This window comes from Saccostrea echinata, unplaced genomic scaffold (genome assembly GCF_033153115.1).
Source record: "Saccostrea echinata isolate AGI-Se365-2 ecotype Australia unplaced genomic scaffold, CSIRO_AGI_Sech_v1 ptg000014l, whole genome shotgun sequence".
NCBI lineage: Eukaryota > Metazoa > Mollusca > Bivalvia > Ostreida > Ostreidae > Saccostrea > Saccostrea echinata.
This window is the reverse complement of record NW_026889763.1, coordinates 16,228,690-16,293,121: the sequence shown is the minus strand read 5'-3', so window position 1 is coordinate 16,293,121 and position 64,432 is coordinate 16,228,690. Positions and strand designations below refer to the sequence as shown.

The following is a 64,432-nucleotide window of genomic DNA, read 5'->3' as shown; positions in this document are numbered from 1 at the left end:
TGTTATGTAACTGTACAGATTGACAGGTGTTATTGAACTGTACAAAGACTGACAGGTGTTATTGAACTGTACAAAGACTGACAGGTTTTATTTAGCTGTACAAAGATTCTTTCGGGTGTTATTTATCTGTACAAAGATTCTGTCGGGTGTTATTTATCTGTACAAAGATTCTGTCAGGTGTTATTTATCTGTACAAAGATTCTGTCGGGTGTTATTTATCTGTACAAAGATTCTGTCCGGTGTTATTTATCTGTACAAAGATTCTGTCGGGTGTTTTTTATCTGTACAAAGATTCTGTCGGGTGTTATTTATCTGTACAAAGATTCTGTCAGGTGTTATTTATCTGTACAAAGATTCTGTCAGGTGTTATTTAACTGTACAAAGATTCTGTCAGGTGTTATTTAACTATACAAAGATTCTGTCAGGTGTTATTTAACTATACAAAGACAGACAGGTGTTATTTAACTTTACAAAGACAGACAGGTGTTATTTAACTATACAGATTGACAGGTGTTATTGAACTGTACAAAGACTGACAGATGTTATTGAACTGTACATGTACAAAGACTGACAGGTGTTATTTTACTGTACAAAGACTGACAGGGGTTATTTAACTGTACAAAGACTGACATGTGTTATTTATTTAACTGTACATGTACAAAGACTGACAGGTGTTATTGAACTGTACAAAGACTGACAGGTATTATTGAACTGTACAAAGACTGACAGGTATTATTTAACTGTACATGTACAAAGACTGACAGGTGTTATTTAACTGTACAAAGACTGGCAGGTGTATTTTAACTGTACAAAGACTGACAGGTGTTATTTAACTGTACAAAGACTGACACGTGTTATTTATTTAATTGTACATGTACAAAGACTGACATGTGTTATTTTACTGTCCAAAGACTGTTAGGTTTTTATTTAACTGTACAAAGACTGAAAGGTGTTATTTAACTGTACAAAGACTGACAGGTGTTATTCAACTGTATATGTACAAAGGCTGACAGGTGTTATTTAACTGTACAAAGACTGACAAGTGTTATTTTTCTTTACTAAGATTGTAACGTGTTATTTAATTCATTTATACTAAGATTCTAGCAGATGTTATTTTTCTATCTGTATACAAGTAATAATTCTGATGGATGTTATCCGTGAAATAAAATGATTCACTGTTCTTTATCATTATAATAAAACATATTCTACTTAATTGTGGTTTGCAACGTTTCAAAAGAGTGGCAAAAATAGTCATAAATCTAGGCCATCCTTAAAAAATGTTTCTTTGGAATTGCCGCCTGTAGGATTTCAGACCCAGAAGAGAGGGAGGGAATATATTTTTTTTTTTGAAAATTAAAGTTAAATTAAAAACTGTTCATAAAAATCTCAATACACAGTGAACACATTATTTTCTAACTTTCGTAAAAGGTTTCTCCCATCAACCAATAACCCAGTTTTTGCTTGGAACTGGTGCTAATTAAGTGTTTAGGTGGCACATGTGATAATAGGCCAAAAATTGATTAAATAAAAATCTTCTCATTTTTGGCCAATAAATTTTTTTCAGGAGGGGTCATTTCAATGAGGCGGGAGGCAGTTCCAAACAAACAATAATTTTATTTTGGCCCTAGCATACAGGATTAATGTACATATGTTCACGCAAGAGTCAAACAATATATTACTGTGTCTGGCGCAATGTTATGTCTTACTGATTAATATATAGATTCTTTCCAATATATTTGTAAAGAAAATTAAACAGTCTGGATTTTTTTTAATCTTCTAGAAAGTTCTTCCAATCTCTCTCTCTCTATATATATATACACTAGACAAAATTGCTAACGCACCACTTGTTATTCTGGTTTGTGAATTGAACATTTGCCTAATCGGTACTAGTTTATATAATACACCAACTTTTCCAGTACAGTGGAATTGATAAATGTCTTGGTGTCATGACAAAACCTGAAAATGACCTTCTTGTCCGAAAACCAATTTCCCGACATGCATTGCGCATCCTTTTTGCCCAGATATGAAGTTTGTGATTACCGATGATGGTCCTTGAGGTTACACCAGAAGCAGTTTCCCAGTTAAAAAATCAAATAATACGCAGCGATTGACTATCATATCGCCTGTTAGTCATCCAGTGCCTTGGTATTCATACTCAGTCCACCCAACTTCCGGTTGCCCCAGATTTGTGGAACAACCTTGAAGTTGTGGTGTGGTGTTTACTTAATGGTTTGGTTATCTATAGTAAACATTTTTTTATTTGTTAATCTATTTGCAACAATTTTTCACTAGAAGAATAAATAATTATTTCTTTGTTTTAAATTTTTATAAACTTTTCCAAAGGAACCCCCTGCAGACACCATACTGACTGTTTTAGCACGCTCTTCTAGGATCAAATGCCGCATGCAGTGTATTTTTTTCCTGATTTTTTAATTAGTACTAACATAAAGAACACAGACACAAAGAAAAAAATAGAAATTTATTCCTCCAAAAAAGTATGAACACGATTTTCATTTTTCTATGAAATGGTCACGCTTCATTTAACATTATAGTTATTTATCGGTCAAGACATTTAAATGCCTCATTTTTTGCTTACGTAACTTAATTATTTATCAAATACATCATAAACAAGTTTTGAAAAGTTAAATATTAATTTCATTTGGTGGTGCGTTAGCAATTTGTCTAGTATATATATATATATATATATATATATATATATATATATATATATATATATATATATATATATATATATATATATATATATATATATATATATATATATATGTCCTGACTGGTGATTTGACCAGTCAGCCACATTCACAATGTCTTTCACTGAAAGTCTTGCTTCTAAAGCTGCTGAAGTTGATGCACTTCGAGTAGAATGGGCACCATCTCCACTTATCCCAAATCTAACCAACACAGACTTAATCCATCTTGCAATTTTACTTGAAGTCAGCTGTTTATGAGGTTTGAATATTGAAATAAGCTACTACGTAAATCTTCTGTTCTGTCAAATGAATGTAACACTGCAGAGTTGACTTTACACACAATTTCTTACACTTAGTGTAAGCTTGTAATACAACACTTTTGGCTGGTTTGCCAGGTCTCGAGGTTTTTGTAAGTTTGTTGATCACAAAGACCGCCTTTGATGGAAGAATCTTTAAAAAATTAAGATCCAAAAACGCAATGGATTGTCCCCTATCTGCAGACACCAAAGCTATTAAAATAGCTAACTTATATGTCAAATCCTTAAGTGACAAATTGCCATTACATGGTAATGAATTGAGAAATTTCAGAACAACTGAAACATCCCACACATAAGAATATTTTGGAATTGTTGGTTTTTAAATTATATACACCCTTCATGAATTGTGTAACAGTTGGATGCTTTCCAACAGGAAAGCTATCAATTTTTTGGGATAGTGGTAGATAAAATTGAACGATAACTACTTATTGCACTATATGATTTGTTTTTCTGGAATTCACAAGACAAATATTCCAACACATCGACTATAGAAACCTGAAAGGGATCCATACTCCGGCTGCCACACCAGCCCAACTACAGTTTCCATGCAGATTGGTTGGGTTCTCCATGCTTTGCTGAGATTTTCTGCTGTCCTCTTGTAACGTAAGGTCTCCGCACACTGTCCGCGCGACTAGTTTGAGAGTCTTCTCTAATGGGTGTCTCTGTTCTCTGTCGTATGGAAGTGTTAACATGCTGTTTACCACAGGAAGAAGAATTGGATTCCTGCAAGACAAATGAAGGACTTGTGGATACCACGGTTGAGTTTTCCAAAAGGGAGTTATCAATATTAGTAGAGGATTGTCCCTTATTACTTTCTGAAGAACAGCAGATATTAGTCTTTCAGGTTTGTCCAGGGCATTGAAAAAGCATCCGTTTTCCATGCCATTGGATCTGGTTGCCATGACACGTAACATGGAATTTGAAAGTTTAGACGACTTGCAAACAAATCCACTTGTGGGTGAAAAAGTTGTTGAAATATCCTGTAAGTTAGGTTATGATTCAATTGCCATTCCATCTGATCCATAAAATGTCGACTCAAAAAATTTGCATTCTTGTTCTCTACTCCTAGAATATGCACAGCCAGCTGTCAGATAAATCTTTCTCACTATTGCCCATTCCCAGATTTCCTTTGCCAAGGAGTTCATTAATATTGAGTGAGTTCCTCCCCTGTGATTCAAGTAAGCTACTGCTGTCTTGTTGTCTACTTGAATTTGAATATTCTGGCCATAAACTTGATCGGCTACTGCCATCAGTACAAAATGAACTGCTTTCAATTCTAGAAAATTGATATGCAACTGCATCTCCTCGGTTGTCCATCTGCCTGACACTCGGCGTTGGTTCAAACCCCCCCCCTCTTTTTTTGGAAGCATCTGTTGTTATAATTATGGTCGGATCTTGAAAATGTATGGGTTTTCCATTGAGGGCTTCCAGGTTTGGAATCCACTATTGAAGCTCCATTACTGAATCTAGAGACACTGTCATTTTGCCTTGGTAAGATTGGACCTGAAACAAAGCTTCTGTCTTGTCTTTTTCCAAATAACGGTAGTGAAGGGGGCCTTGGTAGACTGCAGGGAAAGTTGAAACAAGAAGGCCAATGATATGTGCTATAGAACGAATTTTAGGTTGTGCCTGAAGAAGAAGAAGGTTCTGAATTTCTTTGAGAATTTGTTGCACTTTTTCTTGTGGTAACGAAATTTTCATCTTCACTGTGTCTTTGACATAGCCGAGGAATATGTCATCTTCACTGTGTCTATGACATAGCCGAGGAATATGATTGACTGAGTTGGTTGAAGTGAGGATTTTTTCTCGTTGATTTGGAACCCAGGATTATACCAATGTCGCATCTAGTGTGAATTCTGTATGATACCTTTGTAAACAAAAGGTTGTCGACGCAAAAGGTCCATAAAAATAAACTTTATTTAGCATCTTCTGCTGCCCCTGGATTTTGGAAACATATACTGCAGTGTGAACAAAGGACGAAGTGTTTCATGTTTCTGGAATGATTGTTTAAATCATTAATTAATTCGGGGGGGGGGGGGGGATAAAAGCCTTGCAAAAGTCACTGAGTATAATAAGATTTACACACGTTAAATATATCCCAAAAATTATTTAATAGAAGATAATGTTCATGATACGATGTGTAATTTAATTTCTGTTGTTTATTCAAATCGTGTTTGAACTTATGATTTAGTTTAGATAACTATAGTAAAGTTAGTTTTTCAAAATGTAAAAATATATGTAATTTTCTTATATTGGTGAAACTGGCTTGCCTTTGATCGCCGAACATGTTTGCTGTCTTATACAGCTGGTTTTCGCCTAATTGAGTTTGTCAGCAGCTTTTTTCCTGTGCATAATCAGGACAGGGTACATGTATACCGAGACACAGGATAAAAGAGAAAATAAGCACAATGATGTCAAATGCCAAAGGGTAATTGTGAAAAAAAAATGTATGTGTGGTTAATTATTTTATAGAAACTAGAGCGCCGGTGATATAGGACGACGTACATTTGTAACATTTATTTTGTTTTAGATTCATTTTATTGATTCCATTTATTTTCCTTTATTAAATAACATAAAGCTTTTGTGTCAACAAGATTAGTCAATAAAATGTTTGACCAGAATCGCGTGTTATAGAAGTAACACTTGAGTAGTGTTCGATTAGGTTATCTTCCCTTTTCGTGATATTTAAATCAAGGTCAACTGTGCGAAATCATTCATTCATGAAATTGTCAGATCAAATAGCTCAATAGGTAGAGCGTCCGGCCCAAGTTCGGAGGGATCTGAGTTCGATTCTCCTCAGGAGCGTCAAGTGTTCTCCTTTCCGTTAGAGCCGGGGTTGGCCAAAGGAAATGTGAGTATGCGTCAAGGCGGGACTGAAGAATGGGTTCAGGAATAAAGAACTTCGACAGGTATTCGGAAGGTCCTGGTTCAAATCCAGGTTTGATCTGACTTTTTGTGATTTTTTTTTTTTAATTTTAATTTTAATTTTTTTTTTTATTTATTTATTTACTAGTATTTATTTTTTGGGAGGGGGATGCATGTATTTTTAATAATGCTAAACATTACAGACTGTGATTGCGATTTAATTATTAACTTTGCTTTTAAATTGTTCATAATCGTGTGCGGATCCATGCATTTTGATTGGGGTGATTTTTTTTTTTAGAGGCAGGGGGTCTATAGGGTTTGCCTCCAGTATGTACAGGGCGAAGCCCTGGGGGGGGGGGGGGGCTAAGCCCCTGGAGGCTCCTGAATTTTAGTGCTTTGAAATTTAACTTTATATTTAGCCTTCATTTGCCCTTTCCTGCAAACGCACACATTTTAGCATCAATAATCAGAATATGCAAAAAATTTCACCAGAAAATTCCTTTCTTAACAAACTTATTTGCTTGTGACTGAGCTGTGCTTTCAGTCCACCTATATATACTTATTTTTTCATGGATATTAGCCATCCCCAAGCCCCCCCCCCCCCCCCCCCTCAATTTCCATCTCATTTGGACTTATTATCCTAAAACGGCCCACTCCGAAGTAATTTTGCCAAAAAATTCTTAAGACATTTCACTTATGATGTTTTCATTTTATTTTCATACGAAGTTCTTTAAACTGCCTTCATCGGCCTCTGAACAAAAATAGGTATTTAATTTTTAATTCTTGCCGATATGTATATTGTGGAAATAGACGATAAAGGAATCCGTTTCTCCCGTGATATTGATTGCTTGAAAAGTAAAATCCACGTAATGCTGCATTTGAAAGAGTGCCAAAATCTAGTATTTTATAAATTTAAAACTATTTCAACGTATTTTGATATGCATGTCAGGGACGTAGCATCGTTTTTGAAAGTGGGGGTGGGCAGCCATAGAAAAAAAAATCAACTTACCTGAAAAAAAAAACTTGACAAGCCAAAAAGAAAAAAAAAAGGAAAATTGTCCAAAATCGAAAATCCTATTTCGTGGGGGGGGGGGGGGGGGGTTCCAACTTCTTTCAGTACCAAATTTTATATATACACTACTACATTACCCTTATTTATGCTGCAACAAAAAGGGGGGGGGGGGCAACCACCCTTTCCCTTTCATGAACATTTTCAATAGTAAAAAATTATGTTTGAAAAAAAGTGCCCCCCCACGATGCTACGTGCCTGCATGTTTTACTAACATGACTTTTTTCTTTCCATTTATGTTTATTTTCATGTAACCTTAAGGGGGGGGGGGTTCAGCCCCTCTCCTAAATCCGCCATTGATAATTAATCCATTATTCATGTAATAATTACGTTCTTTGTGATAAAGTATTGCCATCACAATTTGCTTTTTTAATGCACTTTTGTTTTGTTTTGTTTTGTTTTCCGACTGAAAGTTTCAAGATCGGGATCGGTGTTCTGAAGAATTTGATATATTGTATCGGAACACCTCGGACTTTATCGCTTGAAGGAAAAATGGCAGCTGTGAAACTTGCAAAATTGTTATCCTATTCTGCTGTGGTATATTCTTTCCGCGACCTATTTGTTTGAAGTGTTGTTGCTACTACAACAATGGTAAGATAACGTTTCATAAAAGGCAGTTGTCAAAACTTGTTTTTTGACATGACAGTTGTGAAAACTACACAAGAAGTTGCGTAATTTCACACTGTATAGTACAAATATGATGGTTTTGACTGTTGAATATTTTTCAGATGTTTGTCTTTTTCAACCACATTTATGATGTGTAGAAAATGTTTTAAATATTGAGCTGCTTTAACTCGTATCATGTGCGAAATTTCAGATGCGTAATTAGTGTCTACAAATTGTTTACATCTTGTTTGTCAATGATAGAGTTTTCATCCTGTTAACAAGGAAATCTTTACAGATTGTTGAAATTTACGGATAAGAGAGTTTGTAATGAAAAAGTGACCACCCAGAAAGTTTTACTCAGAATAATATGTTTGATTGAGCGACTGTCTGGGCAAGCAAACTTGTATATACATTGTAAACTTATAACTAAGATATGCCTCTTCTTACTGCTTGCTTGTTACACTAGGTGAGAGTTCATATGCACTTAGCCTAGACTATGACATCATAGTTGCATTCCCAAAAGAGAATCTAAAGAGTGCAAATTTTTAACTAAAAACAGCTTCATTTGTTTCTTTTAAGAGAAGACACAATTATCAATATTGATCATTTGCACTTTTTTTTTAAAGACTACCATAAATTTTGCTTGCCCATGTATTTTGTCTGCTGTTATACAGTAAAACTCGGTTATAGCAAAGTTCTAGGGACCTGTGAATATACTTCGCTATATCCGTAATTCGTTATACGCGTATAACGAATTCGCTAAAGTATACATAGCGAATTCGCAATACAGATTTTTTCCTTCAAGTATCACTATCAGATGTAAGTAGGGGATTATAAAACTGAATAAAATACAAAATTTACATTGAAGTACAAAAGTTTTTGATTGAATTGAGTTTCATATCCAAATACTTACAAAATAAATGTCAGTATAATATTTTAAAAATTTGTGAAAATTCGCCGTAAAAGATGCAAATTTAGTTATTTTTAGCTTCTAAGGGACACAAAATCAGTTCGCTATAACTGTAAAATCGCTATATCCGAGTTCAATATATCCGTAAAATTTTACAAGAAATTGTTAAGAATCTCGCTGGGGATGTCGAAAAACTGCTTTATCCGTAAATTCGCTATAGTCGTGTTCATACTACGGGTAAACGAGTTTTACTGTAGCAAGGAATAGCAGTAGCCAGGGAATGATTTGAACTTGATTGATCAGCGTGCATATTTCAGTTTAATTTTCCTTTGTTCATACATGTTACTCCATAGAGCTCACTGCACTCACTAAAATTTCATTCTTCTGAAGGATGATTCAAAGGAAGCTACCATACCTAGCTTATTGAGCAGTGACACCCAGGAGGGTTCCAACCCCCTTAATCTAGAGAGAGAACTAAGTGACTTCCGTAGTCAGTGGCAACAGGAAATAAAGAAGGGATCACCAAGGGGTAGACATCATGTCAATGATGAACAGACAGACAGTTATATCTTGGAACAGGTCAGTTGTATATCCTTGTTCTAACAGCAGGGTCAGTATTCTAAAGTCTTACATAATAACAATTGAGAAATGTGTGCCTAAAAAGATATTTGAGCCAAAAAGAGAATAAATGGTAGAAATTAAACTGAATTTTCAGAATATCATTATGAACTAGATTAATCTTTTACCTTGATTTTGTATTTTGTGTTCAGGCAAAGGTGTTGTTTATGAAAGGTTCACATCTGGAGCAGTCTGGACATTTATATGAAGGTGATTATCCTATTCAGTATTTATCTTCTGTTCATGCTAAAGATATAAACAACATAGAACAATGTGATATAGATGTGCTATAGATATAAACAACATAGAACAGTGTGATGTAGATATGCTATAGATGTAAACAACACAGAACAGTGTGATATAGATGTGCTATAGATATAAACAACATAGAATAGTGTGATGTAGATATGCTTTAGATATAAACAACACAGAACAGTGTGATATAGATGTGCTATAGATATAAACAACATAGAACAGTGTAGATGTGCTAGAGATGTAAACAACATAGAACAGTGTGATATAGATGTGCTATAGATATAAACAACATAGAACAGTGTGATATAGATGTGCTATAGATATAAACAACATAGAACAGTGTGATATAGATGTGCTAGAGATGTAAACAACATAGAACAGTGTGATATAGATGTCCTAGAGATGTAAACAACATAGAACAGTGTGATATAGATGTGCTAGAGATGTAAACAACATAGAACAGTGTGATATAAATGTGCTAGAGATGTAAACAACATAGAACAGTGTGATATAGATGTGCTATAGATGTAAACAACATAGAACAGTGTGATATAGATGTGCTAGAGATGTAAACAACATAGAACAGTGTGATATAGATGTGCTAGAGATATAAACAACATAGAACAGTGTAATGTAGATGTGCTAAAGATTGTAAACAACATAGAACAGTGTGATGTAAATGTGCTATAGATATAAACAACATAGACCAGTGTGATATAGATGTGCTATAGATATAAACAACATAGAATAATGTGATGTAGATATGCTATAAACAACATAGAATAGTGTGATGTAGATGTGCTATAGATTTAAACAACACAGAACAGTGTGATGTAGATATGCTATAGATATAAACAACACAGAACAGTGTGATGTAGATGTGCTAGAGATGTAAACAACATAGAACAGTTGTGCTCTGATTGCCTATAATTATTCTTAAAATTAAATCAAAAACATATTGAGCATATATTTTTGATGTATACTTATTCATTGTTGGAACCATAATCTGCTTTAGGTTTTAGAGTAAATTTGATGAATTTAGGAAACCAATACCAAGAATTGAGAGTATCTTTTTGGATTTTTCAGCTGTAGAGTTCTATAAGAGAGCCACCCAACTTGTCCCTGATATTGAATTTCAAATTGACTTCACATCATTCCACAGTCCTAGAGGTAATGCTTGTCCTCTTGGACCAAACCATACAGACTAAAGTCATACTCAGATAAATCTGAAAACCTAGTGAATGTATCGTCTCTTTGCAAATTAATGTTTGTACGTAAAGAGGTAGAGAATATGAACTTGTATTTATTACTGAATGTTGTTTTTACAGAGAGGCAAGAGAGTGAGAGCTCTGTTGGAAGGTTAGTTCCTCAATAGAACAGTTTGTATAAATTTTTAATGTAATTTTTATAAATACAAATATAAATTGTATTAACATTTTATTGAAAGTCAGATAAACTGATGTATAGTAACAATTTAATATACTGAAAGGAAAAAGGAACGCAGGGTAACATAATATGCGAAAAAATTTTGACTGTATAACCGAAAATTATGAAAATTGGTCAGAGGGATATCTTGGTTACTGTGCATTAAAATCAGTGTTCAGAACTACTCAACCGTGAAATGTATGACGTCACAAAAGGAAAGTGGTAAAAAGCTGAAAACACGTTCATATTGATGACGACATGTTTTTCAACACATCTCGTAGTACCATTTGCTGCACTTAAATAATACAAATTGTTTTTCGATATTTACAGTCGATTTGCATTTCTTGAAATCAAGGTACGGTTGACAGAAGTACCATGGGGTCTGGCTATTGCATTGCCTAAGTAAGGACAAAGGCAACGACAGGTTTCTGTGCAGTTTATTGTGAATTTTTCCACAATAGGACGTCTTACGCGTCCTCAGAGAGGGCGTAGAAAGGTTTCCAACCAACCGTGATGATGATGACATTGATGCGTAACAGCGCCACGTCAAGATCGGGCTATTCATCCTGCCACCTGTATAATCACCATCACATTACCCTAAAACTGCTATTAATACAGCAGGCTATCATAATCGTTACATTCATCCCAAAACCGAAGGAAATCGATAGCACGATTTTGGTTTGTGAGCTCATCAACTTTACATAAGTGTTCCTCTAACTCGGGCATGTGTGCGTCATTTGCCTATTTTTTTGGTCATGTTAAGCCCCACCCAATGCTGCCACGGTTTGTCAAGATTTTCTCGCAAACAATCACATCTATTAACTTGACTGGTCTCCATCAGGTCCATCTTTTTCACATCAAACGTCTGTGGGGCTAGGGGCTATGTGGACAAAAGGGTTTAAAATGTCCAAGCTGGTCTGAATCAACTAAGGGCTGCCTTCTCAGAAGGGTTGAATAATATCCCTATTAGAAGGATAAACACACTGATAAACTCCATGCATAGGAGAATCAAGGCTGTGACAGATGCGCGAGGGAGACGTGGGGGGTACTGTCATTTGAGTTTCAGTAACTCATGAATTAGTGGGGAAAATCAAATGAGATTTTGGTTACATTTTTATCAAAGATGATTTTTAAATGTTAGATAGGAAAACTATATATATATATATATATATATATATATATATATATATATATATATATATATATATATATATATATATATATATATATATATATATAGGAAGTATATAACCTTATTTCACCTAAAAAGTTTACCCTGCGTTTCTTTTTCCTTTCAGTATTTAATTTTATTGTAGATTTATTTTCATAGCAAAAATAGTTATGAATATGTTATAGGCAAAAATCTTCAAAAAGAAAAATTGAAAACAAAAGAATTATGATCATTGTAATTGGGCAAATTTACTCTCACAAATATTGATGTGTGGTGCACGAAATGGTGTTCATATATTGCTGTTTCATAAATATAGTATAACATTTATACTGCTTTTCTTATAACTGTTACATGTACTCTCAGGTTAGGTAAGATCAGAGTAGTATAGATTATAATTTTCAGTTTAGAGAATGAGGACTTTGAGGAGAACTTGGTGGGATACCTACAGAATCTACAGTTATCTGAGGAGGTCAACAATAGGAAGTCCTGTTACCCAGAGTTTGAACAGAGGGTAAGTCATATTAAAATAGGGTAAGTCATATAAACAGAAGGTAAGTCAAATAAGCAAGTTTCTCTGAACAGGATCTTCTTTAGTATTTCACATAAAATCAAATGGTTATTGGGATTTTAAATTTTGGTGCACTTGAGTAACCATTTGAATACCTTAGGGATCGTGTTTCAAAACAAATTATGGTTATGTTAAGTGTTAACCTCATTTTGTTTTTCAGACGACCCACATTTCTGTGTTACCAGTGGAACTTCTTAACTACATCCTACGCTGGGTTGTATCTGTTGACCTTGACATGAAGTCCCTGGAAAATTTCTCTGAGGTAAAGGTCATATTATAAACCACATCCACACCTTTATACAATATGTAGACAGGGTTCGACACTTACATTTTTAGGCTTTAGTCTGGCCGGACTAGTGCCTCAATACTTTTACTAGTCCGCACACGATTTTACGAGTCCGTCAAAAAAAAAAAAACCGTCAATGTTTAATAACGATTAATTTAAAATAAACATAACAATGTATTTTTTTTAAATGAACAAAGCATTTGTTAAAATCTCGCGATCAGGAAGTGCGATCGTATTCCCGATCTCGTTCTGTTTTCTTTAACGTTATACATATCATCCAAAACATCTTTATGTGTTATACTAAATCATGATCGCTAAAATATTTAGTCTCATAGTAATCAGTCCTAAAAGAAAGCGCCAAGTTGGCTCGGAATTACTTAACTATACCCGCCAAGAAGCTAGAAAGCTAAAAATACATGCGGGGTTTTCCAGTAAAAGTTGTGGAGAATCGAACATCGTTAACTTATTCAATTTGTTTTCCAGAAATTTTTATTGGTCCATTCGGACTAATTAGCCACAGATTTTATTAGTCTGAATGAAAATGTATTAGTCTGAGACTAACTGACTAACGTTAGTGTCGAACCCTGGTAGAAGAAAAAAATCTATATGTGGTTGAGGCTTACTTATTTATTTATTTGTAAATAGGTTATTTAATAGAAAATTAATTACATCAATTTCCAAAACTTTCCTGTAATCCCTATTGTTTTCATTCCTTTAAATTACATTGTGGAAAAGGATACAATAATGCAAAGCTTTTTCTACGATTTTAAATAGGTCAGGCTTATGTCATCATGACATTTATGTTAGTCAGCCACAAGTGGTACTCCAAACAATTGGAGAAAATGTCCGACAAGTGTACATTTTGTCTTTGAATACTGTAGATCAAAAAATTTTCATGAAATATAGTTGTTTGGTATTTATAAGTGAAACAAAATTTTCATGTATTTTGTTTATTGCTCTAAATAACCTTTAATAGTAGAATTATGCATGAGAATGAAATGTTCATAAGCAGAGGGTCTTGTGTAATCGTGCAAAAGTAAAGTTCTCATGAATAAAAAGCGATTTACAGTACTTCATCTCAAATTTCAGTGGTTCTTTTTGTTTGATCATATGCAAGAAGGATTCTACATAAAGAATGGAAACATTATTTTTGCCTGAGTTGATAGTTCTATGAAAGATCGCTAAATTCTTCAGTTTATCCAAAATATGAAAATAAAAATGACATGTATATGACAAAACTCCTTCTTCTTCATTCTGATAGACATTTTTCCTTCTTAAGGTATTCAATGTATAACGAGGGGATTTTGAACAATTTTGAATCATCTTAAACTACTTAAAAATGTATTGTTAGATAACAATGAAAGTGAAATGAACCAAATTCACATGACAGATAACGTGTAAGAAGCCAGTCATTTTGCACCTTAAAAGTTTTTGAAGAGTTATCTGCCCTTGATGAAAAGAAGAAAAAATTAATTTTTTCAAAATATCTATGGTGAATGATTCATTTTATTTTATCTTTTAATAAAGAGAGAATTTATGCATATATTCACCAAGAGATTTGTTTGAAATTCAAATTACTTTTTACAATATCTTAAAAACACATGCGCTGCCCATAGACTTCAATGTTAACTTCAAGGTTCAATTAATTGTACAATAATCAAAATTTGGTAAATTCCTTTGGTGGAGTATTTTTGTTTGATAACACCTTCAATATGCTACCATGATTTAAAAATCGGACGATTCATTTATTATGTACAAAAAATGGTCGTTGTACATTGAATACCTTAATGAACATGTACATTACAGGTGTGTCGGGGTTTTTACCTTGCTGCCAGAGATGAGGGAATTTGGCGGTCAGCTTGTCAGAGAGCTTATGGAGCCAGTACGGGAAAGTGTAAGAAGTATGGGGGCTGGCGTAACATGTTTATTCAGAGACCACATCTCTTCTATAATGGTCAGTGTCTAGAAAGTTTATGTTGTTTTTTCTTGTTCATTTTTATTCTCACTCGAGCAATAAGCTCCAAAAAGAAACAACAAATATAAAATTATTGCTTGAGAAGATCCATGCCAATAATTTGCTTTGGATGTTGAGACTCTTCTGCCCATACATATTCTTGATACGTGGCCAGGTTTAAGTTTTTGGAGCAGGTCCTGGTCGTCCATTTCCAAGTAACTATATGTCATAACTTGACCTAACTTGTTTCATTGATGATGCATCTAGAGATACATCCTAATTGCTTTGTTTTAGATACTGTGGGTGACATGTATTTTTGTTTGCTTAATGAAGGATTTAGAATGATGAAATTATATGTAACTAATGGATTTTACTTCAATTTCATTAAGTATGAGACTTTGTCTTATTTATAGATAACATTCAGATGAGCTATGTTCTCTTTGATTACTCATGTTTATCATTTTGTGACTTTTCTCTTAAAGTTTAAAGCAGTGAAAATACAGTCATATGAAAGTATCTGTGTTTTTTTTTTCCTTTTAATTCTGTAACTTATCTGTTTGTGGGTATTTATATCAGTAAATTGTCCTACATGTACGTCAGAGCTGGAGAGAAGAGTTTAGACATTTAATTCTGTAACATATTTGTTTGTAGGTGTTTATATCAGTAAACTTTCCTATGTCAGAGCTGGAGAGAAGAGTTTAGACATTTAATTCTGTAACATATTTGTTTGTAGGTGTTTATATCGGTAAACTGTCCTACGTCAGAGCTGGAGAGAAGAGTTTAGACATTTAATTCTGTAACATACTTGTTTGTAGGTGTTTATATCAGTAAACTGTCCTACGTTAGAGCTGGAGAGAAGAGTTTAGATTGCTACTACCGACCTTTTCACCTTGTGGAGTACTACAGATATGTCCGACTGTTTCCAGATGGTAAGTCTTACTTATTATATCATTGGTCAAAGTTTCTTTTGATGAATTTAATAAAGAGATAGGGAAACAGGCAAAGACTAAAGTGCCCCCTCCTTGTCATTGTTTGGATATACAGTATCAGTGTGGTGGGTCTGTGAAAGCTAGAGATATACAGTTGAACTTCTGAATCTCAGATATCTCGAATACCATGGATATATTAAAGTGATTTGGAGGTCCCAACCACTTATTCTTTAAGAATTTTACGTTCAATATCTCGAATCCTTAGATATCTCGAAGTTTTTTCTTGGTCCCATCAAGTCTGAGTTAACAAGGTTTGACTGTAACTGTAATTAGGTGTAATTATGCTATATTATTTAGGTGTAATTATTTGAATTATATCATACCTCATAAGTGTAATAATGTCATATTTACACATGTAGATGTGTATTTTCAAATCTAATGATATCATTATTTAAGTTGAAGTAACATCACTGTTTACAGGTTTAGCAATGTCAGTTTTTTAAAGATGAACTTTTTAACATCATGTAATGATGTAACTGTTATCTGAAATGTTTCTTGTTATAATGGAGTTTTTTTGTAACACAGGTGTAATTATGACACTGACAAGTCCAGATGTTTCTTGTTATAATGGAGTTTTCTATAACACAGGTGTAATTATGATACTGACAAGCCCAGATGATCCACATAATGTAATTCCCAAACTGAAGATGAAGTCTTCCAAGGACCCGGGGATGTTGAAGGGCGTGTATAAACTGAGTGGAGATAGGGTAAGCAGTGTAATAACACACAAATAAGTGGGGGAGTCATGTACAATGAACAATTAAGGAAACAGCATAAAGTCTAGTCAGCTAAATGTCACTTAATGTCGAATCCAGTCAGAAGTTATTTAAGTACTTTATAAGCTGTCTTGGAATATTGTTCCTTGATTATGTTGAAAATCGATAAAATTTTATGAAAAAATGTTTTATAAAGTATTCACATCTTGATAAGTTTAGCTTTAATTTGCAGATGTCTGGAGTGTTGAAGAGAGTGAGGATAAAAGATCAGTCCATTCCGTATTACAAGAAAAACCAGCGCCAGCGGAACCAGAACGACATGGAAATGACATTTCATGTGGTCAGTTTATCTTACAGACACAACAGGAACACATTGCACAAAAAATAATCTGTCATTACCTGTGTATTTATTTTGGCATACAGTATTACATGTTAAATATTGTGAGGAGTACTGTTTAAGCATACTAGGGTTACGTATTAAATATTTAATGAAGAATTAGCAGGACAACTTGATATTTGCTAATATACACAGAAGTCTTAATTGAATTTGATTTAAAACCATGAAAGTTATAACATGAATATCTAAATATATACATCACTTCAATGAATGTTGTTAACTGTAAATGATGCCACCTCAATATATTTGGACTCGTATCAAAGTGTAAGCTTGTGATCGGTTATGGTAGTTTTCTTTCACTAACAGGAGTTTGAACTGTGTAATGTGGGCAGAAAAAGCTTTGTCAAGCTCCAATGGATTGATTATTCTGTCACCACCAGATATCTGTGAGTTATTGAACATCTTGAGATTATTGTTAATTTTTGTAATTTCACTCTTCTTAACCAGAAGGACCTCTATACACTGTAATCTAAAGAGTTCTAATTCCGTGGAATTAAAAGTTACATTTATGTTCCTTAATATAAGATCTAAAATAAATGAATTTAAATCTACAGTGTATTATTACTCAATTTGTAATCTATTCAAGCATGCTTAACATTTTCTCAAAATTTTTCACTAAGTGTATAAAGCGTTCTTTGTAAAAGAAGTTTTATTTTATCTATCATCTGAAAAACTTTGTAGAATGACTCCTTCTCAAAATATTGTATGTTTTGTCACTATGACAATTTCTTAAAAGAAGATGGAAAGAAAAATTGAGGCAAAAAAAAAATTAAGTACATGTGTACCATTAGAGGGCAAAAAGTGAAAAAAAAAAATGCTGAAGATAAAAACTTTACAAAGGAAGCAGTGGTTTATCAAATTTAGAATAATATTCTTAGCACACTATCGTAGCATTCCTCCTGAAACACAATATTTGGGGGCAAAATTTGAATGCTTAATTTGAAGAAAAAAAATTGCATTAGAGTTATCTTTCTTTGCAGAGCATGACATCTCCTGAAACACATCTTTTATTACTCTCATACTTTATAGTGATGTATTCTGACCACTTAATTTTTTATTTGAAAAGCATACAATGCATTTATATGTAATATTGATAAAAAAAAAATTCATTTGAATTGTAAACTTTGATTTTCATTATTTGTTTGTTGGCTTCTTCAGGATGACTGGTCAAGAGAGCACATCCAGTCTGTTGGATGGAAAGGGTTATCCTCCCTTGATCTTCTCCCGTGTTAGGAGCTATACATCTACATCAGAAACCCCTCTACCGTAGTCCCTCTTACCAAAAAGTACATCCCCAATACAACGACACCCACATTATGTAACTGTTGGAAATCTGTCGTTATTAATGCAAGAATAAGCAAACTTACCATTATTTTGTTGAGTTGCTATGAATTTTGTTTCGATGCTCCATAAGGTTTTATATTTTGATTTGTTTTAATTGTTCTAACAGTATTTATACTGCACCACATATTTTGAAGTTTGTGATTTATGGAAGTGTTTTTTCCTTAGTTGAACTTTTAATCATTCCCTTAATCAAATGAGATACATGTATTAATTTTTGGGTAATGATGTATTTATTATTGATTTTGAGGATTGAAGGATTGATTTATACCACTTCTGAAATGCCATTTATTTTATGTGGGTTTTTTTTTTAATGCTATAAAACAGCTGATACATGTATTGTACTCTAGAGTATTTAGATTTAAGGTTTTTGTGCAATGTTTCATTGTCTTTGTGCCATGATTAAAATTATTTCTAGATTTGGTGATTTTAAGATTGAAAATGTCTCTGTGTCTTTTCTTGATATGACTGGTTCTGACAATGTGTACAATGTGACTGATTGTTTTCTCTAATTTGTATAAGTTATAAACCTTTATGGATATCACTGTCAGCCTTCCCTAGGCTCATTAGAGACATTTAAATTGTGTTAATTGTGAATTTGTTGTGATTAAACAGACCTACACACATAAACTCACACATATTAAAGCTGTGATTAGATACTGAGTTATAAAACACTGATTTTTTTAAGGTGGTGTTTGATTGTTTTACTCTTTAACCTTGTAGTCAAAGGTGCACCTGTACAGATATCTAGGATTTTAGTTTTTGTTTTTCCTTTTAGAGAAGCAGTAAGTATGAACAGCTATAGATAGCTATACAACAGTAGGTATGTATAGCTATAGATAGCTATACAACAGTAGGTAAGAACAGCTATAGATAGCTATACAACAGTAGGTATGAATAGCTATAGATAGCTATACAACAGTAGATTAGCAAATAGGATCATGTGATGACTGAAGAAATGATTTGTAAATTATTGGCGATTTATTGACACATTTAAAAATACTCAGCGTGTGAAATGATAACTCTGGGATTATTGGAGAAAGTACAATTTATTTTGACAAAAAAGAAACATATCAACAGTTTAACTTTCTGTCTTTTTTCAAAAGATTGTGAATTTTTTTTTAACCAAATTTTTTCCACTGTAGTATTTGTCAGTTATATTTGAATAAGAGACAATCCAAATTGAGGGATATATATATATATATATATATATATATATATATATATATATATATATATATATATATATATATATATATAAACATGTAAAATACACATGAAAAAATAGCTAACATACCACTGGATATATTATTTAATGTACCTTTTGAATGATTAAACCCTACTGAATACAAGCTGTTTTATTGTGTATTTCTCTGGTTATCTGATGTGTTCAACAGTTTGTTTATGGTGTCTGTCTTGTATGGAAACAAAACTGTTATTAAATGACTACAATGTCAAGAAGGTTTTGCTAAATACCATTTGATGGAGTGAATTTTGAGAAACTATTGCAGTTTCCTACACGAGAGAAGTATGGTACGAATATGGGCAAGGATCAGCTATTTGTTAATAATAACGGCCGTCACTTTTGAAATTGAAATTAAGAAGAATATATATTTTTTTGCAATTCAGAAAGTTGTATTTATACTTCTGTAATATAAAAGAGAAAGAATAAACAAATTAATCTTTTTATTTTAAGAAATAAAATTAATATTACCAAATTTGTGTAAACTTTTGCGCATGCTTATAAGAGATTTTCCAACCTATGTGTCAAAAATGCAATTTTTAAAAAATAACTTTAATAATACTTTTTTTAATAACTATATTCTGAAAGATAAATGTTTACTTTACAATTATAGATAAAAAATAATTACAATTGTTTATCATTAGCCCGAGAAAAATAGCCTTGAAATTGCATAACGGACGTTATGAGTGTCGGTCAACATGATGGGTTGACTTTAAACATTGAAATATATGTAACTGTAAAGAAAATATACGAATATTTTAAGTTAGGTTTAACTTAAAAGTATACTCAACAGGTGCTTTCCCATAAAGTCTGTGTAAAGGATTCAAATATTAAATTATCGCAAATTTATCAAAGGTACACAAGTGTCGGTCAAATTCGTAACGTCCGTAATCTAGGGCGTAAAATGGCTTGCAAATACGGAATATAGAATCAGTTCGATTTTTTCTATTAGTTTTAATACGTCACCAAAAGCGGCATTTTAGCACCAGCCTAAGCACCATCTCCATAACGCATGCGCAAATTAAAGGCCTAAGTGGGTCGTGCGACATGCGCACTTCCTTCTTTCTGTTTTGAAATACATTCAAACGAACAGGTATTTTTTGTTAATTTGTTATATTAATGATAAAGCGGCTATTGTCGAGATAAAGTAACGAAAATGTTTGAGAATATAATAAGATACAAAACTTCTGTACTTTTCTTTGGAATTTGAAGGGAAAAAATAGGCGTTAGCCTTTTTGTTACCGTTTCTATATAAGACCTACAATTTTGGGTAGCCGGGACCGGCCACTAGCACACCCCATAATTTACCAAAAATATAAAATTAGTCGTAAACTAGGAATAACTGGGGTTTTGACGAAATATTTAGACTTTGCATAAGCATTTTGCATGTATCACACTGAATTGTATGGGCCTGATATGTCTGTATACATAATAGGGGGATGTGTAATGTACACTACTCAAGAAATGTCTGTATTGTAGATCGGAATCAGTTTGTCGTGGTATTAGGAAAAGAATGGCCAATGCAAGTAAGTTTATATTTTTTATCTATTCAACCTATATACTAGGACCATAGTGGCATACAAACCTAAAATTTTCATTAGGCCTAGCAGTAGCACTATACAAGCCTTTTTCTTGCAATCACTGCTTATATTGTCCAAATAAAGGTAACCTTATAAACCAATTCTATATTTGTCAATGCAAAAGCACACATATCAATGCCAGTGCATTCCCACATCTAGGCTTAAAAGCATAAGGACATATAAGGAAGTAATATTATTTATGCCATGGTATCATAGATTCTACTATACAAGTGATCCAAACACTCATATATATACTTATTACACTAGCGCCACACATATACAGCATTTATAACACTAGTACCACACATTTACAGCCTTTATTACACTAGTACCATGCATATACCGCCTTTATAACACTAGCACCACAAATATACAGACTATTACACTAGCACCACACATATACAGACTTTATTACACTAGCACCACACATATCTAACCTCCAAACCACTAGCACCATACATATACAACCTTCATAACAACTAGCACCACACATATACAGCCTTTATAACACTAGCACCACAAATATATAGGTTTTATTACACTAACACCACACATATCTAACCTCTATAACACTAGCACCAAACATCTTTAACCTCTATAACACTAGCACCACACATATACAACCTTTGTTCACTAGCACCACACATATATAACCTCTACAACACTAGCACCACACAGATATATGCAACCTTTGTTACACTAGCACCACACATATACAGTCTTTATAACACTAGCACCACACATATATTGCCTCTATAAAACTAGCATCATACATATCTAACCTCTATAACACTAGCACCACCTATGTCTCCCCTCTATAACACTAGCACCACACATATCTAACCTCTATAACACTAGCACCATACATATACAGCCTCTATAACACTAGCACCACACATATTTCTCCTATATAACACTAGCACCACACATATCTAAACTCTATGACACTAGTGCCACACATATATACAGCCTTTATTTAATTAGCACCATGCATATCTAAGCTCTATAACACTAGCACCACATATATACAGCCTTTTTAACACTAGCACCACACATATACACTATAACACTAGTACCACACATACAAAACCTTTATAACACTAGCACGATACATATACAGCCTCCATAACACTAGCACCACACATATTCAGCCTTTATAACACTAGCACCACACATATCTAACCTCTGTAACACTAGCACCACACATATCTAACCTCTATAACACTAGCACCACACATATACAGCCTGTATAACACTAGCACCACTCATATACAGCCTTTATAACACTAGCACCCAGGGTTCGACACTAACTTTTTTACCTTGGTTGACCGCAGGTCCACTTGTCAAATATTATTGGTGGACCTTCTCAAATTCTGGTGGACCTTCATAAATGTTTAAATTTGTTACACAAGGCTTGAAACTAACTGATGTACCCAATCCAGTCAAACTTATAAAGTATAAGTTTAACCAGTCAACTGAAACAAATCAATTAGTCAGGAGGTTTTGAGCAATATTCTTTAATATATTTTCTGATCATATTTTAAAAAAAAGAACACAATCTATAGCTTTAAACAATTTGTTATTTTACAATGGTAAAAACCAGCATTTATTTTGCTTCCAACGGTAGATGAATTTTAAAATCCCAATAATTAAGTTGTACATATAAACAAGTGAATTTTTCATGTATCTATGGCTAGAACAATTTTTTACTATGATGCAAAACAACAAAAGTGTATGTATTTATTTTTTTATTATTATTATTTATTCAAATGAACTGCAATCATTTGATTCTTTTCTGTGATTTAATGTATAGCAGAAAAAAAAGAAACTGCAGAAAACGTGTTCATAAAATATAAATCATGCCTGTTTGAAGATCTAAAAAAATAAACAATGCATAAATGCAGCTGTCAATCAATTCTAATTATCTCCAAACCTGGCCATCAGTGTGCGTTCAGGCGTGAAGTGATTTCCTGTTACCCAGTGTACATTTTCACACCTTTCTGTGCATTAAATAAACAAAGGCCAGACGGACTGGCACGAATTTTACATGCTTCTTTTTCAAAGTCCGTGTTGAATGTTCTTGCGTCTCAATGTTATTGTTATTGTAGTCATCAATATTACATGTAAGATATATATTCAGCTAAATATTTAGCTAAAACAAATTTTACCGCTTATTTATTGTAAAATACAAGTATGGATGAATTAATCGTTTGATTTACAGATGTCGATTTATAGAAGGAAAAAACCCCGGAATTTTACTGTGTATTTTTCAATACGGTGTTTAAATTTTAAGTGGACCGATGGTCCACCTAGTCCAGAACATTTGGTGGACCTTCCAATTTTTTGGTGGACTCGGGCCGCCGGTCCACCGTTAGTGTCGAACCCTGGCACCACACACATACAGCTTTTATAACACTAGCACCACACATATAGAGGCTTTATTACACTAGCACCACACTTATCTAACTTCTGTAACACTAGCACCACACATATACAGCCTTTATTACACTAGCACCACACATATACAGCCTTTATAACACTAGCACCACACACATACAGCCTTTATAACACTAGCACCACACATATACAGCCTGTATAACACAAGCACCATACATATACAGCCTTTATAACACTAGCACCACACATATACAGCCTTTATAACACTAGCACCACACATATACAGCCTTTATAACACTAGCACCACACATATACAGGCTTTATTTCACTAGCACCACACTTATCTAACTTCTGTAACACTAGCACCATACATATACAGCCTGTATAACACTAGCACCACACAAATACAGCCTTTATTACACTAGCACCACACATATACAGCCTTAATTACATAAGCACCACACATATACAGCCTTTATAACACTAGCACCACACATATACAGGCTTTATTACACTAGCACCACACATATACAGTCTTTATTACACTAGCACCACACATATACAGGCTTTATTACACTAGCACCACACATATACAGCCTTTATAACACTAGCACCACACACATACAGCCTTTATAACACTAGCACCACACATATACAGGCTTTATTACACTAGCACCACACTTATCTAACCTCTGTAACACTAGCACCATACATATACAGCCTGTATAACACTAGCACCACACATATACAGCATTTATAAAACTAGCACCACACAAATACAGCCTTTATTACACTAGCACCACACATATACAGCCTTTATTACACTAGCACCACTCATATACAGCCTTTATAACACTAGCACCACACATAAACAGCCTTTATAACACTAGCACTACACATATACAGCATTTATAACACTAGCACCACACATATACAGGCTTTATTACACTAGCACCACACTTATCTAACCTCTGTAACACTAGCACCATACATATACAGCCTGTATAACACTAGCACCACACATATACAGCATTTATAACACTAGCACCACACAAATACAGCCTTTATTACACTAGCACCACACATATACAGCCTTTATAACACTAGCACCACTCATATACAGCCTTTATAACACTAGCACCACACATAAACAGCCTTTATAACACTAGCACCACACATAAACAGCCTTTATAACACTAGCACCACACATATACAGCATTTATAACACTAGCACCACACATATACAGGCTTTATTACACTAGCACCACACTTATCTAACCTCTGTAACACTAGCACCATACATATACAGCCTGTATAACACTAGCACCACACATATCTCACCTCTATGACACTAGCACCACACTTATCTAACCTCTGTAACACTAGCACCATACATATACAGCCTTTATAACACTAGCACCACACACCCTTTATAACACTAGCACCACACATATACAGGCTTTATTACACTAGCACCACACATATACAGGCTTTACAACACTAGCAAATATACACATATACAGGCTTTACAACACAGATATACAGCCTTTATAACACTAGTACCACACATATATAGTCTTTATAACACTAGCACCATCCATATACAAACTCAGTTTAACACTAGCACAATGCATATACAGCCTTTGTAACATTATGCTTTGCTTTACCATTATGCTTTGTATGTATTTTGATAAAGAGGAGACCTTTATTATTCCCCGCTGGAACAAAAATGTTCAAGTTTAAAGCTTTTTCAATTTATTTGTTTATGCTTAGATAATGTAATGATTCCTATATACATGATATAATCAACAACAATTATTTGTGCACCCTTACACAGGTTATTGAATTATATAAATATATCTATTTTTATTTTAATTAGGTTTAACCAAAGTAAATGAGCAGTACTGGGCTTCAGTTCAGGGCAAGGTAATGCCAGCATAGTTGTCATATACCATTCCTAACAAGTTTAAAAATTTTAATTGGCCTTTATCTTGTACATTATTTCATTATCTAACATAATTTACAAAGGAAATATAAATTATATAATCATAAAATTGTAGAATGTGAATTTTTTCATCACTGGGGGCATAGTGTTTTTTTATAAACTTACATCTAGAAATTTTTTATATCAAAATCACCATAAGTATCATAAAGATTAAAAAAAGAGTATCATAACTACTAACTACTGTTTTAGGTTAAAGATTGGATTCAAAAAACTGATGCCACTGTATTAGTATTATACATACCGCAGCCAACAAAGCGGAATCCCATCCCTACTTTAAAGTTTGAAGGTAGGTTTTCAAGAATTGTCATGGCATATTTCAAGATTTTTTCATGATAAAATATGACATAAGAGTCTGTAATGCTTTTATTCTTTGATACTGTCTAAATATTAGGTCTTTTAATTTATATTACCGTAGATAAAAAATGTATCCGGTAAATACCCATAAATAAGCATTTTTTGATGATTGACGAAATAAACTGCTTGAGTTTATTTTATTTATTTTTATACATTTTTTTGATGTACAGGTATTACATTTTACTGGAAATGCATGTACATTTGCTTAAACATGCTGACTTTATAGGGTCAAGAAAGCTGAAAGCTGTGGTTGAGTCAGAAGAAGTAAGGATTGCCATCAGCACTGCTTGCAGTGGTCCTCCCCCTCCTGTGAAATCAATTAAAGATGGTAAATATTACATGCACAAAATGATATTCTCCCATGAGGAATGGTATTCATTGAATAAGAATAGAAGAACAGTTTTTTAATGTTTAAAATAAAAACATAAAAATTCTGTGACAGGAATGAAAAAAAAATGGATAAGCTTTTTATCCAACTATTTTTGCATTTTTTATGGATGAAAATTATATCCAACCACAAACTGAGAGAGATTTTTTTTTTTTTGAATAGAGTTTTTATCAAATGCCACTTCAGTATGACAAAATTGTTAGTGATTTTATGTTCTTAAATTCAGAAATGGAGAACATCATTCAACCCTGGACCATGCAAGTAAAGAGGTGTATAATCTCTAACTTGGTTAGGCAGTACAGTAAGTAAAAAAAGATTCCTTTGTAGAGTTGTGTATATATATATGTGTAAGATATAAATAACTATAAACATTTTGTAAGAAATACTTTTGTATAACTAGAGGTAATGGACAATATTTTATATGAATGTTGTATGAATTTTATATTTATTTTATAATCTGTTTTTATATCAGTTTTAATTTTTTGTTTTATTAACTTTAAAACTTCTTTATAGTGGAATTGAAGTATGGTAGAAAGAGGGACATTTGGGGTTATCCTTCCCTTAAACCAGATGCTAGTGCATTAAGGCAACACCCATCAGCCACGCAAAACTCAATTTATAGGACCCGACACAGTGCTGCGACTTATCTTATTTCTATTTCATACTGACATCGTTTTGAATGAGTAATTAATTATTGACTGTATTATTATGACAGCAAAGTGTTTCGGCGGTTTGATATCGTACTGGTGTATTAAAAATCAAAATCACGGCCCCGCCTTCCTCAGGGATCCAACCGTAATTTCTATTGTGGCAAAATAGCTTTTGTAAGCAAATCACCAATACTTTTATGTTTAGCATATGCAATCATTGGTTTTGTTTGAAAGATTTCTTTGCATTTTTCATCTTTTAAAACTAATGACCAGTATTTTAATAATTTGGATTTCAGACCTTTGATTCTTGGGTCATACTTTGTAATTAGAACCATAGGTATTTCCTTTGTTTTCTTGGTTTTATGTAACGTTATGACTCTGTTTACAGCTAAGGATTCATTAATAATTGGGTCAATCTCAATTCTCTTGTATTCTCTGTTTAAAAGGTGTGATCTGAACTCAAGAAGTTCGTTGTGCAATATTTCCTTGTCACTTGTATTGCGTACATGTCTTATACATTCCCCCTTAATAAAGCCTTTAAAAACTGCTTTAGGGTGAGCGCTGTGGCGGTGCAAATATTGGAATGTATTTGTTGGTTTAATATATGACTTAACGTCAAGAATATGAAATTCCTTGAAACGGTTTCCTTTGTATACATATGTGTCCAGAAATGGTAGTGATGCTTCCGATATTTCATAGGTAAATTTCAATAAAGGATGACATTCATTTGCTATTTCGAAAAAGCGAATAATTTCGTTTTTCGGGCCCTCATAAATCATAAATCCGTCATCACGGAATCGCCCATGGAAGCAAATTTTGTGTTTGTATTCATAGTTGTTTACTAGCATTTCAGTTATTTGATATACTCTTAGGTCCGATATTTCTGGACTACTTGGGCTTCCCATTGGACACCCGATTGTTTGTTTGTAATATTTGCCATTGAATTCAAATAACGTGGTTTCGAGAATGCACTTTAGTAAAAACATCAAGTCAGCTGTGTCAGGACAAGGAATGTCTGAATGCAAGCTGCAGTTGAAATTCGATAATGCTTCTTCTACCGCCACTAAGAGTTCATTGAAGGTCATATTCGTATACATTGATGTTATATCGTAAGTGATGAGTAAACAGTTCCTTGGCGGCTTGATACTTTCAATTTTGTTGATGAAATCTTTAGTATCTTTGATATAAGTTTTCTGAGATTGAACGATTGGTAGTAGGAAATAATCGACGTAATGACTTATTCTCTCCGTTGGCGACCCTATTTGTGATATGATGGGTCTACATTTTGGCAATGTATTGTCATTTGCCCCCATTTTATTTATTTTAGGCAATAAATAAAGTCGTCCTGGTCGTAGATTTTGTTCGTTTGTTTTTGTAAGGTAGGAAAATGTTTGTTTATCTATTTTTCTTTTTTGGAACATTTCGTCTATCTTGTCCTGTATAGTTTTATAGATTAAGGACAAATTAGGTTTTTCAATTTCAGTATAATACTGTGTTGTTAATTGACGCAGACCTTCTTCAATGTATTGTTTTTTGTCCATTATCACTACAGTGTTACTTTTGTCTGCTTTTTTGATAACGATGTCTTTATTGTTCAGTAGGTCATAAAGTGCCCTCCGTTCGGAAGGTGATAAATTAGAAACATTTGATTTGATATGAATAGATGACAATTCTAATTGTGTTAGAGCAATATAGTTTTCCAGTGCTTGGCATGTATAGCTAGGTATAAAGCCTGTATTTTCTCGAAAAGGATGTAAACGTGCATTTTCATCTGTGCTAAAATGATATTTGCATTTCAGTTTTCTTGCAAATTCTAGAAAATCTTTCATGACTTTGTTTTTGACGTTTTTTGTTTTTGGAGTTGGAATATATTTTAATCCCTTTGATAATAGCAATGTTTCACTTTCTGTAAGTGAATGATTGGAGATGTTCAGTACATAGCTTTGAGCTTTTCTCACTTTGGCCGAAAATTGGCGCTTTTTACGAGAGGAAGAATTTCCTGCTCTTTTTTTGTCTTTTTGCTATATTGGCGAGCTTATTAAAGCGTCGAGCCATTTTGCGTACAACAGAATAAATGACTAGGTGATTCATATGCGGCTTATAAACTAAAATACTACTTGGTTACACCCAAAAGGCATTTCATTGGTTAAAGAGATTTCTTACCAGTGTGTAACGGAAGACGGATAACTCCAGTTTGTGTAGCATAATTCAACGATTTAATTGCATAAAAATACACCAAAAATATGATTTTGGTACACTGCTGGTTCAAATAACATTTCATAATCAAACAGTAGTTAGTAAGGTTTATAGTAACGACCTCTTCCCCTTGGAAAATTTCTTGTAACACCTCGACCACATCTGTTCACGTTGCGAATGTTTCTTGAAGAGGATTCTTTGATGAATTTCGTGAAATTTTCGATTTCAAGAAAACATTTACTTTTCTCTTCGTTAATGAACTGGTCGATTTCTTTTTTGGTTTCTGCCGCACTGCCCAGACTTTCAAATGCATATTTTCTGCAAGATTTCATTGAAGTTTCCTTGTCTTGCACTTCGGTATTAAGATATACCATTAACTGTGCAAGTAGATCACTAGTCATTGGTTTTGTTAGATTTCTCCACTGAGTTTGAAATTTTTCTTTGTCCATTGCATTGGTGAGTTTAAGAGTGCATTTTAAACTGATTGAGAGCCATGGCGGACTGCTACCCGACTGTAGATAGAGATTAAAGCTTTCTTTTATCTTTGCTAATTCGTTTCTTTCCGTCATTAGAGTCTTGATTTCAACTTTGCAGGACTTAGCCACGTTTTGCTGGTCATTACTTCTGTTCAGGTCATTAGGGTCGGTGGATTTAAGAGAAAAATCCATTTCATCATCTTGTTTTAGTCCTTCTTGATTAAGGCAAAACTCCATATCATCATCTTTGACTCTAGTGTTATGAATATTATTCTCGGCCATAGCACTCTGATAACTTTTCTTCTTGAGTGAGAGTTTGCTATTAGTTCTTGGCATTTTGTAAAACTATTTTCTTTAAGATTCAACATAACTTGTCGTAATATAGGATGACAATTTCCGGTTAGGTGATTATCACCTATTCAAATTAAATAGGTGATATCACCAATTCAAATAGGTAATATCACCTATTCGAATAGGTGATATCACTTAATTATTTTAAATAGGTGATATTACTTATTCGAATAGGTGATATCACCTATTCAAATTATTTATGAAATAACAAAAGCTCCCAAGACTATAGTCTTTAATTCTCATTTACTTTCACTTTTGTTTTATAACTTAGTGTTGTTGGAGACAATGGATAACAGCTTTGCATTTAGTATTTAGCACCCCAGTAAAACTTGTAGTTTGTTTTGCTCACAAATTATATTCATTACACTTATCTATCATGTATACTATAGGAAAAATCATGAAAAACACATAACAACTGTTCCATACAGAAAATACCCCACTTTACATTATAAAGAGAGAAAGGTATGTCACTCTGTTGTACCCCAGCTTGGTATAATTTATAAAATTTATTTAACTTTACAGGGGTCGATAACATAAGGTATTTAAAATGTCTCAAACTCAAATACAGGGGAAAACTGAGCAGCCCAAATTAGCTAGGTTCCAATGGAAATCTAGATAGTCTTGAGGAAGGGAGCATTCATATTTTATTGTTGTAAGATATGCATATAGGTGATATCACCTATTCGAATTGGTGATATCACCTATTCAAATCGAATAGGTGATATCACCTATTTGAATAGATATAGGTGATATCACCTATTCAGCACGAATAGGTGATATCACCTATTCGAATAGGTGATATCACCTATTCATTTCCAATAGGTGATATCACCTATTTGAATAAGTGATATTACCTATCTGAATAAGTGATATCACCTATTCAATTTGAATGAGTGATATCACTTGTTCAAATAGGTGATATCACCTATTCGTATAGCTGATATCACTTAATGGCAATAAATACCAAAACGGCGCCTCATACAGTCCCCATGCTGGAGCAACTTGGTCGAAAATTTATTATATTTCATTTATAATACACTAAATGCTAAATATCTTACCTTAGTTACAAATCAGTTTTTTTCTGCTTGTGGTATGCAACTTCCTGGTGAAACCAACATCATGAACAGGGCATTAACATGCAAACTGAGATACATGGGTAGATCATCAATCCCTTCCCTTTTTCATAAAAATATAAATCTTAATTATATATGTCAGTAGTGAATTGTAAACATAAATATGGGTTGGTAGAAAACTGTAAGCAAACAATATATCATTTTAGGTCTGATTGTGAAATGAGACGCTAGAAAAAAGGTGCTTGAAGAATTATGCTTCATGCTGGAGAATATTTACAGGGAAATTTCAGGGCATTTAGTCCCCACGCTGGAGCAATTTGGTCGAAAATTTATTATATTTCATTTATAATATACTACATGCTTAATATCTTACCTTAGTTATGAATCAGTTTTTTTTCTGCTTGTGGTATGCAACTTCCCGATGCAACTTCCCGGTGAAACCAACATCATGAACAGAGCATTAATGTGCAAATTGAGATACACGGGTCATCAATCCCTTCCTTTTCCATAAAATAAAAAGCTTAATAAATATATATCAGTGGTGAATTTGCGATATAAAGATATACGGATGCATCCACCCCTTTCTCTTTCTTGTTAGATTTAAAAGTTAGTAAGAAGAAAATTGGCACAGTGAAAATGAAAGTAGAAGGTAAACAGAACTTTGGCGCATGCGCTATGGAGATGGTGCTTAGGCTGGTGCTAAAATGCACAGTTATACTACTATATTAACATTTCCAATGTCTTTGTCCGAGATAAAATTACAAACTGTAAAAATACTTTATTTCTATATAAATCTACTGGTTCATCGAGAGGCGCGGTTAAAAAAATCACGTGCGGGGCGGGACAAATAGAGACAGAAGCGGGACTATTAGCACGGGAATTTGCAGAATCAGGAGCATGTAAATATAAGGAATAACTGTCAGATTTTTTGGATTCATGACGATGATCAATCGATTGGCTTGCGTGATAATTTTATGCATAAACGCCTTTTATGCAAATTATCACACAAGCCACTCGATTGATCACATCATGAATCCAAAAAATTAGACAGTTATTCCTTAAATAATACCTCCAAAAGCGACCATGATGAAAAAAGGAGGCAAAGTGGGTGAGTTTGTACTGTCGGTCAATATTTCTTAGTTGATAACAGGCGTCACGCTAATAACTAAATAAGATTTATATAATATTTCTTGATAAAATGGACAAACCATGTTCTCCAATGTGTTGAAATCTTTTATTATTATTGTTTGACACAAAAGTTTAAGCATTTTTTTTTATAATTATTACGATCATAGAGTTCGGCAGTTATATTTTGACTAACATAAAATATACGGATGTGACAGTTTGACAGAAAACAATGTCAAACCTTAACTTCAGAAGCACAATGATTCGATATGTAACATAGAAATTTTAAGGACATATTATTTGCTGTTTTGGTTATAAAAAAAAACTCATTTATTTTCTTTTCAGATACCATGCTACCAGCTCCTTATTGATTTTCTTGGCTGATTGCCTGTTATGATTTGACCATAGACCTTTTTAATAATATATGCAGACATGCGCAGAAGTACTTCCGAGTGGAAAAATCACGACTCGTTCTGTGCAACATTCTACGCTTCATTTTCGTCAAAAGTGTTTTATAAACATCGTCGTATATTTTTGTTGAATTGATATTTACTTATTAAACTGAATAAAATTGGTTTGAAATATGTTTTATTTTATTTATTTCAATTCATGTACGAGTGACAAACATTTCCTGTTTATCGTTACCTTGTTTACATTGGCAACGAGTTACAACAGTATGGCGACCCGCGAAAACTTAAAGAAAACAAACGTAAGTGTTTTGCGTAGCATAGCAGCTGATCTGGGGATAAATTCAAAGAGAAAGAAGGATGATCTTATATGTGACATACTATCTAGTCAAACACCAGCAGCTTTAATAACTCCAGTTGTGCAATTGTCATCTTGCATTAATCCAACTGACGTGCAGTTTAAGGAAAACTTGCCCCCTTTCAATGCAGTCCATTATCAGTCAATATCGGAGGATCTTAAACCTCCGAGTATATCATTCTCTATGGTATATGAATTCATGATAACAAGGCGAAGGCAGGAAGGTGATCAATGCATCCAAAACTTCAAGGGTTTAGACAAGTCCGTGAAGCATTTTGATGCCGGGGATGTCCAGAATATGTGTATTGCACGAGTAAGTTAATAATATTATGCAAACCTAGTCTTTATAAAGAAATTTTAACTACAGACATTTATGAATTACATATAGATGTTTCTAGGTCAGTTAAGATAAATATTCAGCACTTTGAGAGAGAGTGTATTTGACAAACACACATACATAGCTGATTTATTCTAATCTGATGCATGGCCGTAGGAACCGGGAGAGGGGGGTTGCTCCCACAATGATTTTGCCAATACATAGAATATATAGAAAACATAGCTACTACATGCTTGTGCCCCCTCAATAAAAACGTCTGATGACAATTTTTTTTTTTTTTGCTTGTCAAGGAATTTTTGGTAGTTGATAGTGTCCCCCATTTAAAAATGTATGGCTGTGCCCCCCCCCCCCCAAACTGAAATTGCTTCCTACCGGCCTGTGACGAAATGATGAGATCATTTGATTCTGAGAAGGAAAAATTTTGGAAATATTTCTTACATATGAAAATTTCCAAAAAATAATTTGTCCTCCACTGTTAAGGAAATACCTTGATTGATACAACACTTTGTCCTGTAAAGGCATAAAAAAATAACCTTTGGCTAATTGAACACTTGAACCCCCCCCCCCCCCCCCCCCCCCCGATTACATGGCTATCCTTATGTAAACATTGGAAATACATAATACACATGTTATTAAATAGTTTTGAAATTTGATTTCATTTAAATGAACTAATTCATTTTCTGATTTGTTCTGAATACAAGCCCTCAGATTGCTTTGATCCCACTGACATATTGGAGTATATAATGAAAAAAAAAATTTAACCATCAATATATCAGTAGAAGCTTCTGTAGACCTGTGGTTCTGACACAAAATTTACATTTTCCATGAGTAATTTACTACCAATATTATGAATTAGAAGAAAAAATTAGGAATTGGAAATAAAGAAAAATGATATCCGTACTCAACTTTCAGAAAGAATCTTGATGTCATTTTTCAAAAAATGACAATATAATTAAAATAAAATTTTTACTAAAATTTCAGATTGATGAATCTACAGTGTACATTAAAGCATTTTGCTTAGCATCAATGAAAAAACAGCGTTACCAGGTTTTTTTGTGCATAAGTAATTCTGATGGAACGAACAGGGTGGACTTTGCTTACTGTCAATGCCCCATAGGGTAAGTATTACACAGTTCTTATCTTCAAAATAACAGATGAAATCCAATTTTTCATTTTATATTATTCTAATAATATGTTGTTATATATGTGTTCATATTTTCTGTAAATTACATATACAGGTTAGCTCAAGCATGCAGTCATATTGGGGGGCTGCTCTTCACCATATGCAATATGCAATCCACTACAAAAGCACCTTTGCAAGGAGAACAGAGTTGTACATCAACACTCTGTCAATGGAAAGTGCCACGAACAATGAACCAGAAACCAAAGCCTATAAGCAACCTTAACCTTTCAAGGCCCAAGGCAATGGCAAGCAGTGATACTGATGATGATGTAGCCAGGTTATCATCACCATCACATGGTTCAGCAATGGCCAGGTTCGACCCTCGTCATTCTGAGGACAAACATCATAGCCTTGCTTGGTCTCTGGATCAACTTGGGGAACTAAGAGCTTGTTTCCCTCATACAGGTTTACAAATATTTGTAAATTGCCTTTTTTAATGTTTTTGAAGTACAAAAAAGAAAATTGAATAAAAAAAAAATATCTCACTGCAATGAAATAAAAATTTTTCTTTTAATATTATAAATAATTTTAAGTAAATATCATACTCAAACTGAAAGCAGTGTATATAATATTATGAGGTAAATACATTAAAAGATACAAATATAATTTTAAATAATTTTTGAATAGGTAAAAGATGTATAATATATCTTAAAATTCAATAAATGATTAGAGGAGTAAAGTATTTAGCATTTTATGCAGTGATTCAATAATAAAATCTTTGTTGTCTAGGTATGGCTCATCTCTGGAATATTCCAGACTCCAATGTACCTAGTTCTGTGGAAGTTGAAGTGGAAGTTGAGACATCTGTGCACCCATTGTACCTGAAAATGGAAAAGATGCTGTTATCAGATGAGAACTGTGAGTTGAAAATAAAATTTTGAATTTTGATCCTATATGTCTAAAACCTAAACATAGACCAATTAGCAAAAATATAGATAAAACACGATTATAATTATCTCAATCTAATTAGATCTTCCATCCACTCCCCATTTTATCTATACATTGCTTCCCTGTGATGTTGCAGATGGAAAATTAATTTTAATTAGATTGATTATTAACTGTAATGTATCTTAATAATTTTAATGAATGCATGTATAATTCTACTAACTTTTTTTATTTGTTATAAAATAAAAACATATCTTTTATGTACTCTTTTCTCATTTCCAACAGTACCACCACCTATGATAGATGAAGAGCTAGTGAACTTTATAGAGGAGAAGACAAGAGGACAGAGACTTTGTGAGATGTGGAGAGCTCTCCACCTTGGGAGAATTACAAGTTCTATGTTTGGTGATGTGCTACTAGCAAGAGAAACCCCAGCAAAATCTCTCGTCAATCAGATCTTACATGGATCAAATCTTGACAAGTAATATTCCTTTTAAAAAATTATAAAGTAATTAATTATTTGCACATAGTGTTTTTTTTTTTTTTTTTTTTTTTTTTTTTTTTTTTTTTGCAAATAAATCTTGCATTAATTATTTTTCATAAATGTAAATAGTAATATTACTAAATGTAAACAATCATTACAATGAATGATTGTAGGAATACTGAAAGTGCATTAATGTTACAATAGCTGGAGTTATTTCCCTTATGTACATGTTATTTTGTAATATGAACCTAGTATGTAGATTAGTCAATATATATGTCACAGCCGTATTTTATTTGTTACTCCTTTTTAATAATAATAACAATGAAAACAGCTGTTGGGTTCGATGCATATATTTTTCAATTTCATGGTAAGACTGAAAAGGTGACCTGTAACAATAACAGTAATGAAAATAAATGAATACACTCTCATACCTATACACTCACACATTAAATTACTTTAATATATTTTAACTTTTCCAATGTAATTATCTTTAAGTAGATAATTATTTGATAAGATATTTAATTTATTCAAAGCAACGGTGGTAAAAGTTCTTACCAAATAGGCAGTTAAATTGTCCACATTATAAAATGATAGACTTTGTGGAGTAAGAGAGGAATTCTTCCTTACTCCTGGCTGTCCTAGGGTGGAGTGAATTAGTTAGGGTATTTGGCGCCAAGCATGGGCACACAATACCAAACTAGTAAAACCACTCACACACTTCTCACTCTAAAATATCAACCAATCACACAACTTCAACCCTCACCCATTCTGACACAAACACATTTGACCTTTCACACTCCTAAATCCACCAATGAGCATTCAACCCCATGAATATGAATGAGATATTTTATGAATGAACACATAGTAAATTCCAGAGGACTGTAATTTACTATGCTTTATAGATGAAAATGATGATGATGATTAGTGATTAGGTCATTAAATATTCAATCATACATATAATATTTATCAGAATAATAATTTATTCACCCTGTGACATATATACAGGATACCTTATCCTTTCTATTACTCTTAATTTAAAATATTTCAGATATACAGCACTACCACCACCAGTCCAGTGGGGGATAGATCATGAAGCAGAGGCCAGAAAAGATTACCTTACCATTAAAAGGGCCATAAATGAAAATACAGATGTACATCCTACAGGGATCACCTTGTATTCAACACACTCATTCCTTGGAGCCTCAAGCGATGGGAAGGTAATTGAAAATGGAGACATGGGATTACTGGAAATAAAGTGTCCCTTTTCGATTAAGGGTTACAATATTACCCAGTGCGAAATATCAGAAATCTTGGAACTGAATGATCGACACTTTTGTCTTGAGATGTCATCTTCAGGGCCAACTTTGAGAAAATCTCACAAATTTTATGCACAAGTGCAGGGAGAAATGGCAATCAAGAGTGTACCTTGGGTGGATTTTGTTGTGTGGACTGCAGCTAAAGCAAACAACATTTTTATAGAAAGAATTCTCTTTGATGAGCTATTTGTTACATCTATGATGCCAAAATTAGTTAAATTTTACATGGAGCAAATTTATCCATTATTATACAAGTGTTGAAATTTCTCTAGTGATGCAATGCAGTTCTTTGAAGCAAAGGCTGTATGAGATTAATGCTGTACGTGTGCATAAATAGGCGTAATCAAAATTTAACGCAATTACTAGGTGAGTTGTTGGCATATTCATGAATTAGCGCTACACTCTTAAGCATTGTATATTGTATTTGTAAATGATTTCTTAGTGGTATTCATAAATTAGCGCATCGTTGTCTGCACCAAAGCCACTTTAAATATAAAGCCTGCTTTTTTAAGAACACATACAGTATTAGATGAATTGACTCTAGTTCTATTGCACTTTATAGTGTATCAGTCTAAGTACACAGCTACAAATTTACAATTATTTATCTGTGGAAATTAAAGTGTTGGATATTTGTGATTATTTTTTAAAAGCAGAAGGTTGAATCAGGGAATAACTATCTTCTAATTTGGTATTTCGCAAATACCAAATTAAAAGATAGTTATTCCCATTCTAATGCAATATATGCATTTTGTTTGATGTTCATGTCTTATTTTGTTGAGTTTTGTTATATAAAATACGTCATAGAGCATTGTGTTTTTGCGTCACTCTATTATGACGCCACAATGAATAGCTTTCATTCTCATTTATGCTCATTTTACTGCCTCAGATGTCAGTGTATTACCCAATCAAAATGTGTTTTACAAAACAATTGCATTAGAATTTTTTTTTATTTGTGAAAATATTCTTGTAGCATAATATGTGATATGAATTGCAAGACGACAGCTCTGATTAAGTATTTTGTATATTGTGTACTGTATTAATTACTAGGAATATTTTAAGTACATAATTACTTAATAATATTCAATATGGAATGAATTCATAAAAATCAAAACAAGAATTTAAATGTCTTACTTAGAGAGTTATGATTCATCAGTGGAAATCTTTTTCCCATCAACAAGCGGATAATCTAGATTGGTCAGCCAACAGCAGACTTGGAAAATCTTCGTGATGAAGTGGACCATTGTAAGGGGGATCACTCCTTCTAAGACATGAAAGTTCTTCACACGCCCAATGCTCCTTTCAACATGAATCCGAAGTTGGGCAATCTCCTGGGTCTTGAAGACTTCATCTGTTGAAAACTGGTTAGAAGTGCCTAGAATACAATATTAAGAAAATTATTTAAGCTAGTTACCATGCAATGTTTTCCTGATTTATCTTTAAAAAAAAAAGAAAAGAAACAACAAACAAACAAATCTAACCATTTGCACATAGATTGAGTTGATTGGGTGGGAGGGGGTGAGGTTAAGATCTGGCATTAAAGGACGACTAAAAGATTTTATTTTAACTTAAAATTCTTATCAGCAAAAAGAAATCCTAATTTTTTAACTCTCGTGAGATAAAAATAAACAACAAACAGCTGAATGTTTACAACTTTACACTTCATTTAATACCTCGGAATGGTGGAATGTTTAAGGAACATTGTCTTTTTTCAAGTAAGTCAGCTATGGTGAAGCCTTTGTCTGCCATTACACTGTCACTAGGCTCAAGTAACTGAAGTAGGCCACATTCCTCAGTTAGCTGACGGTCTGAAGTTTTTCCTGGCCATGCATCAGAAACAAAAGTAATTACTCCAGATGGACTAATACCGACTAGAAATTTAACAGTAGTATGATGCTTGTAGTTAGAAAATGTTAGGCTTTGATTTATTAGGCTACTTGATGATTGAATGAAAAGTTCTGTACAATCAATAATCACTCTGGTTGATGGATACTTAGATTTAAAGGATTCCGGCATAGTTCTGTTGATAATATCTCTGCTTGGAAATGGGTTTAGAAACTTGAGCTCGGCATGAATTAAACTGATCCAGGTTGTAAAATACATTGAAAATGAAGCACTGCTGATCTGGAATCTCTCTGATATATCCTGCACATAGAGTCCAACTTTCAACCTCATGAGGACAGCAAATAATTGATCAATTGGATGTAAGCAAGATGATGACATTCTCACTCTGTCTGTAGTTGATGTCTGTCCTTCCCCCCTCCAATATGTCATCCTTGAACATTTACTGGAAAGGTAACTGTAATCAATGAAATTACAGAATTAACATTCTGTGATGCTAACTTAAGTTATAGGAATTTTTAAAACCTAAAAATTTAAGCAGTCAATAACATCTGAAATATAATTTAATTTCTGCATAAACAATCACAATACCTCTGAAGAAGGTGAATCAGTTTTTTGATACATGACTGTAATTTTTTCCATTATTTATTATGATCATAACTTGTATAAAGATACATATTTGAAGATAATAAAAAGTTAAGAAAAAATGTCAACACTTGCTTGTACAGCCACAGGAAGATTGTAAAAGAAGGTAGCCCTGTGTAAAAACGTGTCATGCCATCATCATCTTTAATGCGCTCAGCAGACCATTTGTGTTTACGTAGGTCCTCTCGAAGTCTTCTTACTTCCTCTTTAAGGTTTCTGTTTTCTTTCAGGAGGGGGTCTTCTTCACATTGTACACCTTTAAATGTGTTTATATCATCAATAATTTATAGCAAGCAGAATTTTAAAAATTTATTTACATTTTACAAATCTACTGAATATCTTATATTGATATTGAAATTGACATACTAGTATCTTACTAAAAAGATATATGTTGCAATTGAAATATTCAGTTAAATAATCAATTCATCCCTGGTGTACCTGCATCACATGTCAGCTTAATGTCAACATCATCTGTTGGTCCATTTTCATCATGATCACTCAGTCTGGTTAAAGCATTTCCCTCTGTACTGTGATCACCTGACTCATCTGTTGATCTACAGTAGGAGCCATGTGCAAGCAGAGAAAACTCTAAATTAGCACTTTCTCTCTCCCTGTTTATCCTCTCTGAACAAAGTTTTTCCTTGTAAAAAAAAAAGTAGAGCAATAAAAATATTTTATACATGTATATTTATGTATTTTGAAAGAAATTGGGGTAATTTATAAATCCTGTGCAAAATTATATGAATAAATATGTTTTTGATTTAAAAGAAGGTAGCTCTGGGTAAAACGTGTTTTTTTTCTTCTTAAATCTGACATCGATCTCTCGTTGTACCTCCTATAAAACTTATGTTTGATTTTTAGGCCGTTTTATTTATAAGATTTCAAAAAATATATTGGTGAAAATCAAAGGTAGATACCTTGGTTGTTTCTCGATCAAGTCGTCTCTGTTCCCTGTTAAAATCTTCTTCCGATCGTTTCTGTTTATAGGCAAATATTGTTGGGGCATAATTGTCATCGCTCGGTTCATCTCCGTGCCACCCATCAACAAAATGTTGCGAGCAGATCCAGGTATGCTCGTTTGGCGTCCATTTATCCCTATTAACAGCTTTTATCCAGGCTCTTCTTTTTCTTTTGTTCTTGGGAAACCGAAAGAAACTGACACCCTTCGACCGTGATTCTCCATTACACACGTTTCGACACTTGTAAACACAACAAGATTTTACCATTTCCGTTCCTAATGAAAACAAATGAAGCTTTCCACTCGGAAGCGTTTGTGCGCATGTGCGAGTAACTGTCCCGCACTTAAGTTAAAAGACCTTATTGTCAATCTGTGCTGATACCAATTTTTTTTCTTATTATGTTATTAAAGATAAAATTTTATCAGTAAACTTCAGTTGTATGTTAACTGGTTAATGAAGAACAAGTAATAAAATTCCTAAATAAAAATTACAAAACTGTAGAGAGTTAAAATGTAACTAACATGAAAAATACCGTAACGGATGTTATAATGTAACATCCATCACAGTGCTTAAAATTCATGAAAATACTTTTAATATTTTTAATTAGTATTAGCAGAATGTTTGGATGGAGGTATTTAACTTCATTGCATGTATGAAATCATGTGTATTTTGAAGAAAACTTACGGAAAGCTTTAAAAATCATCGTCAATGTAACCTCCGTAACTAGCAAACTTTAGTTTGTCAATTTGTAAAATCTATTTTTGTCAAAAAGTCAAATATAACATCCGTTTATTATGCAGGATAAAAAATAGTTAAAGGAAGAAGTAATATACCTCATTCTGCTTTTTTAAAATGAAAAACTAGTTTTATTTCCTCATGTAGTGAAAAAAAAAAACACCGAAAACACGATTTCTTTGCAGAAAGTAAGAACGAAGAAAATGCAATAGCAGGAGAAGTTGACGTCACCTCCGTCACGATTAATTGTGCCTTATTTATTTTACAGATAGGTCATAAAAAGCTGTCTTATTCATTCCAAGTGAAAGCGTTCTGATTCATGCATGTGGAGGTTTTTTTAACGTTTCGAGGAGGGCGAAAAAACCTTCTAAATTCGCATTATCTGTGTCAACATAACGCCCCTCACTTTTTGATCAACTATATTTGGATGCAGTTTTCTTAAAAAATAAAAACGCAACAATCTTTTCTTTATGAATTCATGAAGGAAGGTATAAATATAGATGCTTTTAACTAGAAAAAGTGTAAAAATATCGACACAATTTTTTTTCACCGTGACGGCCGTTATTATTTACAAATAGCTGATCCTTGCCCATATGCAAACCTGTTCGCGCAGAAAGGGAGTGTATCAGAAAAATATCTCACTGATTCTAATAATGCTAAATAAATGTAGCCTTTTGATGAGGGCATTACCTAGATATATAGACCTTAGAGAAAGCATATCAGCTAAGCACAAAGTGCAAAATTGATACAGAGTGAGGTAAAAAAAAAAATGCCCATGATGATTTTACTTGCCCCTTATAAAGCTTGTTTTCTTTATTGTTTCGAACTGTCTGATGTACATGATTATACAATTATTACTGTTTTTGAGGTCGATACGATGATTTAGCCCCATGAGAAGTACAATATTCACCGACCCCGAAGGGCGAGGTTAATATTTTGTACTTTGAAGGTGGTTAAATCATTGTATTGACCTCAAAAAGACCAATAATTGTTCTATCATATGATTCAATGATTTAATGATACAAACTCATTTAGCAGTTTATGCCATCTTACTTGTTTACATTTGCTGAAGTCCTATGGGCAGCGGAAAGGGCAAAAATTACCATAATGAGAAAACAATTATTTTAATTTCAATGACCATAAAAACTTTACAAATGACATTCAAGGCATAATCAACAGACCTTTTTGCAAAACAAATATACATTAAAGCAAAACCAACGACCACGTACGTAACAAACATATATAAATGCAAAACGAACGGTCATCTTAGCAGAACAAACGTACATTAAAACATGACAAACGATAAAAAATTAACAAACGAACACTGGGTGGCGCTGCAGGTTTTTTAGTCAGTTCGTACCCTGACCGACTCGTAATGAAGTCAACTATAGCCATCAATTCTTGTTGCGAAGGGACTCTCTTGAAATTATAAATAATTAATGATAATTTATTAACTTAATAAAAGCTAACAAGTAGACCAATCCGGAAAGCGACACAATACTTCACGTAGTTCTTGGAATTTAGCGTACTGTTACTGCATTTCGGAGGCATGATAATTTTATTGTTTAATTTTTAAAAAGTATTTTCTAATTATGCATTGGCAATGACAGTTTTGAAGAAAATTCCCTTTTTTCATATACATGATCATATTAAATAGCTTTGTTTCAAAGAGTCAGTTTTTTCAGACCATTAGAGGTTACCCATTTAAAAAGCAGGAAATCTGTTACTTTTTGATACGTAGTAAAAACCAATGCAAAAAATTAAACACCTATTTCTGTTTGTTACTCTAAATTGTTCGTATTACGTATCTGCTATAATTTCATCTTATTGCTAATTGGTATCTTGTTTTTATCAAGTTTTTGATATACATATAGATAGATATTTATAAGCAAACACATAGCAACGATTTTCAAGTTGTGTATTTGTGCGATGTTTTTTTTTTGGGGGGGGGGGGGGAGAAAAATAATTTTTATTTCAAGGTGTTAGGGGGAGGTGGGTACGAAAGCCTATTAGGATCAAACTACGGTAAAAAAAATTTAAAAGGCGTTATTTCAAAAGGCGTTATAACGCGAAAAAAAGGCGTAATAACGCCTTTTGAAAAGGCGTTATTACGCCTTTCTAAAAGGCGTTATTACGCCTTTCCAAAAGGCGTTATACGCCTTTCTAAAAGGCGTTATTACGCCTTTCCAAAAGGCGTTATTACGCCTTTTAAAAAGGTGTTATTACGCCTTTCCAAAAGGCGTTATTACGCCTTTCTAAAAGGCGTTATTACGCCTTTCCAAAAGGCGTTATAACGCCTTTCTAAAAGGCGTTATTACGCCTTTCCAAAAGGCGTTATTACGCCTTTTAAAAAGGTGTTATTACGCCTTTCCAAAAGGCGTTATTACGCCTTTCTAAAAGGCGTTATTACGCCTTTTAAAAAGGCGTTATTACGCCTCTTTTTTTTCAATACATGACTTACTTAGCCCACCCTGGGGGCTGATTATAATTAGATTTCTAGGAAAAAAGATTTTTAAATATGTAAAATATTTTCAGTGTTAAACCAACTTAGTCCTTCTCTGATGCCAGACGCTTCTACCAAGGTGTATGGATTTCAGAAATTTTGTTGAAGGCTAATTGCTCATTATACCTATGCAAATACTTTCCCTGTTTTATACCAAGAGGAGAGAAAAATATTTTCAAATTTGACATGAATTTTTAATACGTGGCTAGCAAAGCCCAAAGCTGGTTCTGCCTATATCCTGGATTTTCAAAAGTAGAGTGATGACTTCTCTTAATATGCATGCAAAATACAAACAACTGTCTGCGAGATGTGCAGGAATATAGATAATACTATAATTTATAATATAATTTATAATAGTAAAACTATAATCTAAATATTGCATAAATAAAGACGGCTTTGGTTCAATCTTTCATATATTTACTATTTTAAAATAACGCCTTTCCATTTTTGGATACAACTCCTTTTCAAACAGGCCGGTAGTACGAATGTGAGTGGGGGGGGGGGGTGTCCCCCACCCCACTTTTTGGGAGAATAGTCTTGCTATAGGTTAAATATAAAAAAAATCATTTATTGTTTGCTTGGTCCCTTAACATTTTGTTGCAGTATGGTTAAACTCGGGCAAGTCATTGCATTTAAAAAAAGTTTTACCGAAAAATTAGAAAAAGTTTCCCCTCAAGTTTAGGCAGTTTATTTTTTTCGGGGAGGGGGGGGTCTTGTTTTTTTTTTTGTTTGCTTGTCAATTTTATGGGAAACCCCCCCCCCCCCCTTAAAAGCACGGGCTTGTCAAAAACATAATAATGGCCCTTCAAAAGGCATAATAACGCCTTTTCGAAAGGCGTATTAATGCCTTTTAAAAAGGCGTAATAACGCCTTTTAAAAGGCGTAATAACGCCTTTTGGAAAGGCTTAATAACGCCTTTTGGAAAGGCGTTATAACGCCTTTTAGAAAGGCGTAATTACGCCTTTTGGAAAGGCTTAATAACGCCTTTTGGAAAGGCGTTATAACGCCTTTTGGAAAGGCGTAATTACGCCTTTATTTGCGTTATTACGCCTTTTCCGCGTTATAACTCCTTTTCAAAAGGCGTTATTACGCCTTTTTTCGCGTTATAACGCCTTTCGAAAAGGCGTTATAACGCCTTTTAAATTTTTTTTACCGTAGTTTGATCCTAATAGGCTTTCGTAGGTGGGAATAATTGACAAGCAAGTAATAACGAGAAAAAAGAAATAAAGGAGATTCGATTATACTGCGACAAAAAGAAGGAGCTAGGATCAAAATAATTTAAACAATTTTACGAGAATTTGAAAACTTATTTTACACCAAAATGGGGACGCAGATCGCCTTTCCCATTCGAGGACTACAGGACCGCTGGTTAAAATGACATAACATGCCATTTTGAACATATAATGGAAATTCTATATAGTAAAAAGCCGTAACATTGCATCTATATGTTCAAGTTAACATATTTTAATAAACCTCTTGCAGTTCATTACACCAGAAAACTCGTTGCCTTACATATAAGGCATGCAAGGCACTCAGTGAAAATACTGATTTCCTTGTAAACTGCTTTTCCTAAAGGAATTTCTAATTGAATTATAGCTATAATTATAAACCTAAACCAGGGTTTTGTTTTACAGCAGCATATATATATATATATATATATTTAACGTAGTATTCTATACATTGTTGAATCTCAGCCAATCAGAGGGATAGGAATGATTCAATCATGTAATAAATTTATTTATTGGGAATCGGAGCCCCTTGTCAAATCTAGAAGCACTTTGTTTCATTTTCATGACATTGCCATATATACACAGAAAATTGTCAATATTATGACAGGATCCACTTATCCTGGTCGATTGTCACTTGTCCAGGACGAATGCCTATTTTGCACCTGGTGATATATGTTTTCTCCGAGGTCTATATATCTAGGGATTGTACCAAATCAAAAGAATATATTTGTTTTATTATTTCTATATATCAGTTTTTGAGAAATTTCTTAAAAATCCATGTTTCTAATACTCAATAGTTTCTTGTATGAGGCATTGTTATGTCATACACATTATGATGTCCAAATTACATATTGAAGCTAAAGATCTGTTGCCAAGAAACGTTCAGTTTATATTGACTATTGTGACCTCATCCACAGCTAATTTCGAGTAAAACGAAATAGGTCAATTTTGGAAATGATTTCAGCATATTTTGGAAAGTATAATTATGGAATTTCGGAATTAACTTCGGTAGTTATGTAGATTGTTAATGGATATGAATAAAAAGTAAAACTTTAGATCATAAGATTTAAATGTATTTCGTTGGCGAAAGTGGTTACCCTATGTAAAAAGTTTCATACCTTTATCTTTTTTTTTTTTTTTTACACCCCATTATTTTTTTGTAAGTCGGAATATAGCGATCTAAAGGCTTAAGGACCTCATCATTATTGTTGCTTCACAAACCTACTGATACCCCCCCCCCCCCCATCCCCGTTCTTTTAAATTTTATGGAATCCTTGATAAACATTGTGTTACTGAACTCATATGATCTTCAAGTATTTGGAGTTTATGTTGTCATTTAATCTTTTTTTAAAGTCCCCACCCCTTCAAGCTTGAAAACCTGGATCCACCCTACTGTTCATATAGGAAGAAATACATGAATGACTTGTAACAAATACTGTTCACTATTTCCATGAGATATTATCAAACATTTGGACCCTTTGGTTTGTGATATTCTTCCTTTTATAGTAATATTTACACAACTTGGCTGTTACTAGTACTTTGCATTTCCCTATATACACAAAAAAATTGTCAAATATGGCAGGATCAACTTGTCCTGGTCGATAGTCACATGTCCAGGACGAGTGCTTATTTCGCACCTGGTAAATGATAGTTTTAATCAATAAGATAGCCATGGAACGATAGAGAAAAATAACAAGTCATTATTGAAGGTGAAGACGTGTCTTTTCACAACACGATTACAACATTTGCACGTAATGTCACCACACATTTGGACAAAAGTACGTCATGTCACCACACAGGTGAACATAACAGCATGTCACCACACATGTGAACATAACAGCATATTATGTCACCACACAGGTGAACATAACAGCATATTATGTCACCGCACAGGTGAACATAACAGCATATTATGTCAAAACAGGTGAGCATATAAAGCATGTCATGTCACCACACGTGAACATTCCAACATTTCATATCATCACACTTGTCATTATACAAAGAAAAGAGACATCACCACCCAGAAATCTGTCTGAAAAACAATAATCAGGATACAGCATACATGTAGATGATAGTATGATATGTGCGGTTTTACAGTCGCATACAGTCTCGCTTTATTTAAACATACTCAGAGTCACAATAATCGCATAAAAAATGTGGGTTTCACAATTGCAAAGTTTTTTTTCTACTCAGTACAATACTTTTTATCACATTTTGCGGAAAATCGGAAGTTTTCTCAATCGAGTTCCATACAGGAATAAGACGTTGGTAGATCTTTTCGTCGGCTTTCCTGTCGAACCGGAACTCCGTCATTCTGTGGAGTTCCTGACCCATTTCCGGTTGTTTGTGGATCTGTATTCCTTCTGTGAGCCTTTCTGGTTCTTTTTGGTGGCCTTTACTTGGACGTTGAAATACTCCCGATGTGCTCCTTTTTTGCCTATTTTGGTGGAGTACTCGCTCACAGAGTCCGTCTTGTACGTCCACATTATAATATCCGGGGCTTTTCTTTTGTGAGATATGGCGGACGGATAGGACCCCGTTCTGTGACTTCCACTGATCATAAGGTGTAGTCCGAAATATCTGACGTTTTGCAGGCTTTTTTTTTTTTACGATTTTGATATTTTACGTGCCAGGAAAATGTCAGAACCGGTGCCATTACAGAAACTGGAAATTCGCCGCCTCCAACTGGAGGCGGCATTCTCGGGTTGATTTTCGATATTTGCGAACCGAATTAAATGCTGAATTCACAACTTAGCAATAGTACAATGCCTTTAGTACTCACCAACATCGTTTATATGGGTTTGTTTATGAAATATACAATCTGGTGAAAACATTTTATCAGACGGTCGAGTTTTCTTCTCATTTCGTGCATTTTAAAATCTTGCAAGACCAAATCGAAATGTGGAGTGATGTTTTCTTTTCATCGATATTGGTGAGTACTAGAAACATTGTGGTACTGATAAATAGTAAGTTCGGCATTTAATTCAGTTCGCAAGTATCGAAAATCAGCTCCGAATGGAGACGGTGAAACTTCCAGTTTTCGTAATGGCGCCGTATCGTATTATGTTATGATAAAAAGCTCATGTTGCAGGTGGTTGTGGACGGAACACCCTCACCCCCGCTTTCCGTTTCCCTCAGAGCTGTTCGACTTATTTTTTCATAAATCATTTTTCATTGACATATCTATTACGAAGTATTGCAATTAAAAAAAAATAGTCTAAACCTACTGATTCCCCCATTTTTGTCCCCCGCTTTCACTGAAAGTGGGGGATATTAATTTCGGTCTGTCTGCATGTCCGTCCGTCCGTCTGTATTTCTGTCTGTCTGTAACACTTTCGTTTCCGCGCGATATCTCGAGATGCCTTTCAGCTTTTGCAATGTAATTCTACATATCAACTCCTTATGGCCTAAACAAGAACCATATTGATTTTGAGGTCAAAAGGTCAAAGGTTAAGGTCATAAATTTATAAATTCTGTCTGTTTTAACACTTTTGTTTCCGCAAGATATCTCGAGAAGCCTTTGAGCTTTTGCAATGAAATTTTACATAACAACTCCCTGTAGCCTAAGGAAGACCCCTATTGATTTTTAGGTCTTTTCTTTCGTTTTGAAGAATAAGAATATTCAATTACCTGTTTCTTTGACAGTAGCAAAGAAAACAAATCAAGAATATTACTAAAGTTGTGAACACTACTATGCCACAAATCAGAGCAATAGCCAAGTGCATGTCTTCACCACCTAGAAACCCCATTCCGATAAACTAATCACGTATAGACTATGGAGTTTTTCAGTTGAATAGTATTTTTGATACGAGGGTCGTTCAATAAATAATGCAAAGTGTCATCTAAAAGTAGTAAATGCACGTAAAGCAGATTCTTAAAAAAAACATTCCCTGTTAACATTTGTATGTAATTTTATATTGTTTGTATTCTAGCCTCTGATAGGTTAATATCCAAAAAGGAACACAAATTATTTCTGTATAACCTGGTTTGGTATGGGGACACCCCCCCCCCCCCCCGACAACCAGCTGAATCATAGAACTGTATCCATATAATCCTCTCATTTCCAGTCCTCGGGATTCATGGAAAATTCCAGATTTAATAAATGTACCTTTAACTTCAAACAATAATTCGATCTTACCACATGTAAACAAACAACAAGGCTGCTAGGCCTATGTATCAGTTTTTACCTCCCCTCGCTTCCCATCACTTCCGTTACTTCCGTTACTATGGTTGTATTATTGAGCGGCAAATTTGAACTAATAAAAAGCAACGAAATTTTACATCCATAGTTATTTAATGATTTTAAAATTAAATTATAAGGAATGACTCTAATTCCTGGTTTGGGTCAGTTTACGCTGTTTTATAACCCGCTTCGCGGATTATAAAGCGTAAACTGACCCTTGGAAACCAGGTCATACTCGAATAATTTGGCCAAGAATTAGAGTCATTCCTAAAATGTCTAAAGTCTTTGTACCCATGACCAGAGAACTTCAGCATACTCATCTTTAGGGATGCCCTAAAGACACTGATGAACAGCATTTCCCATGATATACTCGAAATTGTAAAGTCTTCCTTTGATTGTTTTCATACGTTAAAAATATCTCATAATTACTGAGATTTAGCGAATATGGGGGATGTCTAAGCTTTGTAAACTTACTTTTCTTCAAAATTTTACATATTTTTTCGCTACTGCTTATTTGCAACAGCGTTGTCAGGTACAGAAAAATACCCCCGAGGACCGGTATTTGGAATTGATTTGCAGGAAATCTGCTTAACTTTCCTGAGTGAAACTTTATCATAAAAGTTACCATTGATAGTCCTACCTTTGGTTGTTTGTACGTGTTTTACTGAACCTCTTGAATAAAAAGAAAATTTATAAAACATATTTGGTGCATTGCTTCTCTTTGCAATAATGGACTTTTTGCGAGAAGCACGGACTTTTACAGTCGATGGCTTACTTTGACATTCAAACCTGCCTAATGTACGGAGGTACGGAATTGATAATAGACAAGAAAACCTTAAAAGTGGTCATAGGTATGGTGTTAGGGGCACTAACATGATTTACCGGTATGTAATCAACGCAAGAGATGATGGGAGGCAGAATTACATAATTTAAATTACCTTATTCGTGAGTTGTAGCATCTCTTTTCAGTCTCATTTTCTAGAGGAATCAAATAATGAAATAAGAAAAAAACATTCCGGAAGGAAAACTAAGCAAGAGTAGATCAATGTGGGACGGGAGGAGGCTGAGGGTAGGGTGGTTGCCATTCCCTTCCTAGACAACATAATATTTGCTTTGAAATGGCCCATTATTATTGGTTATGAACTGTTAAGCATAATATTTATATCGCAAAAAAGCTTCCGTATATTGTCCTAGTGTAAAAATAAGTCGTCGATTGTAAAAGTCAGCGCTTCTCGCAAAAGTCCAATAGGACGACAGCTTCCTCTTTGATTCCACATTTTGTTCTTGATCGTCCTTTTCAGCCATAAAAACTACACCCATGAAATACGTGGAGATAACGAACAGTATTCAAGCTCAAAAGTCCATTAAACATTACAAAATAGGAGCAGAGCAAACAAGGACCTCTAAGACATCAGAGGTGGGATCAGGTGTCATGGAGGTGTGAGCATCCCCTGCCGACCAGTCATACCCGCCTTGTGCCCCCTGTCATGATCGGGAAATAACGGAAAAATCCGTCGACAATTCAGTATGTTCATAATGGCCTAACAATTAGTATTAAAAAAGTCAGTCAGCATTTGACTTAATGATAAATTTTGTTATACCTTTAAAAATTTGTTCCTTTATAAATCAATACTAATAAAAGTCTATTATTTCCAGTGTTTTACTGAGCAGGCATAAAAAAAAATCGATGTTTGACCGCGGAGTGAGATATTGGACCTGTCGGTGAGTTGGACCGCTTACGTCACATAATGGACGAGGTCAGCTAAATCTCATTTGCATTCGTTGGTGTTCGACATAAATGTATGTCAAAGAAAAAATAAAATAAATAAATAAAAGGTATAACAAAGCATTTATTGACTGTATTCTCGGGCAAAATGCGTTTTGTCGACCCCTCGAACCAAATTCTTTGCCTTCGGCCTAACGGCCTCGGGCAAACAGTTTGGTTCTTGGGTCCGACAAAAAGCATGTTGTCCCCGAACCCAGTCAATAAATGTATAGTATTTGCTGACAAGGTCATTGTATCGACCATAGAACTTTCGAAATGATGACTTTAAACGAGATTGCTGATATTCTTGTTTCGTCAACTTGTTTGTCAATAACTTACCTCGTTTTAGAAATTGTTCATACGTAGAGCATGTTCTGGCGTATCGAATCAACTGCAAGATATAAACCCCGTGTGCATGCAGGAGATAAGGGTATATTGCTGCATAAGTAAGGGAAGTTGACGATTGAAAAGTTAAAGTCATCACGTTTATCATAAAGCTTTGTTGTTAGATTACCATTAACGTCTTTCTCTAATAAAATATCTCTAATAAAATATCCAAATATGAAACAGATGTGTCAGACTCTGTGGTATCTTTTATCTAAAGCTCACTGGGATATATCGTGTCGACATGAAAAACGATATCTATCACTCAAGTTTATTAAATCTTTATTGTAAAAATGTTCATTTTTAAATAGACCATTGAGCCATTTAACGTGTGTTTTCTCTTATGTCATGATTTAAACAAACTTGAATCTACACTATCTGAGGATGCTTCCATATAAATATGACAAACCGTGGCTTTGCTGTTCTTGAGTTTTTTAAAGATTTTTCCTATGTACACCTATGTAAAACTTTGATTGTTCATTGTGGCCCCACCCTACCCCTGGGGGTCATGATTTGAACAAACTTGAATCTACACTACCTGAGGATGCTTCCATATAAATATGACCAATCATAGCTTTGCTGTTCTTGAGAAGAAGATTTTTGAAGATTTTTCCTAATTATATATTCCTATGTAAAACTTTGATCGTCCATTGTGGTCCCACCCTCCCCCCGGGGGTCATAATTTGAACAAACTTGAATCTATACCACCTGAGGATGCTTCCACATAAATATGACCAAACATAGCTTTGCTGTTCTTGAGAAGAAGATTTTTGAAGATTTTTCCTATATATTCCTATGTTAAACATTGATCGTCCATTTTGGCCCCACTCTACCCCTGGGGGTCATGATTTGAACAAACTTGAATCTACACCACCTGAGGATGCTTCCAAATAAATATGACCAATCATAGCTTTGCTGTTCTTGAGAAGAAGATTTTTGAAGATTTTTCCTATATATTCCTATATAAAACTTTGATCGTCCATTGTGGCCCCACCCTATCCCCGGGGGTCATGATTTGAACAAACTTGAATCTACACTACCTGACAATAAATCCACATGAGTTTCATCTTTCCTGGCCCACTGGTTCTTGAGAAGAAGATTTTTCAATAATGCCATTAATTTTTTGCTATTTCGTAATTATCTCCCCTTGGAGGAGGGCGTGGCCCTTTATTTGAACAAACTTGAAACCCCTTCATCCAAGGATACTTTGTGCCAAGTTTGATTGAAATTGGCCCAGTAGTTCTGGAGAAGAAGATGAAAATGTGAAAAGTTTACGACAACAACGACGCCGACGACGCCGACGACAGACAACGGACAAATTTTGATCAGAAAAGCTCACTTGAGCCTTCGGCTCAGGTGAGCTAAAATCCATGGTGTTTTCTGTGATTAGGGGTTCCTTCATAGAAATTTTCAACTATTAAAAAATAAAATTAAATACTTCTACATTTATTATGATAAACTGTATGTTGCATTACTTATTGAATGACCCTCGTATGAGGCATGTAGAAAGGGATGAATAACATTGTAGATGAGATTTCGGTCGGAAAACAAAATTAGAAATATGTACTAAGTTATTTAACGTAAAGCAGATTTCCGTAAAAATGTAAAATTCAGTGCCAAAATGGTGTTTTCACAATACTGAAAACGTTACATTATTTTCCAGGGCCTTGCAGTAAGAGAGTAAATTCCAGACATACACAACTTGATGAAGACAAAACAAACATACTGGCCATGACCAACCAAATCCGGATCTCAGGAAACGCAAATGTTGGAGGAATTGTTGTTTTCTAGAACAACGAAATATGAAGATGACTAACAATAATGAAACTCAAAAGTCCAATGAAACAATACAAATTTGGAGCAGAGCAAACACGGACCTCTAAAACCATCAGCTCTTGTTGGGATCAGGTGCCATGGAGAAGTAAGCATCCCCTGTCGAACGGCCACACACGCCGTGTGCTCTATGTCATGATCGGGGAGAAATTACAATTTTAAAGAAAAATGTCTTTAGATGCAAAAAAGAAATTTTTCGGCGGACGCATTAGAGGTATGGAATAGTGGATTTTCCCCTCTCATTTATGTTTTAATTTCTATAGTATAAAATACGCTTTGAGTGGTCTCATTTTTATTTATCATAATTGGATAAGAGGCTTTAAGATTTTTTGAGGAAATATTGATTTGAAACCCATAAATTGTCTTCAGTAATATAGTGAGTAATAATTAACCTCTGTCTTACGGGGGAATTGGTTTTTCATTTTTTCATTTCATTTTCAGACACATTCTGTTGCCAAAGTTATTTGTTAACACTTCTAATTCACATGTTTAAATTTCTTAAAGTAAATCTTCCTTATCTATTACTTTTAAGGATTAGTTAAGAAAAGAACTACAAAGAGATTATTTTCTTCCAGAACTTCTAAGAATCGATGTTTTCTCTTATCTTGAAGACCATTTATTAAATGGTCCATACTTCTGCATGTTCTGGGAGGCGCTTGGAACCATGGAATATTTACAGAAATCAGACCCGTATCCTCGTTCCTCGCCAACTACAGCTGTGAACTCTGACCCCGCATCGGAGGAAGTAGTCTGACAACTTTTTTCACGTTATGCTGCCACTTTAAGATACCCCTTGCAAGTGAGAGAGCACTCCTGGGTCTCATCATACTTATACCTCACAACAGCAATCCATTCCTTTGTTCAGAGAACCTGTCACGTTCATTGACTAATTCATACAAATATAAACTGCCTTTGTTTACAATGACTTATACTGTGTGATTTCACTCAGACCTGCACGCATTATATAAGTATTCTTTCCATAATTTGTTTGTTTATTTATTTATTCCTTACGCCATGAGGCTTATCAGATTACATAATCATTAGGCAGTTACAAAATAAAGGATATATAAAACAGAAGAAATGTAAATACATAAAATATTTACATACACTTGTTTTGAAACATAATATTGTTTGTGTACAATATTTCCAACTAAAAAATAAAGGAAAAATCCTTAGTTTACAGATGTGAATCTCTAAGTGTTTTTGCTTTCTGAAGGAATTTCCCTATATTACTTAGTTCACTCACATTTCCAGTTGATAAAAGTTGTAAAAGTTTATACATACTTGGTCTATACCAATAATACTTTTTGATATACAGTTTCCTGAATTTATGGTAATGTGAACATCTCAAAATAAAATGGTACTCATCTTCAACCTCCAATTGACAAAAATACATAATCTGTTCTCTCTAGGAATGGTAAATTTGACGGAAGAGGATCCCCAAAGGCGACTTCACTGGATAGGAAAATTGAGAACTATTATACAATTAAATTTTATCATACTCGAGAATTTCAGAACCTGGGATTCAATGTTTGTTCATCAGTCACATTCTATCTCTTCGTGACAAATCTCGGGCACATTGCCATTGCCCCCATATTCGCCCCGACAGAAAGCCCTTCTATATTCATGTAAGAAGATGCGCCTAAAACAGACTTATCCCTGTGTCTTGTTAGTGAATCTGCACTCCTTAAAGTTACATACAACAGTATTCCATAATGGAGAGGAATCATTTATTTAGATGTAGGATTTTTACTGAGGGGATTCTATTGGTGTTTTTAATTCTTCTGTGTTTCAATGAGCTTCTACGGAACCTCCATATAAGTAAGAGTTTACTGTACTTGTTGTCTGACGTCATGGCGTCAAACAGTACTAGATTTAGCCAAGGTTTGTTAGTCAAGTCGTTCAATAGAATTCTTGTGATAACTTGATCTTGGAAACTTCATACTATCTTAACTACCAATTGGAAAGTATGAGGAGTAATGCAAACATGCTAAACACCCAAACAAGCCAGAGTATTGGAGCTATTTATTATCACATTATACATTACAGGTTACATAACATTGGGCCATTTTCGAATGCATATCATTCATGTCCAGCAAAACAGCAGGAATGAAGCTGATCAGGTCAACACTTGTCGATTATCTTTATCAGATTAACTAATGGATGTTTATTTTCAATGCATACTAAGTCTTTCTACGTTTAGAATTTTTATAAATCTACACATATTCATAACTTGCAGATGTTTGATTTCCGCCCCTCGTGAATTAAAAATTGTGATTGTATTTACCAATAACCAATTAATTTCTATAATGTAATTATAACATAGTTAAAAAAGATGTGTTTGTGAAACACTGATGCCCCCGTATGGCAGCTTATGGCGAAGGTTAAAGTTTCTCAAATGCAACTCTAAATCCAGGTCAAAAGATAAAAAAAAAATGTTGGTACACAAAGAAAAGTCTTTTCTCGAGGAATATAGCTATGAAATTTGAAAGACCTAGCTGCAACTGTTCGAAAGTTATGGCGAAGGTTAAAGATTTTAAAAGTAAGTAAAACGTCAAGGTCAAGGTCAAAGTGGTTGGTATCCAAAGGAAGGTCTTGTCACAAGGATTACATATGTGAAGTATGAAAGCCCTAACACCAACCATTCAAAAGTTATGACCAAGGTTAAAGTTTTTCAAAAGTAGGTCAAACTCCTAGGTCAAGGTCAAAGGGTCAAAGTAGTTGGTATCCAAAGGAAGGCCTTGTCACAAAGAATACACATGTGAAGTTTGAAACCCCCAGCATCATCTGTTCAGAAGTTATGGCCAAGGTTAAAGTCTCATAAAATTTTGCAAAAATGGGTCAAACTCCAAGGTCAAGGTCAAAAGGTCAAATATGATGGTACCCAAAGAAAGGTCTTGTCACAAGGAATACACATGTGAAATATGAAAGTCATAGCTCCAACTAATCAAAAGTTATGGGCAAGGTTAAAGTTGACAACAGACATACAGACAAACAGACAAATGGACAAACAGACAAACAGACAGACAGGACAAAAACAATATGCCCCCGGGATCTTTCGATCCAGGGGCATAAAAATTATCAAAATGAAGGATAGATGTTGAATATTCTTTTGCTTAAATGCAAAGATGTTAGCTACATTAATTTTTTTAAATAATACATTTATTAACTACCAAAATTGTTCACCAATTGATGTTTAGATTTTTATGTGTTGCAACTTTTTCTTTCAAAAAGACTGGTTATATCTTTGTATCCAAGAACATGGCCGTTGGAAGAAATTTTCAGTTTAGGGTGGACACTATCAAGGAAACATTCCTTATAGAGCATACAAAAGTTATCAGAAGTTAATATTTACTTGAATTAGGGGACACAATCATAAAATATCTATGTATATAAATCGGCAAAATTATTGGGGGGGGGGGCACCCCCCCCCCCCCGGTTCCTACATCTGAGAAAAAAAGAAATTACAAGTAATATAATATATACAAAATAAATTCATGTCAAGTTTTATTTTATGTTGATGCCACTGAATTGAACTTTTCCTGTTTCTTAGCAAAAGAATTCATTTCATGACTCAGACTTATGTTGATTACACTGTATATAACATTTCTTGATTCTTCATGTAAAAATAAATTTGCTCAAGTCAGACAAGCTTTTTAGGAAAGTTAATGCTTGTTATTATTAGGTGTAAGACAGAAATTGACCACCAGAGGAACTGCCTTAAACATTGGGAGACATTTTCTGTCTTTCTATTTCATTAAGCAGTTAAAATGTTTTAGCCCTGTACATATGCAGACATTAGTGAGTTAGAGAGCATGGCCGATACGAGGAAAATATCGTCAAAGGCCAAAAAAGGAACCACCCAAGTAAATAGCATCTTGTTATGTCTAACCATGCTCGTTAAAATTGATACTGGAGATGTAGTGAGAGAATAAGTTCAGATAAAATCATAAATACATACTATACATTATGTATTTATATAGACTGACAATAATGTGTATAATGAACCCTATTTCAGCTGCCGCTCCAACTCAAAGACACACACAATTATTTCTGTTAAATGATTCAATGGAGGTGGAAATTCAGACTCCATGGGACGATAGGGAGAGGGAGTTCGAATCACCGGAGGTCACATTGCGGAGGGACCAGTTAGATGAAATAAAAAAGTGAGTATTCCTAGTCCATTAGACAAAACTTGAGATACCGGACCAGGCCAAAAATATGCACATGTACTTGCCGTGATCCTTACACTGATTAACAGAAATAAATTCTATTTTGGATATTCTACAAAACTAGAAAGCTCTAAAAACGTTCTCAAAAAAGCTAAAATTCCTCAGACACAGATAGAAAATCTTTCAACACAGAGACCTGTGTAAATCAATGAAATTATCCACCACAGCAGTAGTACCATTTTTTTTTCATCAGAATTTGAACAGTATGCACATGTAGTTATTAGTTACCATGAAATCTCACAAAGAAGAAATTATTGTATCAATTATAGAATATCTTACACATGAAGTTGTGAAATGGTATTTTCATCTAGCTGAAGTCATAGTAATACACAGAGAGAATATTTTTTATGGTCAGAGTGTATTGTAAAATAAAATTATTCAGTCATCTTTCATGATATATGAAGATAACGAACAGTATTCTTCCAATGAAACGATACAAAGTTGGAGCAAAGCAAACAAGGACCTCAAAATTTAGAAGTGGGATCAGGTGCCATGGAGGAATGAACATCTCCTGCCGACCTGTCACACCCGCCGTTTGCTCCTTGTCATGATCGGGAAATAACGGAAAAATCCGTCGACAGTTCAGTGAATAAATAGTAGCCTAACAATTAGTATGAAAAACGTTAGTCAACATTTGACTCAATGATAGGTTGTATGTGCTGACAAGGTCATTGTATCGACCGTAAAACTTGCGAAATGATGACTTCAAACGAGACTGTTGATATCCTTGTTTCATCAACTTGTTTGTCAATAGCTTGCCTCGTTTTAGAAATTGATCATACGTAAAGGATGCTCTTGCGTATCGAATCAACTGAGATACATGAACCCCAAATGCAAGTGATAAAGGTATATTACTACATAAGTAAGGGAAATTGACGATTGAAAAGTTGAAGTCATCACGTTTATCATAAAGCTTGGTTGTTAGGTTACCATTAACGTATTTTTCTAATAAAATATCTAAATATGAAACAGATGTGTCAAAATCTGTGGTTTCTTTTGTTTCAAGCTCACTGGGATATATCGAGTCGACATATGAATGAAAGTAACTATTGTGAATTGATAATACGTCATCAATATATCGAAATGTCGAGTTGAAGGCCACATCAAGTGTTTTCTTCTTCTCATGTAGGAGTTTATGAATAAATTCTGCTTCATATGAAAACAAAAAACAGGTCTCCTAATAAAGGGGCGCTATTAGTATCCATGGAAATTCCGACAGATTGTTGGAAGACCTGATCTCCAAAAACTACATACGTATTATCAATCAGAAACTCACGCATCTATTTAAAATCATCTTCAGAGTACTTGTGTGTACAATCAGAGTCCTTTGTAATAAAATGATTTTGTAAATGACCAATGACAAGGTAAGTCTATTTACGAGTTCCATTTTTATTGAAAAAGCAGCTGTCTATGATATCAAAAAGCCTGAACTTCAATTTATCGTAGGGAGTGGTTGTATAAAGTGTTGAAAAGTCGTACGTTTTAGTAAAATTTTGTGATTTCAAATTTTCCAAAAGCTCACTTTTACGGCCCTCTGTGAACCCCATCATGTTAAAAATTACCATTACCTACAAAAAAGTGTTTCCAGGTCTAATAAACTTAATATTGAGAATGTAAAAGATACAACATTGTGTAAGTTTGTTTATAAACATTAAGTTATGCCATGCATTAGATGAAGAGTCAAAGTACTGAAATCTCCTACTTCTAATGGACTCTTGCGAGAAGTACTGACTTACAGTCGTCGGCTCACTTCGACAATTTTACCTGCGTTATGTACGAATGTACGGAATTGGTAATAGATAAGAAAACAATATTAATAGTGATTATAGTTAGGGTGTTAGGGACGCTAACATCAACACAAGAGATGATGGGGGACAGAATAACAACTTGAAATACATTGTACGGGTAGTACCTCCTTTCAATCTCATTTGCTAAAGGAATCAAATAAGGGAGAAATATACACTCCGAAATGAAAACTTGGCAGGAATTGGTCAAGATGTGAAGGAAGGGGGTTTAGGATAGGATGGCTGCAGTTTCCTTCCTAGACAATGTAATATATGCTTTGAAACGGCCCACCTTTGCTAAAAGAGCTTCCATATATTGTCCTAGTGTAAAAGTAAGCCGTCGACTGTTAAAGTTGGCGCTTCTCGCAAAGGTCCATTAGGACCTACTTAATCAAAATATTACTTCTAAGTTCTCCTTTTTTTCTTCTGAACAAATGTTGACCCATAGAGAGATACATTCAGATTTAAAAGAGTGTAAAGAAAGGGTAAGGAGGTTTAGAATATAAAATCGATGCCTGAAAATTATTTCTGTCTTTTACGTCCAATGAATGAGGAATTTTCTTTTTTCTAATAAGGAAAGGGTGACTTTGATGAAATACATGCAGATATTATCACTATAGAATCCTATTTTATTTAAGAAAACAGAGAACATTTTATTGTTTATCTCATTTCCAGTTAAATTAGTCTTCCTTCCACTTTTCACAGTTCACAGTTACTTATTTGTATTTTCACTCCGGAAATTAACAGTCAACACAACACTCCTTGTTCTGTCGTACCAGATTGTTTTATTCACAAGATCAAAGATTCACTAAGGGAACACATGTTTTAAAATGTACTTATTTACTTCATGTTTCATAGAATGGTATTTTTTGTTTCAAGTGAACTTCCGGTAACGTCGAAAGAGGTCAAAGAAAGCCATTCAAACGCCATTCAGAAGAGGTCAGCTCCAGGTATCAGGGTGACGTCATTAACCTCGAATCAAATCTTGTCACTGCAACCCTGATATTACAATAAAGGTACAAAAATTAGAAGCAAATCAAGGAATTATATGCTTCTTTCCAATTCATTGCAATGGTTTCTATTTTACAGATAAATGTAAGTTTTTGAAGAAGATCGGATTTACATGTATGTCTGTTAAAGGTGCACCAACATTTAGTCTGGCAATTTTGCCGAAAAATGGTGAGGACTTTTTTTGCATTATTAAGCGATTTTGCCGCAAGGAAGTGAGAGTTTTGTCTTCCTTTTATTAGGATTATAAGCTATAAAGTAAAACACACATTAAAATCCAAGAGCTACTGAGCTTGCATATATATGTATATACCGACTTCCATTTGTAATTTGTAAATTACCTAAAAACTGTTTATTCTAACCTATGGTGTCTTAAAGATGTATTCATCTGAGATGTTAGCCAGTTTTACTGTACTTCTTTTGTTTTATTCATCAAAATTAACATTTTTGCCCACGAACCCCTTATAATCTAATTCATATTTAAATTTCTTGCAATCTTTATAGATTTCAAAAAAGAAATATGAAGAAATGTTAAATTCTTAAGTTTTTCAGAAGCTTGAATTCGTCACTCAAGTCTGAGAAAAATCCCGAGAAGTCTGCTTTCCCGCTGTATCTTCAATGTCTTGTACCTAAAAAATCTTGTATCAGTTATTTTTCTTTTTTGTTTTCATTATTTGAATATATTGATTCGAAGTTGAAAATTAATTCAATTCATCTGAGCAGAATACATCCTTAAGTCCAGTTTGGGTTAACCACTAAATCATGATTACAGCCTCTATTCCTTTATTTTACAGTGATCATCATTATACAAAGTTACCCCAAAAATGAATCCTTACGGTATCTTTGTGGTATGTGCTTACTAGAGTCACTTGTAATTAACTTTACATTGATTATTGAATTATAATTTCTTTGACAAAACGATAGGAACTTTAGATGTTTCAGAGAATTCATAGTGGCTTAGTCTGTCTGTCTCTTCGTTCATGACAATCCGGAACTCTAACCTTGATCAAAACTTTTGAAGTAAACATCTTGATCCAAGGTCATTTGCCTAAGTTCACAAGCGTTGGATGTGTTAAATAATAAATGTCAATAACTATTATGAAAAAGGTTTAGAAGTTCAATCATTGCACAAAGATAAATTTATGGCCAGAAATTCATTCATTTATATTTACCCTGACTAACTTACACCAGCACAAAAATATTTGTTTCCATTACATCTGAGCTATTCGATTATATTTTTTATAATTTATTTATTATTTTATTATTATTTATTCATTTATTATTTTTTTATCTCTTGTTCTCTAATTGCAAAATATGTTGTGTTGTCTATATTGTTGGTATCCTATAGATTGATTGATTAATTCTAGAATTTTCAATCATTTAGAGAAGTCACTAAATTTCGGTGAAGGGCTTCAAATTTGATTCCTCGGCACTCAGGGTAATTGAGCAGTGAGGGTTCTTTATTGTTCCAACGTTTTTAAGGTCTCATCCGAAGGACCCGCAGCTTCCACTTCAAAGTGTCGAGCGCTTGGCGAAAGAACAGTTGCTACCTATTTTCTTATCAGTCGCGGCCGTGATTCGAACACACGACCTTCCGATCACGGAGCGAGCACTCTACTGACAGAGTTACCCTGGCGGTCGGTATCCTATTGAGAAAGATAATAGCAAAGTGTGTGAATCAATTTAAAAATATATAATATGTATATTTGTGAACAAAAATAGCATCGAAACATTATAAAAAGGTTCAGATCAAAGCAATCTGGAAAAGCAATATTTAGGGGGGGGGGGGAATAATTTTGTTTAATTCTATTTTAGCAAATGGAACACTTTCTGCTGTTCCCGCTAACTTCTCGTCCGCCGAGAGTTCGTGTTCCCTTCGGAACATCACAAAAGTGAATCTTGATTATTTTAGCAATATCAGCATCAGTGATCCCTGTTGGATCCAGAGCGAGACTATAGACAGAGAAGGTCTGAAATTTTATCTGCCTGAAAAATTCAATTTAACGATAAACATATGTACATTGATCTTTGATTTTCTTTGAGCATCTGCTTTAAAACTCGTTTAGTTCTTTGCATTAGATTAGTTTTGTTTGTAATTTGTAAACGTTTCGAAAGAACTACAAACTACTTGATGTGCACATAAAAAGAGAATTTAACAAGTACAGTCTCTTGCATGACCATTTAAAGGAAACATTGCTTAAAATGTGATAAACAATTAATACATTAGTTTTTAGCAATTTTATTAGGATGCTATATATTTAAGTTTTAATATATCCATGGAATTGTGTTGTAAAATAAACACACACTAGTATCAAAATATACTGAAAGGAAAAAGGAACGCAGGGTAACATAATATGCGAAAAAATTTTGAGTGTTTCGCCAAAAAGTATGAAAACTGGTTGGAGGGATATCTTGGTTACTGTGCACTAAAATCTGTGTTCAGAATTACTCATCCAAGAAAACTATGACGTCAAATAAGGAAAAAGGTAAAGAACCAAAAACACGAGCATATTAATGAGGACATGTTTTTTAAGACATCCTGTAATACCACTTGATGCACTAAGGTGTGCACATCGTTTTTCAATATTTACAGACAATTTTAATTACTTGCAATCGTGGTGCGGCTGACGGAAGTTCCACGTGGAATGCCAATTGCATAGCAGAATTTAAGAAAAGGACAAAAAGAGGTTGCTGTGCAGATTGTGGGGAGTTTTTCCTCCATAGAATGTCTTATCCGTCTTTAGAGAAGAACTTGAAGGGTTTCCAACCAACCGTAACGACGATGACGTCGGCGAGTAGTGTTCAACGACATGTCAAGATTGGACTATTCATCCTGCCTCCCGTAAAATTGACATCTCATTACCACTGAAACCGCGATTAATATACCAAAAACAATGACAATCATCAACTCTACCATAAACTGAAAGAAACTGACTCCGCAATTCTGGTTTGTGAGCTTGTCAACTTTACGTCGGTGTTCTTTTCGACTCGTGCGCACGTGCGTCGTATTTCTAATTTTCCAGCATGTTTACCCCTGGCCCAATGTAGCCAGAGTTTGTCAATACTTTCTTTCAAACACTCAGATTAACCAACTCGATTGGCCTCCGTTAAGTTCATTTTTTTCTCCATTGAACATCTGTTGGACTAACTCAACGGTAGGGCTTGAAGGCGTCGAAAAGCCGAAGCGACTCTCCACCAGTTAAGGGCTACATTGTCGGAATGATTGAATAATATTCGTATGAGAAAGATAAATGCACTGTTGAACTCTAAGCAGAGGAGAAACAAGGCTGTGAAAGATGCGCGAGGGAGGATGATTCCGATTTTTCACTTTTTAGGGGTACCGTCATATGAGATTCAATAACTCATGAATTATCAGTAAAATTCAAATGAGATTTTGGTTACTTGTTGACTAAAGATGAGTCTAAATGTTAGATTACAGTACTGGAAAATTTGTTTGAAAAAATAGCATGAAACTACATGTACTTCAAAAGTTTACCCTGCGTTTCTTTCTCCTTTCAGTATAGAATTTAGTCTATAGACATTACCATTGCATGTATACACAATGAAAAGCTAAGAAAAATATCAAATATTTCTAGGTAATAAACTTAGAATGTGTTGACATTACCATGCTTCGAATTCATAGTTAATATCTATGAAAATAGTTCCTCCTATCGATCTATACATACTAAAATGATTTATGAGAAACAAATGTATTTAGTATATGTGTGTAACCTAAAGTCATTGGCCGTAACGGAAATAGACAAGCTTTTTGTAAAGAATAAAACCAATCCCGGTCCTATAGGTCAGATAACCATTTATGAAGAAGTCTTCCTTTCCATTTTCCTTTTCTCAAAAACAGCAATGCCACGTTTAGTCATACTGATATGGAAGCATCCTCAGATATTGTAGATTCAAGTTTGTTCAAAACAAAACCCCCGGGGTTGGGTTGGGCCACTATGGGAGATCAAAGTTTTACATAGGAATATATAGGGAAAAATCCTTAAATATCTTCTTCACAAGAACAGCAAAGCCATGTATAGCCATATTGATATGGAAACATCCTCAGGTAGTGTAGATTCAGAATTTTGACCCCCAGGGGTAGGATGGGGCCACAATGCACTATCATAGTTTAACATATGAATGTATATAAGAAAATACTCTCTAAAATCTTTTTATCGAGAACATCGGGCTATGTTTTGTCACACTGATATGGAAGTATCTTGAGGTAGTGTAGATTCAAGTTGTTCAAATAATGACCCTGTGGGGTAGGGTGAGGCTACATCTATAAAAATAATGATACGCACCAAAGGGCGAGGGGTTAGGGGGG

General features: G+C 34.0%; 4 protein-coding genes across 5 annotated transcripts; 3 read left to right on the top strand and 1 right to left on the bottom strand.

Annotated features, from left to right (window-relative positions):
- The first annotated feature begins 7,423 nt into the window (after window positions 1-7,423).
- LOC133186838 (F-box only protein 9-like) lies at window positions 7,424-19,542 on the top strand. Of its 2 annotated transcripts, XR_009721092.1 has the most exons (14): window positions 7,424-7,553; window positions 8,869-9,057; window positions 9,249-9,306; window positions 10,438-10,521; window positions 10,680-10,710; window positions 12,350-12,458; window positions 12,676-12,777; window positions 14,608-14,755; window positions 15,571-15,684; window positions 16,333-16,451; window positions 16,693-16,800; window positions 17,164-17,243; window positions 18,016-19,021; window positions 19,124-19,542. XR_009721092.1 is itself a non-coding variant. In XM_061322189.1 (13 exons), exons 1-13 carry the CDS (start codon window positions 7,551-7,553, stop codon window positions 18,125-18,127), a joined length of 1,257 nt encoding a protein of 418 aa, XP_061178173.1. In that variant the 5' UTR covers window positions 7,424-7,550; the 3' UTR covers window positions 18,128-19,542. The 2 variants fall into 2 exon arrangements, 1 of the variants encoding a protein (XP_061178173.1); XM_061322189.1 differs by having other exon boundaries at window positions 18,016-19,542.
- Window positions 19,543-20,920: 1,378 nt separating this feature from the next.
- Window positions 20,921-30,521, top strand: LOC133186840 (uncharacterized). Its single transcript, XM_061322192.1, has 6 exons — window positions 20,921-20,967; window positions 25,298-25,344; window positions 25,613-25,709; window positions 26,004-26,105; window positions 26,392-26,466; window positions 26,679-30,521. The coding sequence occupies exons 1-6, from the start codon at window positions 20,955-20,957 to the stop codon at window positions 26,831-26,833; spliced, it is 489 nt and encodes a 162-aa protein (XP_061178176.1). The 5' UTR covers window positions 20,921-20,954; the 3' UTR covers window positions 26,834-30,521.
- Window positions 30,522-32,712: 2,191 nt separating this feature from the next.
- LOC133186541 (uncharacterized) lies at window positions 32,713-37,267 on the top strand. Its single transcript, XM_061321773.1, has 6 exons — window positions 32,713-33,114; window positions 34,120-34,256; window positions 34,377-34,726; window positions 35,051-35,179; window positions 35,492-35,687; window positions 36,739-37,267. The coding sequence occupies exons 1-6, from the start codon at window positions 32,713-32,715 to the stop codon at window positions 37,265-37,267; spliced, it is 1,743 nt and encodes a 580-aa protein (XP_061177757.1).
- On the bottom strand, window positions 34,996-40,723 carry LOC133186841 (uncharacterized). The gene is made up of 6 exons (XM_061322193.1): window positions 40,408-40,723; window positions 39,929-40,130; window positions 39,566-39,746; window positions 38,677-39,302; window positions 38,138-38,378; window positions 34,996-35,142 (listed from the first exon to the last, which is right to left on the bottom strand). Exons 1-5 carry the CDS (start codon window positions 40,714-40,716, stop codon window positions 38,146-38,148), a joined length of 1,551 nt encoding a protein of 516 aa, XP_061178177.1. The 5' UTR covers window positions 40,717-40,723; the 3' UTR covers window positions 34,996-35,142; window positions 38,138-38,145.
- Between the last annotated feature and the right edge of the window lie 23,709 nt (window positions 40,724-64,432).

Excerpts from the sequence above, each read along its gene's own strand:
- LOC133186838 (XM_061322189.1), top strand. Across the intron at positions 12,778-14,607 it reads CCCTGGAAAATTTCTCTGAG|GTGTGTCGGGGTTTTTACCT; the intron begins GTAAAGGTCATA and ends TGTACATTACAG. Across the intron at positions 16,452-16,692 it reads ATAAACTGAGTGGAGATAGG|ATGTCTGGAGTGTTGAAGAG; the intron begins GTAAGCAGTGTA and ends TTTAATTTGCAG.
- LOC133186840 (XM_061322192.1), top strand. Across the intron at positions 25,345-25,612 it reads GGGCTTCAGTTCAGGGCAAG|GTTAAAGATTGGATTCAAAA; the intron begins GTAATGCCAGCA and ends CTACTGTTTTAG. Across the intron at positions 26,106-26,391 it reads TGTGAAATCAATTAAAGATG|AAATGGAGAACATCATTCAA; the intron begins GTAAATATTACA and ends TCTTAAATTCAG.
- LOC133186541 (XM_061321773.1), top strand. The coding sequence starts at position 32,713 with ATGGCGACCCGCGAAAACTTAAAGAAAACAAACGTAAGTGTTTTGCGT. Across the intron at positions 34,727-35,050 it reads AGCTTGTTTCCCTCATACAG|GTATGGCTCATCTCTGGAAT; the intron begins GTTTACAAATAT and ends TTTGTTGTCTAG. Across the intron at positions 35,180-35,491 it reads GCTGTTATCAGATGAGAACT|TACCACCACCTATGATAGAT; the intron begins GTGAGTTGAAAA and ends CATTTCCAACAG.
- LOC133186841 (XM_061322193.1), bottom strand. The coding sequence starts at position 40,716 with ATGGTAAAATCTTGTTGTGTTTACAAGTGTCGAAACGTGTGTAATGGA. Across the intron at positions 39,303-39,565 it reads ATCTTCCTGTGGCTGTACAA|TTACCTTTCCAGTAAATGTT; the intron begins GCAAGTGTTGAC and ends CATTGATTACAG. Across the intron at positions 38,379-38,676 it reads AAACATTCCACCATTCCGAG|GCACTTCTAACCAGTTTTCA; the intron begins GTATTAAATGAA and ends ATTGTATTCTAG.